The 71,508-nt window shown below is 45.5% G+C and overlaps 1 protein-coding gene and 1 pseudogene across 6 annotated transcripts; both read left to right on the top strand.

Annotated features, from left to right (window-relative positions):
- The first annotated feature begins 48,278 nt into the window (after positions 1–48,278).
- Positions 48,279–60,955, top strand: DET1 (DET1 partner of COP1 E3 ubiquitin ligase). 6 transcript variants are annotated; one of them, XM_020781722.3, is made up of 6 exons: positions 48,279–48,393; positions 49,137–50,342; positions 53,281–53,471; positions 56,177–56,368; positions 58,209–58,358; positions 59,610–60,955. In XM_020781722.3, the coding sequence occupies exons 2-6, from the start codon at positions 49,218–49,220 to the stop codon at positions 59,623–59,625; spliced, it is 1,674 nt and encodes a 557-aa protein (XP_020637381.3). In that variant the 5' UTR covers positions 48,279–48,393; positions 49,137–49,217; the 3' UTR covers positions 59,626–60,955. The 6 variants fall into 6 exon arrangements, with proteins under 6 accessions (XP_020637381.3, XP_020637376.2, XP_020637377.2 ...); XM_020781717.3 differs by having other exon boundaries at positions 58,209–60,955; XM_020781718.3 differs by having other exon boundaries at positions 48,280–48,393; positions 49,192–50,342; positions 58,209–60,955.
- A 10,246-nt stretch (positions 60,956–71,201) lies between these two features.
- On the top strand, positions 71,202–71,281 carry LOC140702490 (U2 spliceosomal RNA; annotated as a pseudogene).
- The last annotated feature ends 227 nt before the right edge of the window (positions 71,282–71,508 follow it).

The following is a 71,508-nucleotide window of genomic DNA, read 5'->3' as shown; positions in this document are numbered from 1 at the left end:
ACTCAGGCTTTCCTGTTCTCTTGGAGCTCAGCTACTATCTTCCCAGTGGCTGGGAAAGAAATGGGTTTTCTCAGGGACAATACAGTTCTCTGCTGCGGCATAAAGTATTTGAGGGCTGCTTGGATCTGAATAGGCAATTAAGAGCCATTACCCTTACAAAAGAGCTGCTCCTTACTTGTTAGTATGAACTGATCCAGCGGTTGGTATCATGGACATTCAGAATTCACCACTGCATCACTCTACCAGGAACAAAAGTAACCACACCAATTCATAGATACATTCTGCTAGACACCAACTGGTGCACTGTTGTGTGACTGTGCACAAACTTAAAAGTATGATAACTACTACCAGGTGTTACATGGACCTCTAAGAAGCAGGATCACTAAATGGGCTGTACAAAACATTGAATAGGTTGTTTAATGCCCAGTCTGGAATTCCAGCAGCTCCAATAACCTCTCCCACCTCTGAGCTAAGATACTGTACAGACATCTGGATTCTTGGAGCTCTATTCTTATGTAGCTTGGAGTGGGGCATCAAGTTGGGGATTAACAGAGACACTCATTGGTTTTTGCTCGGTTGTTCCAGAGTGGTGCATGCACTGACGGGGTGGTATATAAATCAAATAAATTGATATGTTTGCATGGATAAGAAAGTATTTGCTTGCCAGTAGCACGAGAGTGGAGATGGGGGGCAGACGAGCCTCATGTGGCAGGGAGTTCCACTGCCTAGGAGCAATGAGCAAGAAATTTCTCTCTCACAACCCTCTCCAAATGGGTCAGGGCTTTGCAAAGGGCCGGTCTCCCCTCCGTCCAAAGATATAAAAGCCAGGGGAAGAGCAATATGTTCCATTTGACAGAAGGGACCTTCATTTTATGCGATTATATACTGCAGCGACGCTTTTGAACTGTATGCAGACACAGATGAAATAAGGTGCCAAAGATGGGCAACCAGGTCCTGTTTATAACTGTTCAACAAGCTGCCTGCAGTATTTAGGATCAACTGAAGTTCTGAAATGCAAGACACGTAATAAAGGAGGCTCAGGCTACAGGAAGCTCTCTCCCTCCCTTCTTCTTTCCTATGATCAGCTCCCAGAATCCCCCAGAAACAGACAATGCTAGAACAGGGGCCCTAAAGCTATCAGTCCAAAAGCAGCTCTATATACAGCACTTTAAAAAAAAAAAAAAGGTAGAAAGCAAGAGGAACGTGTGTGGCTCACAAACAAGACTAAAATGGGATTGTCTTCCTTTGGCTCTCCGTTCCTCTTTCCCGCTGGGCTGGTTTCCTGTGATCTACATCTCCCCACTTCCCCTGTTAAGTAGGCACTCAAACAGCATCCTAGTGCGAGGGTTACTCGGGTCATCAGCAATGAATCTAATTAACCTACAGCATAATCTCTCATTTGTGCAAAGTTGCCGTGGTTATTCAGCTAGAACTGGCCGATCTGCAACTCTTAATTGAGAGCAAACGGTGTTTGCCCAGCCGTTGGGAGCATTCTGCCCATGCTTAGACACCTCTCCGTTGCCCTCAAGTGCTCCCAATTTTGTAGCGCCTGCTCCAGTGGCTTCCTCCATCTGGCAGCTTCACAGGGGTGCCATGAAGCTGAACATTAACCTCTGGCATGTGGCGATGCCTCCTGATGGAGAGGGCTGGTGGGGCATCCTTCTTTATTTGCATGTCCTCTCCCCCACACACACACATTTAACATCACACAATGTCCACTTATTGTTCCACTTTGTTGAAGGACTGTTTCCTCCCCTCCTCTGTTACTGGGCATCTCTGTTTTCAATAACCAATTGGATCTGACAAGCTTTCGGGAACATTGTTTTCCTGTATCCCCAGGGCCAAGCTGGCTTGGAGGCTGAGGGAACTGTAGTCAGAAAAATAACTTTTCCAAACTGGATTTGGCAAGGAGCTGATTGAGATCTTGATATTTCCTTCCTTCCTTCCTTCCTTCCTTCCTTCCTTCCTTCCTTCCTTCCTTCCTTCCTTCCTTCCTTCCTTCCTTCCTTCCTTCCTTCCTTCCTTCCTTCCTTCCTTCCTTCCTTCCTTCCTTCCTTCCAATGACCAGCTCCCCTATAATCCCCTAGAAACAGGCTAGGCTGGTTCAGGGACCCCAAAAATAACAGTCCAAAAAGTAACTTCTCCAAACTCTACATTTGGCAAGATGCTGAAGTAGAGACTGCAACAGATGACTTTCTGGACTCTCATAATCCTCCTCCAACTGGCCGTGCTGGCTGGGTCATTTGGGGAACTAATGTCCACTCAATCTACAATTAGTGGAGCCCCCAAGACTGAGCTTGGGAATATGCCTCTTCTTCAGTTTCCCAGACTCTGTGTGGTCCAAGAGAGCTGTCAACAGCATCCAGCTTGGCCAGGCAACTCTCAACCCAGCCTAATCTCTGAGGGTTCTGACAGCAAGGACGGCCAGCAGCTCCCATGTCAGAGGAAGGGGTGAATCCGCCCCAGATTTTACTTCAAGGAGCCATCCAAGGTGCTGAACCCATTTGAAGGGATAGGAATCAGCATTTTGCATAGCTTCTGGAGTGGATTGGCTGCTCCACTGACATTGGAGCCACCTGATTTTGGATTTATTATTTTTCCCCCAGTCCTGTTTATCTGGAGGACTGGCATGAAGGAAGTAGAGACCTTGCACATCTGGCATTTTCATCTGCTAACAAAAAACCGCCTCCCACCCATTATTTATCTCCTGCAGTGATTCTCACTCCTTTCTCTGCCATCTCCGCTCTGCCTCGGCTTGGGCTTTCAGCTGGCCAGTGCCTCCGCATTCGCGAGGTGAACTCCCACTCAAACCAGCCTGGGCCCCTTGTTAATTTGTATTGTGGTGCATGTCATTGACTGACGGGTAATTAGAACTCCTGATGTCTGTCTCGTGCTTTAATTGCCCTGACAGGGGCCACAGCATATCCGCTTGTTAATTAGTAAACCACAATCTCCCAGGGGCTCATTGAGAGCTGCCTTAATTGTATTTCAGTTGGAACTGAAGGATAATTACCCTTCACTACTTTGGTTGCTTTTTAATCCCTTTTAAGAGAGAGAGAGAGAGAGTTTTTGTTTTTTCTATGCAAAATTATATATACCCTTGCAGAGTTTTACGTGGACCTTCCCTTCTTTGTGTTCCCTCACCTGTTCTTTTCTTTGGCCAATAAAGCCGAAAGTTGTCTCTCTCCATAATCTTTTTTTTCCTTTTTATGACAAATAAAACAAAAATGATGGGGAGGCCGAACGATAAGATGCCTCTTGATAGTCATTGTTCTTCGCTTTAAATATCGTGTTTTAATGATGTTAGCCACCGTTGTACACACATTGCTTCCAACTCTAAATATTGTCTTTCAGTGTTGTAAGCAGCCTTGGGCCCTTATCAACGGGAAAGACGGGGTAAAAAAATTACATACATAATAAGTAAATAAACCTGGAGGAACAGTTCTGTCCATTTTAGATCTGCAAACAGTGAGGAGAGTCTAAAGCATTGGCTTCTTTCCATTGCAAATCTGTGAATTTGGGCAAATTCTGGTTTAAAAAACAAACAAACTGAATTGAACTTGTTAACCAACTCTCTTCCTGGGACAGCTCAACAGCTGAGACATCAGTGAGGACAGAAATTTGGAAAATGGTGGTCTGGAAGGGGAGTGGCCTAGACATAATTTTACCATCTCAGCTTAATACAGCAGCCCAAAGTTGTTTTCAAGATGTTCAACAAAGGAAGGTATAGACATTAAGCCATCAGAAATCACCTCATGATATTGTCTCCCTGCTGTCTTCCCATCTCCTCATCAGGTCTCCAGCCAACTGTTTCAGCACACTTGGGCTCCCGAATCACTCAGCCACGCAAGGCCATTTTTAACTCCCTCCCTCCCTCTCTCAGCAGATGTCAGATGCCATGTTCAATGAACGTTCAAGATTTGTAAGAATCCCTCTTGACTCCCGATCTTCCAGAGCAGAAAACTTTCTCACTGAAGCTTCAATCATCTCCAGCTTTCCTTCAGAGCAGGTTATGTTTGGATGGAGCATGGAACGATGCATTCCACACAGCTGGCCAAAAGTCTGCCTTCCCAGCCTCCATCAAAGATGTAAGGGAGATGGACTGACATGTAACCATGCACAATGGTAGGGATTGAGGCCCAGAACCACTTGCTCATTCCAACTAGAGTAGACCCACTGTTTCAACCACTGAAGGGTGAGTCAAATTACATACATCCCATTGATTCAATGGCTCTCTAGCAAGAGGATTCATACCTTACATTTTTAATCTGCTCCCTACTGAGCCTGAACAGGTGACAGAACTTGCAAAGAATCATAGGATCATGATGTTGGAAAGGGCCTCTAAGGCCATCGAGTCCAACCCTCTGCTTGATGCAGGAATACAAATCTAAAGATATCTGCCCGGTAGTTGTCTAATTTTCTCTTGAATGTCTCCAGTGTTGGAGTACTCGCCACCTCTCAAGGAAATTGGTTGCATTGTCATACTGCTCTAACAGTTGCAAAGTTTTTCCTGATATTCAACCAAAATCTGGCTTCCTATAACTTGAGCCCATTGTTGCATGTCCTGCACTCTGGGATGATCAAGCTGTTACAGATCACCAGTTATTTTTAATTCCTTCCTTTGCTCCACAACTACTTTCCTCAATGACTTTCCTTCCCCAAGTATTTTATTTTTTTAATCAGCTATCCAAGTTCTCAAGTTTCATCCTCTGCTTGTCCATAGTAAATTCTCCCCTTACTTTTATAACTTTTACAATTGTTCAGCTAAGATATAGCCCTGTGTCTCTTTCATGATTGCTCTGAGATCAGCATGCAGGATTTTTTGAGCTGTTGAACCCTCTAAGGAAGATGCCGGGATCCCTAACACAAGAAGCTGAAGCTTTGCTAGTGCCATGTCAGCCCATCTGAGGGGTGACCCATGCGTCTGCCCCATTATTTTCTTATGGCTCTTTACACTTCATGTGTGCTCGGACAGGATAGCCCTTCAAATAGAGGATTGCTCTCTAGAAAGAAGACTATTACACGAGCCCCATCATGGGAAGGACAAAACCGAGGTGTGGGATTTCTGCCTTGTAGACAATCAATCCCATAACTCTACATTCTGAAAGTTCCGCCCGAGAGACCCACACCTACAGACATCAAAATAGGGCATATCGAGCGAAAAGGCAAAGGAGCTCTACATCTGCCTGAGCTTCCTGTTCAGAAAGGAAGCTCCGAGTGGATCCATTTCCTTTCTGCACAGGAAGCGAGGGAAGAACGAGGCCTAGGCTAGGTCACAAAGCTTTCTTGGCTAGGTCTTTCCTCCAGGCGAGCCACATTTAAATACCTGTAGGTGTGCGTCTCTCAGGTGGAGAATCATGGGTTTTCTAGTCCAAAAAAATCAGAATCTCCCACACCTACTGACAACAGTTGAGTGCTTCGTATCTTCCAACTCTTTCTGTTCTCCAAAAGTCACCCTTGTTTCATCCCAAGCAAATTGCTGCCCCCCCTTTTCCCTTTTGTGGGGAATTTTTTTATACACACAGCAATTGTTTCTGATGAGTGTATTTGAGTTGTGTATTCTTCCCTAATGTGAGCATCTGTTAGTCAGATTGCTTCAATTTGTTCCCTTGCCTACAACAGACAGCCTTTGAAAGCAGAGCAGACATGAAAAGAACTTGTCTCAACCTGGAAGGGGTGGAAGGGAACACCAGGTTTCAAAGTAATATGGGTTGGCTTTTCCCCTTCAACAACTGGGACACAGCACATCCCATGCAGGAGGTCTAGGGTAGGAAGATGACTCCTCGGTGCCTGTCCCATCATTCCAGATCTTGTTACAGCTGGCCAAGGTGTTCACGATCCGCCAAGGTGTTCACGATCTCTTCTGCTGTGCAGGATGGCAACCCAGCCCACGAGGAAGAGGAACACATAGCTGCTTTGGCTACATCTCCCTAGAGAGACGTAACTATGGGTCCTGATTTCAGTCATTAGATTGCCCAGAAAGGAAGCAAGAGAAGATTCTTAGGGCTTGGGGAGACCACCAGTGGCTTTTCTAAGACTGCTTGGGTGGCGATCTCTTATTCCAGTCTTTTTTCTCTCCCAACAACTCCCCCTAGGGTTCGGAAACGATATTGCAGCTGCAGAACACTGCCGATTTCTGTCTCCGTGTTTCTCTTGACATTTTGCAGGCTTGCCTTTAACCTGGTGTCATGCAGATTCCTGGTGTTGAAGGGCTTCATAGGGCCCACCAGAACCAGTGGGGATTCACACAACTGCAACCAGATTTTGGAAGCCATGGCACCAGTTCTCTGTGATGGAGGAGGTGTTTCTTGTACATAAAACATGGCATTCTGTGATAAAGAAAGGAAATGTTGATTTGGTTGGGGCCAGTAGGACAAAACCAAATTATCCTGATGGGGTCACCTCCATCCGGCAGTGTGGTGGTAAATGTGAAAGTACAGGCGGTCATCACAACCACTCCCTGTAGTTAGATACCTCTCAGAAGGAGGGTCTCAAAATGCAGGCAGCTACACTGATGCTCATCAAAAAATACATTCTAGCAGTTTTTGGCTCCACCAGGAATTGGTCTTTTGTAAAGCCAATGGCTCTTAATCACCCATTTAAGACTAAGAGCATTTTGCATGACAACGTGGCAGACCTGCAAAAAATATAGCCTTCCTGGAAAATCCATTTCTCTCCCAGCTGCTGTGAAAACTGGAGATAAGATTTGAGGGAACAGAAAAGAGGACCTTCTGGTCCTCATTGTTAGAAAGTCCCAGGGCTTTGACTCTGTCTCCACAACACCATTGCTTGCAGCCCATTCCCACTCTAACAAGCACAGTTCTCAACATATCCCCCACGCCTAGAGCTAGCCAAGCCACAACTAATGCCTACACCATGCCCTACAAGAACAAGGGGTGTGATTCTAGATGTTCTTCTGCTGAATCACCAGACTTTTCCATTTTTTCAAGCTATACCATGAACTGGAATTCAACAGGTGCAGCTGCAAGAACCCGCCTTACACCAGTTTAGGCTCTGCCACCAGATCTTGAAGGTCGCCATCAGAGATCTTGGTCGTCACTGGCTCCTGATCCTTTGACCTGGAGATTGAACTTAGCCCCTTCTGCATGTGAAATATGTGCTCCATGACTGAACCCCATGACATCCAGTTTGGGTGTGGGACATCGACCATGGCCCCCTATGCTTCCTAGTCAAGACTATGAAGCCCTGCTATCATATGCACCTCTCAGGGTGTTCCATAATAAGATATTTATTCATTACGGATGCTGCTCCATTTTTACTCCAATGATCTCAGGTCAGTCTGGCTCTCTTGCTCCTGATTTCCCCACCCCAACAATTCTATGAGTTGGGTCAGGCTGAGAACGACGGATCCAAAGCCACCAATGTATTTCATAGCTCAGTGGGACCTAGAGCCTGGATTTCCTACATCCAGCACACTAACCCAGGGGTGGACAGACCATTGTCTTCCAGATGTTGTACTGCAACTCCCACGGGACAAGTCAGTGAAGCCAGTGAGGAGCAATGCTGGGAAATGCAGTCTATCAACATTTGGAAATCCATATTTTTTGGCAAACCCCTAATCTAACCACTACACATGCTGTCTGTCCTCGCTTTGTTTCAGCTGTTGATCCCTTACTATGACAGCTTGGTCAAGGAAAAAGGAGAGGTGCTGGCTGGATTCTAGATGGCAATAGCTAGCTTCAGGGACAAGGCACGTTGACTTTCTCTCTCTCTGTGTGTGTGTTTGTGTGTGTTAGATTTTTGTCATTGTGCCCCAGGCACCAACTTGCCTTCAGCTGGTCTTACAAAGCTGCGCACGTTTCATATGCATGTGGAAAAATGACTCACTCTCCAGAGAACCTACGTGACACAACCTTTGTCTCACATCAGAGTATAACAAATACAAGTTTTCGTGTCCTTGGCAAAACAACAACAACAACAAAACACTTTGAGATACACTGAAAAAAAAGAGCAACCACTCTGAAGATTTTTACTCCTACACAACAGCAAAAAACTCCTTTTTTCCACACCATCATCATTTGCAAAAAATCAAAACCAAAAAGCAAAACAAAATGGTATTTTTCAAGGTAAAAGCTTTAGATTTCAAATCTTTTCTTTGGTATGAAGTGCCAGGGGGATTTTGATCTACCTATCTACCTATCTGCCTATCTACCTATCTGCCTATCTACCTATCTACCTATCTGCCTACCTATCTGCCTGCCTGCCTGCCTGCCTGCCTGCCTACCTACCTACCTACCTACCTACCTACCTACCTACCTACCTACCTACCTACCTACCTACCTACCTACCTACCTACCTACCTATCTTCACCAAGGAAGCAAGCAAGCAAGCAAGCAAGCAAGCACAAAAACTCTCACAATATCATCCTGTGACATTTTCCAATGTCACCCATGAAAATGAAAAATGATGACCAAAAACCACACTGTCCATAAAAAGGGTGGTGCTGCCCAGCCTGAAGAAGTGTGATTTTCTCCATGAAAGCTTGTGATTTGTTTCATTTTTAAAAATGTGGTTCAATCCCCACACTCTTGCATTTGTGCAAGAACAAAACAAGAGATTGAGAGCCCCAGTCTCACACCCTTTAAATTCTCGCCCCCACCCTAGATCCCACCTGTTGTTGACCGCTGTATCTTGTGGAGCTCAACACGGCACTCATTTCAATGTATGTTTTGCCCCTGGTCAGAAGCCAAAGGGGGAATGACTGCTCTTTGGAGGGTAGTAAGAAAATATGAGGCCTTACAATGCATTATTATGAGTTCAGTGTTTTAACCCCAGTGTAGGGAATGCCACAACCAACACTGCACTGGAGTCTTAGAACTGGTATGCATGCATTTACCTCCCTGGCCACTATAAACAAGAGGAAGCAATGTGCCCATACACCAAGATGATAATAACTGTCTTCTAGCCCTTAGGTGGGATCAGAATTTGGAAAAGTGGCCTGTTGAGTTTTAGCTTCTACACACTGCATGGTATAGTGGGTAGGATGATGGACTAGGACACAGGAGGCCTGGGTTCAAATCCCTGCTCAGTATGGTAACTCACTGGTGTGGAGCTGATGAAACCACTCCTTAATTGCCTGTTGAAAGCACTCTTAGGGTTGCTGTAAGTTGCCTCTGACTTGACAGCACATACCTAACTAACTGGCTGGCTAGATGTAAATCCAGCTGAACTTAATGGGCTTTACTTTTGAGCTGACACATATAGGACTGCACCATTATCAGGCTACAGTCCTTTAAACCAGGAATAGGTGGAGATGGGTCTTGGCTAGGGCTAGAGATGGGCATGAACCGGTTCGTCCCCGGTTCGTCACAGTTTGTAAAAGTGGCTGCTCCTCTCTCCTGCCTCCTTTGTCTCAATAAGCCACTCACTAAGCCCAGCATGGTAGCTTCTGGCACCTCCTCCACTGGTCTTCCAGTCCCAGCTTGAGTTCAGGCTTCTCTGCCCTGCTCTCTTGGCTGATCTCCCAGTCAGCCAAAAGGGCAAAGCAGGGAAGTCTGTGCTCTTGCTTGTGACTGGGAGATCAGCCGAGGAGGCAGAAGAAGCAAGCAAGCTGGGCTTGGTGAGTGGAAGCTTGGAAAGGAAGAAAAACTTATTCCTGTGTTGAAGGATTTGTATGCAACGCTTGAATTGAGCATGGGCTCAGGGCTGCTGTATTCTAAAACACTTAAGTGTGCACCACTGTTATAAACCTAAAAAACAGCAGTAAATCCTATGGCATCTTGAAGACTAACAAATTTCTTCTCAGTTTGTGTGGACTACAGCTGTCACAATGAGCTATAACCACATACCCAAGACACTTAAAGCCAATGCATGTTTAGAATGTTTTACTTGTGAATTCTGCATTTCATTCCGTATTTCATTCTATTTCATAGGTCTGAAGTAGTGGACGTGATCCATGTTTTGTTTTTTGCTTTGAATTTTGCCTGCTACTCTTGGCAATTGTTGTGTGTTCCTGGCTCACATGGCCAGACCCAATGTCTGTTCTACCCACCATTTAAAAGGCATGCTGCTTCCCATAACATTTTTCACACTTGGGTGTGTCAATCCAAAAAGGAGCTGGTTTGATGTCTTTCTTGGCTCACTGCGCTGGGAAACTCAACTCTCTGGAGATGAAGCTGCTGGCTGCATTGAAAACATTGCCAATGACACTCCATTGTCCCAACTTTTTCTCCACAGCCTTGACACTCACAGTTGATCCAGCAGAAATATGTTGCCATGGTTTCTCCAAAGACAACACATTCTTCCTTCCACCATCCCTGGCTGGCTTAACCTTGTGGCAGCTATGACGACGCTCGTTCCCTCCCACCTTTGGAAAGCCCACTTCTCGTAGCTATGGAAACAATTAGCGTATGCTTTATTTTACTTCAGGGGTTATTGGGAAGAGACAGGCCAGGTTGTGCCCTCTCGAGGTCTAGACACTTCCTTCTGAGTCTCTTGAGCAGAATGTTTTTGTCTTATCAGACAAAGAAGGGGTTTCCCCATTTGTGCGTTGGGAGATCAGCTGAGGCATCAATACGATGGGATTAATCAATTAATGATATAGCCTGTCTTTCCCACCATAAAGAGTCCCAATGTGGCTGAAGAAATTCAACAGGTCCCTATTTACCAAAGAAAGAAAGAAAGAAAGAAAGAAAGAAAGAAAGAAAGAAAGAAAGAAAGAAAGAAAGAAAGAAAGAAAGAAAGAGACAAACAGACAACATTATTTCATATCTCAAACTATCTTGCTCCAGAAATCTATTGTTCTCTAAGGTTTGTGATGCATTCCAAGTGAAGGAAAAAAATGAACATTAAAACATGGGTCCATTTGGAAAAAAAAAAAGAAAGAAAACCACATCCATGGCTGAAAATACACACACCAATGTGTATCTCAGGGAACATGCATTCCAAGACTGCATGACGGTTTTGAAAAGAAACATAGAGAAAAATGCATGCGATTCCCATAGGGAATGAATGAAAAGTTTTGCCACCTGGTGTGGAATCCGAGTGGGACAAGACTGTGGGGTGAAGTTGCGAGAAACGCAGCAAAAATCAAGCCGACTGGTTTGCAAATCCATAGACCACATTCCTATTGTGAACTGTTGTGTGTGTAAAGGCCGTTTTGATTTTTAAAATCAGTATTTTTGCATTTTGAAAGCCATCTGTCATGCGCCGTGTGATGTAATCCATGTGATGGATTACACAAGAAATGGTGTGACCAGGAAGATTGTGTGCGCTGCTTGTACAACTTGCTAATTTACACTGTATGATACCAGCAGGATTGTGCCGATGGTATGTGGCACGATCCTGCAGTTTCCCCTAGCTCATACAGAAGGTTCGTTTGTACAAGAGAGAGCAAACAAGCAAGCAGGAAAATGTTATAGGATCTAATCCTCTAAACGAGGTCTCTATCCCAGAACAATAACGAGCAAAAGTGATGCTGATTTCATGGAAGTTGTAGATGCCCCACAGGTTTTCATCTGGAACCTTCCAAGACTTTGAGTTCAGCACCACGGCCAGCTCATCAAGATGAAAAGCCAGCGCAGAATCACCTCCACTCCAAAATCCAAGTCTCTAAGCCTCCGACTCCACACAGGTCTTCCTCAGAGTTGGTGCCTCAGAGCTGGTAATAATACTGGGGGGGGGGGGGAATCCTAAAAACGTTCCAAATGTGTGTTCCTCAGTTCTAAATACACTTCAAAATAAGGGCCGCAGACTGAAACCAGGGGTCTAGATTGCCAGTTGTTCAGCAGCCTCTAGACCAGTGGTTCTTAACTTTTGTTACTTGGATGTTTTTGAACTGCAACTCCCAGAAACCGCAGCCAGAACAGTTGGTGGTGAAGGCTTCTGGGAGTTGCAGTCCAAAACTCCTGAGTAACCCAAGGTTAAGAACCAGTGCTCTAGACCAAATATGCCCAAAATATTTCTCATCTACGAACAAGAGTCTGGCAGACAACGCCTACAGAATAAAACGTATTTGTCTTTTTGACGTTGTGTGGCCTTTGCGGTTGGTTTTCCAGAGCCAAACAACCCGGCTCCCTTCCTGGAAATCCATGGAAAGGTATGCCTCTGAGCCAGTATAGGGGGTCCTCCTTTTTTTAGAGAACAGGAAGGGTTATCAGTTGAGCCAAAATGGCATCCAGAGATACCTACAAAACATAAGGTTGCCTGGCTGTCCCTTTCCTCTGGCTTGAAATCTAAAAAGCCCAGCCCACGAGGAGATGGGAAACGGGAGGTAAAAAGGGGCAGGAGGCGCGCTGAAGCATCTGTTCTTATAGTAACACTTATTACACCCGGCTGATGGGAAGACAGTGTGGGAAGGCTCCTGGCGCGAGTGCCTGCAGGAATTCTCCTGGGGAGGAGAAGCGAAGTGGTGTAGTGGCAGATTAGCATAATTTCTGTTGTGGGCGGGCGGGTGCGTGTGTCATCACAACATCATGCATCAGTTTGTGTGCACTGAAATAAAGACATTTAAGATTGGGGTGGGCAGGGGCTCCTCTGTTTCTTCTTTCTGCTTCTGGAGAATCTTTCTGATTGATTGATTGATTGATTGATTGATTGATTGATTGATTGATTGATTGATTGATTGATTGATTGATTGATTGATTGATTGATTGATTGATTGATTGATTGATTGAACTTATCTGCCACCCATACTACTCAAAAGGTCTCTGGGCAGCTTACAACAATTTAAATGCAATAAAAAGATAAAACAATTAAAAATACAGTGCCCCCCAAAATTGCCAACAGGACCCCCTGTTGACATTATTTCAATTTTAAAAAACCTTCTGGACATCATCAACGTCAGGCAAATGAAGCCAGAAGGCGAGAGGAACACGAACCAACCATTTTAAGGAGAGGAGGAACCCTTTCTGCCCAAGATCGTTTAAAAAGAAATATGGAATGTTCCAGAACATAACCCCCTTTTAACATTTTTTTAAATCTCCAGAATCACTCCAAAGGGAGTAATGGTGTAAAGGCGACTCACAATCACAGTATAATGAATTGAACTGGTAACAATATTATTTGTTTTGAAACTGGTAATTATATTATGAATATTGATTACACCCGTTAGACATCTTTTTTTTCCTTATAAAAACATTCTGAAAAAAATTGAAAGGCGCAAAAGTTAAGAACAAAAATAATCCAGCTCAAGGTACTGCAGAACCATCCATCCTCACAATCCCCTTGAATGATAAAACATAGAATAATCTCATGTTACATCACTGATATTTTAAAATTAGCTGAACACATGGACCATGTCTCATTTAGAAAACCATGTCCTGTTGCTTTCGTGGGCCTTATTCCCAGGGCAGTGTGTACAGAACTGCAGTTTCAATTGTTTAATTGGTTAGAATAATTGAACAAGAACCGTATGAAGGATTGCAAATTAGAAGATTATCTGGCTGACCATAAAGGCTTGTGTCCCAGACTGTGCCTTCTGGAAAAGGAACTTTTTTTGGACTGTAAGTCATGGAATCCCCAAGTAGCATATAGCTAGTGGGAGTTGTAGACCAGAAAAGTAACTTTTGAAAGCTCTGGAAAAGCTGTACTATTCCAGAGTTTGGACAGAACCAATGAGATACAGTTACTTTTCCATGGCCCTCCAAAGCAATCTGTGGCAGTTATAACTATTATTCCAGCAGCTTGTCTTGGGAGAAACCACACCGTTGGAGCTATAGAAATAGCTAAAAATGAGAGACATACTTCAAAATGTCATCTATTATGGTCTGACCAGTGTAGTTTCTTGACGGAAAAGGAATGAATAGCAGGTAATTAGTTATTTGTCACTGGTTGCTTCCAAGCTGTGCTCTTGACCACCAAGGTCATCCCAACCTCAGTATTCAAAGCAAGCAGATACTCCAGAAAAGATACTAAGGGCCCATCTTTCCTTCACTTTTGCCTTAATCTCTCTCTCTCTCTCTCTCTCATACACACACATATGCAAGAGAAGCAATCACAAAGCAAACGGGGAAGCCGTGCAGAAGGATGAATGCCATTTCCTTCTCCCCAGCAACTCAGAAATCCAAGCTGGTGTGAAGACGTAATTGCGCCTGGAGCAGGGAGACAACGAGAGAGTTGTTGGCAGCGGTGTGTGTGTATGTGTGTCTGTTTGTGTGGAATCGGAGACAAGCTCCATAGCAACAGGTGTTTGTCACGTAATGGAGTCTGCTTCCATTTGGGCTCTTTGGCAGCGTCTGCCCTTATTTATGTGATGATAAATAATTCAATTTTTTTTTTCTCTTCCTCTTCTCCTGGTTCACACACATGAACGCTACAGGCCTGGGCTCAGAGCAAATGCAGGCTCCATCTGTCTGGAGCGCAGAGGTGGGCCGTATGGGGAGGGAGGGAGGGAGGGGTGAACAAGGCAAGGCACGGACTGATAACGGAGTCAATCATTTGCTGAACATCAGGGAGGGAAGCCAGATGGTCAGCTGTTTGAGCGGAGCCGGCGAATGGAAAGAGTGAAGCTCAAAGACAGGTGGAAAAGCTCTTTAACTTTGAAGGGCTTTGATTCAACACACACACACACACACACACATACAACTTTCTTCCCTTTGGCTTGCGTCAGAGTTGCGGCATTTGATTGAGAACGATTAGGCAAGCGATGTAACAAGAGGACAGCCAAGTGGAGGGAGAGGTTCCTCTCCTGCTTTTCGAGAACAATTTCTGGACTCGGGTGGCCTGTCTTGACGAGGTGCTAGTCCAGCTAAGAGGTGCTGAGCACTTGACACCTTGAGGAGGACGTCTCAAGCCCCAGGAGAGTCCTCATCTCCCGCTAAGAAGTGGGCAAAGCGTGATATTCTTTCTTGTCCATATCTCCACCCTCTGATCCAAGGTACAGTGGACCCTCTACTTACGGAATTAATCCATATTGGAACGGTGGCTGCAGGTCGAAAAGTCTGTAGGTCGAGTTTCCATTGACCTACAATGCATTGAAAACCAATTAATGCCGTAACCGGCTGTTTTTGTTCCATTTTTGTTCCATTTTTGCGGCCAGAGAAGTCTGTAACTCGAAAAGTCTGTAAGTCGAGCCGTCTGTAAGTCAAGGGTCCACTGTAGAATTCTCTCCCTTTGAGATGAAAACCAGACATGAGCAAATCAGGCAGACAAAAGCAGGAAGCACAGAACAGCCGGTTGATTATTAAAAAACAAAACAGAACACAAGCAACCCTCCGATGTTTCTAAATGCTAAGAGTCTTATACAACAACACAGCAAGCAGCAGAAGTTCGCACAACCACCATTAGCACATTCTCTGTGCAACTCCACTAAATCAGCACACGCCTGTCCTCCCTGTCATCTTTTTGAGTCTACTTCCATTTGCATCACCCTCTTGAAGGCCAAATAGAGGCATGACCTTCACTGATAGAGGATATGTCTCCTTGTTTCATAACATGAGGAGCTAAGCTGCTCCTTGAAATCTTTGGAGAGTAGGTTCAGGAAAACACAATGACCGACATCCAACCTCAGATGCGCTTCACTCACATTTATTGCCACCACAAGTGAGATTTATTGTGGATTTCTGAATGCTCACAGAAATCCACCACAATCTCACTTGTGGTGGCATGCTCTGGACTGCTCACACTTAATCATGCAAGATAATTTTTATTTCCATCCATCTTCAATACAAAATTATTAAATTTTTACAAATTTTGTCTTTTTAGTGCTAAATTATCAAAATTTTACACGTCCTGCCCTACTCAGGGTGGAAAATAAACATTTTAAATTTGGAAAATTTTAAAAACCAATTTGAAATTTTACAACCATTTAAACTTGAGAAAAATTGGAAGTGGCTGATCTGTTCTCTACGGGCTCAGAACTCTGAATGTTTCATTCCTCCATGTCTGTTCCACTAATTTTCGTGAGTCCTGCTAAGCACTTGATATGCTGCTGTATATATGTATTATGTATTTATGTATTACAAAACAATACTAGTTGCACACAATTACCTTACTTGTAACGAGTCCCTGCCAAGCTTTGCATAAGATCAAAGATACAATGAGTCCACTACTTTGGAGACAACCACATCTCTCAAAGAAAAGCACAAAACACATGGCTTTCGATGCATTTGCTGTTTCAGACTGCAGCTATATCATGCAGTAGTTTCTGAAAGGTCCTGGCAGGTATTCTCTCTTATCTGTGTAGGTAAGCATCGGAAAAAATATATCCAAAATCATCAAGAGCCACAGGAGGTCCATGCAGCAAATTTGCTCCTACCGTATTTCCCCCCAAATAAGACAGGGTCTTATATTAATTTTTGCTCAAAAAAAAAACAAAACCCATCTTAGGACTTATTTTCAGGGGATGTTTTATTTTACAGTCCTGTCATCTTCTTCTGGTTGCTGCACAAGGGTGGAGAGCAGGGTTTAACTTAACTGGGGCTTATTTTGAGGGTAAGGTTTATATTATGAGCACCCTGAAAAATCATACTAGGGCTTATTTTCAGGTTAGGTCTTATTTTCGGAGAAACAGGGCTTGTCTTTATTCTTCTCTAAATTTGGGTCAGCCCACCCTAATTATGCCTCTGCCAAATTTGCTGGACCACACGTTGCATCATTGTTGTTGACTGGCAGATGGGAATTGGGCATCCAACAGCATCTGAGGAACTACGTGTTCCCCACATTTCCTGATGTATTCAAGAAGAGTAGACCATGCACATATCTTCTAGAAGTTGACCAGGGAATCAATGCTTTGCTCAATGTCAGAGTTTTCGCTAATTATTTAAAATTGTTCCTAATACATTCAAACGCTGCTCCATCTGTTTCCAGATTGGTTTCAGCTTTGATGTTTAGCATCTTTTTTGGGGTGGTGGTGGAAGCGTGATCATTAATTTTAATCATGCTTTTAAGCCACTTTGGAGAGGCTTAAATCAGTCGAGAGGCAGGGTTAAAAAGGCTGAAAGGAAATAAATCCTGCACCACCCACCCGCTGTGCGAAACCGTGTTTAAAAGTTGGCAGAGTGACATACGATATCTACTACTACGGGGAGAGTTGGCTGCCGATTTTTCCTCTCCCTTTGCTTTCTGGGAGCTGAAGTCATTGCAAGGTTGACTGCTGGGGTATCATAATTGGCTAATCTCAGGACTGGCAGAGAGAGCAACCCCCCCCTTCTCTTCCTCTCTCCCTCCCCAATCTACCGCCATCATCATGAAATAATGAAACTGACAAACACAGACACATTGCAGAACGCCCATTGTTAGTATAATTAGCCGCCTCTGTGTTGGGTGCTCTGTTGTTGGGGAAGAGCAGAGGGGAGTGGTGGAGAGGAAGGGGAGCTGAGCAGTAAATAAATAATCCGGTTAGCTGAGCTGCCAAAGGAGGATGGTGAAGGCTTCGTGTTTCTCTCTCTTAGAACAGCTGTTTGGGTTCTAGGTTCATATGCTACACTCAGCAGCATGTGAACCTAGAACCCAGTCGGTACTGGGTCGATACCTAAACAACTGTGAATTTTATCCCACCTTTCCTTTCTACATTTTTCCTCTGCCAGGAAAAAAAAAATCTTTTTAGTTACACCTCTCCAATAGGCAGGCCACTACCTCCCATTTCCGTCTATGATTTATGTATAGAAAGGAACAATGTTTTTATGTAACAGAATGGAAAATGGTTGTGGCATAGTGGTTAGGGCGTGGGCTGAGGATGTGGGAAATCCAGTTCTTCGATCCACCACTGAGCCACGAAGCTCGCCGGATGTTCTTGGGCCAGCCCCCCTCTGTCTCTCAGCTTGACTTATCTGAGAGGAATTTGTGTTGCACAAAGAGTACAAAATCTCCCAAATCTGTTTTCTTTGGAAAAAAAAAATCTGCCTCACACAACCCACACTTTCCTGAAAGCAAAAGTAATTGCTTTAACAACTCAAAATGCAACAGCCTAACCATTGTGTATTAGCCAACAGACGATTTACATTAGCTAATTCATCTACTTCTTGCCAGGAGGTTTACGTGGCCAACACAGTTCATTAACTCTGTTTGTACCCCACTTCACTCAATCCCTATCCCCATTAACATGTCCAACATGTGTATAAACCTGTAGCCAATTATTGTGTCCTCTGTTTGTGTTGCAAAGTGATTTATGATCCACAAAAGGTCACACCGAAATAAATCTGCTAGTCTCAAAGGTGCCACAATACTTGTTTTGTCATACTACCTCACAGGGTTGGTATGAGGATAATCTGAAAGGTGGTGGAACCATATACATTCTTTTTGACTTCATTATAGGATAGGTGAGATATAACGCAAATGGAAAGAAATCAATCATATTCTACACACATTCCCCACTGCTTAGGCTAAGCACTACGGCAATTTCTAATCCCTGCATGTCTAACTTCTTATAGAATCTAATAAAAATGCAGGTTGTGCACCTAGCATGAGGGGGGAAATGCTGCACAGACTGATAAATGATTCCACCTCAACAATTAGGGATTGGACTGTGAACGAGACAATTTCTAGTACTATTGACCTGATGGGTTTATGCACATGGTGCTGCAGAAAAATGTGATCACCACTACCATGTTTCATGGACTTTAAAATATCTGAAGCACTGGGTGGTTATTTTGCATCTTTATGAACACCTGGCAAGTCCTTTTTGCTTTCTCTCCCCGTGTGTCTTGTCTCCCGAGGGGAAAAAGACACTAGTTTTGGATAGACTGCCTCTGTGGTATTGAGCACAAATTACAAAATTCATGAGGGTACTGGAAGCAACCCTTGTCTTGCTCTTACACTGGAGGTAAGGAACCTTGTGGGACCTGAATATTTTTCATCTATCATCTAGTCAAAGACACTATAGATTGAACTCCACCCTTCTCAGGGAAAATTTTAACCAATGGGTTCAGCAGAGCTGACCCAAGACGTTTTTGTTGCCTGAGGCCAAGCAGTATATGGCGTCTGTCTGAAAAGTTAGAAGCTTGAAGCAGCAAGGTTTCCATTCTCAAATCAAGTTAGATAATATTGAGAGCCAGCCAAGTTATTTTGGCAAAGGAAGAGGGGAACCCTTTCCCTCACCCTGGCAGTCAAAATAAAATGTACAAAATTATCATTTGCTGCCTTCAAATGACACCCCATGTCTGCTTCCCACGGCAGCTCCATCCCTTTTTCTGGGAAGGATTTTACAGCAGTATCGACTAGAAGGAAAATGGCAGAAGAGAGGTTCGAATCAATGTCTCTGCAACTCAAAGAAAACCCCTGAATATATTTCTGATCCAGCCCGTGAAAAGTGAGGACAGAACTGGCTCTTCTATCCGTAACATTCATACCAAACAGTTGCCAAGTCATCTGCATTGATCGTATTACCGCTTATCAAATTTAAAGTCCATTTCTTCCTGGCCCCCTTTATAAACGATGGCAGATTAATCAATGAGGACAGAAATCACCAGCGATGGATTTTTCCCCAGATGAAAAGGTTTCCAACCGTGTTCCCGCCGATGCAAAATCTTTTGGAATTTCGAAAACAGCAACGCTACTCTCCTAAATCTTGGGTAATTGCCATTTTGGGGTGGGTGGGTGTCAGCGAAACCCTTATACACAGTTCCTCAAAATAAGTTCCCCCCCAGGGTCAGTAGGAAAGGAGGCAATGGAGGGAACCTTCCAGAATGAGGAGACATGGATGAAATAACAGACCCTGAGAGGGTTTCAAATGCATTTGTCCGCCTTCAACTGTATCCTGTTCTGGATGTGCTTTATCACTTTACCCAGGCTCCAACGCCTAATAAACCCAGACTTTAATCTGAGGGAAAATCTCACCTTATCCTCAGATGGCAGGATAACTGCTCTGGTTACAAATCTTCCAACTTGTTCTAATTTAGAGGCAAGTCCACCAATGAATGAGGAAAATTGTATTATCTAAATTCAAAAGGCCAAATTCTAGGAAAATGCCTTATAAATGGTTCCTTTACCACCACCCCTCCCCAGTCTGTCTTGTGTCCTCTGCTTCTCATCCTTCTATTTCCTCTCCTGAGCTTCCTTGTACCCATTTTAACTCTGAACTTCCTAATTGCTCCCTTGATCTTAGTGGCTTCACTTCCGATTCCCTCTCCTCGCTCATGTCTACATTTTCCTTCTGCCTTTCTTTGCCCATATAGTTAACGCCTGCCCTTGATCTGGCCAACTCCCAGCTGACTTCAGGCACATTTACACTCCTCCACCTCAAAGGGACCCTCCGTTGGCTTTTCGCTCTTTTTATCGACCCACCTTGCCTTCCTCTTTCTTCTCAGTTTTAGCAGACACACACTAAATTCCCTTTGTTTTGACGGCACCGAACACCAACGGAGTCACACATTTGCAGTTCTGCATGGGGAAGTGTCCCTACGCTCCTAATTATAGCAATGGATTTCCAAACAGTTTTGCACAGATCTACAAAAGAGAAGAGAGAGAGCCGTAACTTGTGTCCAATATGTGGTCCAATTAAGATAATTTCACCGAATGGGAAAGGAAATGCATTAGCCTCATCTTTTGAGAAGCAGCTTGGCAATGAGTACAATAGCCGTACTGAATGGTGATGATCATAAGCAAAAACCTGGCGCCATGTGCAATAACACGACAGGATAATGAGCATTAACGAAAACACAACAGCAGTAGCCTAGTGCCATGCAAAAAGCAAGGGGGAATAAGGCTGAGAGATTCCTCTGTATATGTTGAAATAGCAACCTATTGTTCCCCAAGTGGAACATTCACACATGTCTTATTAAGCTTGATTTCTGTCTCTTTAGAATGGAGAGCAAAGCATTATGTTGCGAGGGTCTGAACTGGCAGACGGTGCTTCTGGGAAATCATTTAGCTGCAAATAAATGGGACATAGTACATACTGGCTGAAATCCAGTTGCAAATCATCACTAGAGCAGGCTCATTGAATCAGTGGAACTTACAAAGAGGTCAACACACAAAATCCTCACTGATTCAATGGGCTTACACAAGTTGCAACTGATGACTGAATTTTAGCCAATATTAACTTCATGAATCTAGAGCAATTCTGCTCCATGCTGGCTGCCTTTGAGCGGCTGGAAAGTAACTCAGATACAACTAGTAAAATTACCCGTAGTTCTTTCTTTTTTTCTTTCTTTTAAAAAAAGAAGAAGAAAAGCAGAATAATTTTGTGATAAGAAAAAATCCATTTACGAAATGAAGGTGGGGTGGGACTATAATGACAATCATTGAAGTCCCCTGAGACCTACGGTCACATCTCTTGTGGCAGAAACACCGTGAGGCATCGCATAAAAAAGAAACAACCGTTCATATCAACTGGGCAAGAAAAACTGTTTTTGATTCCTCTTCCAAAATCTTTGAGCTGTTCTGCCCATCACACAGAAGGAGATCAAAGACTAGGCAGAAGGGCAGAAGGGCAGAAGGACGGAGCGGGGATTTGTCATACCTGTTACTGAATCCTCTTCAGTACAATTGGGGAACTTCTGGGCATAATATGTTAGCAATAAACCAACACAGCACGGGAGGGAAGTTCAGCATCATCTCAGTCTGGATGTGCTAACTAATTGCATTGAAAGATGGACTTTCGTAAACGGAAGGTAGGGCTCATCAAAGGAAATGGGCAACTTCTCGTTCATAGCATCCCTAATAGAAACCAAAATGCCACATGGAGTCAAGGCAACAGAAGATGTCATCCCTGGTGGATCATGGAATGAAAGAGGAATGCAGTGGACACTCCCTCAGCAAAACGGCCATTGCTATCAGTTTCTCAGCAGAGCAAGAGAGAAGGAACGGGAAGATGAGACAGAGAAAGGACAAGATCTGCTACCATTGAGCGTAATACTGGATGCCAATATTTCCATCTTCTCATAAGGCTTAGAACTGAGTCTGTGAGTTGTTTCAAAAGGTACATCACCCCCCCAATGCAAAATGGATTGATCTGAAGCATTCCCTCCCTGCCCCAAAGGTGATTGGGTCTAGAATGTGATCAGGTATCAGATGATGCAACAGGTTTGCTGAAGCTAAGCAGATCTGAAGGGCTGACGGTTTGGGGAATCTTCGACACACCACCAGTTCTATGGCGGAAGAGAGCAAGCAGACAGAGGTAATAAAAATGGACAGCTAGAGGAGACACTTGCCGTCTGACCTTAAGCGTGCCTGAGGCAAGCACACTGTGACTTCACTTACACCAACTCCCGCAGGAAGTACAAAACTAGTACAGGACAATCTTTGTACAAAAGGAAACACACGATGAAGCACACTCAACATCTCATCCTATCCAAGTATCCTTTCTCAAACACTCATGTGTTGGAATCAAGCTTGTTCAAGGGACTTCAAATACACACACACACACACACAAACACACACATAGACAACTTACCTGTTTTTTGATCCCATTTGATTCCTTCCTTGGGTACGAATGAGGATCAGGAAACTAACCCTGTAAAACTGATAAGAGAGGCTTCCCTCCCCCAACCACGCCCTTCTCCTTGACCCCCCTGCCCCATTTTTCATGCCCGGGAAAAAAACTTCAAGACTTCCCACACACTCTTTAAGAGATGATAGCAAGAACAGCCTCTATGTCAACCAAACATTCTGCCCAGCATCTTTATTAAAAAGTCCACGACAACGGCCATGTCTTCCTGCATCCTTTCCTCACCTGAAACCATAAAACACTAGGCTCATCATCATCTATCAAAGCACCATCACCATATTGTGATGAAGCCATTAATCAATGTGTAGCGCCGAGCAACTGGATTAGGATACGTCATCCTTGAAGGGACAGTTTCTCATCTCCTTGTCTGGATCAGTATTCTCATGACTACACTATCCCAGATTATACCTCCCTGGCAAATAAGAATACAACTCCATGCATGCATCTTGAGTTCGCACATGTCCACAGCTATATCTTGCCTTCAGTCATTATTAATTCAAACACAACAATTAATTATTGGGCATAATTATATCGGCAGAGGTGGGGTATTTTCAACCACCCTCCAAAGGCTGGCAAAGACAAGAGAGATCTCTCCACTATAAAGTGTCGTATGGCTGTTGCTAAAGGGGAGCTGTCCACGGTCCTGAAACTTATCCATCAGCACTGGGAACCAACTGTTGCTGGAACTATGTGAACCACGACTGGTTCACAGCTGTGGTGCCAGAACCCAACCTCAATATATCACTTGCCCTAGGTATCTACCTTCCAGCCAAGCCTAACTTGACCCAGTCTGACAAATTGGAGTGTTTTTTTTTTGGGGGGGGGGAGGAGGGTTTCCTTGCTTCAAGTAATTCCACTGAAATTGTTCCCCCACAACCACCGGTGGCACAAATTCACATTGTACACCCATCGCAAAAATCAGTTTCGCCATGACTGTAGAGATCACAACTTCTAGACCATGGTGCTCCAACAGCAACAGGACCATGAATAAATTAAGAAACTAATCAACTGGAAAAACCAAGAGAAGGATTTAAAAGAGCCCGCTTGCCGACTACCCCCATCCCAATTCCAGACATCAATAAACTCTCTCTTTTTTGGAAATATTTGGTAAATAAATCAACGGATCTCTAAAGCTCAATTCAGGGCTATAATTCAGTTATTCTGTGTTTCCCTGCTACTGAAAGGTTTTTGAAGATTTCTGTTGTTTTCCTGAGCGAGAGCTGGCTTCCACACACTTGGAGAGAAGCGGCACTTGCCATTAAGGGAAGAAAAGAGAACGATGTTGGCTCTAATTTCTGTTTAGCGTTGAAATCAAAAGCCTGGGCTGGAATTCTGCTCTGCAGCAAACCATCTGACAAACAGCAATCAGATAATTGGGGATGGCAGTGCCATCCAATGAATCCCTTTTGTTAGCTCCCAGGGCGTGATGGTTCTTCAATTCAATTTGCACTACAGAGAATTCAAAAGAATCCATTTCTCTCCTTTAGTGAAAAGGGGGGGGTAGGGGAGTGAGAGGCAGAAAGCCCCCAGGAAACAGGCGAGAGGGAGAAAGGACCTCAAAGATGAGATTAAAGCCTGATAACACCATCAAGAGTTGGGCCAAGCATATGATTAGCATTCAACAAGTTCTGGAAAATGAACAATTGATCCCTTTTAGCAAAAGAGTGAACATCTTGTGGTACCATTAACAGTTTGGATCCTGGAAGGAAGGAAGGAAGGAAGGAAGGAAGGAAGGAAGGATGGAAGGAAGGAAGGAAGGAAGGAAGGAAGGAAGGAAGGAAGGAAGGAAGGAAGGAAGGAAGGAAGGAAGGAAGGAAGGAAGGAAGGAAGGAAGGAAGGAAGGAAGGAAGGAAGGAAGGAAGGAAGGTCAGACCAAAAAGCAGATAAAAGCAGCCTAAATACTACCCATGTAGCATGTGGTATCTTCTGACCACAAAGGTATGCTTAGACATTTGGAAAGCTTTTAAAATGAACAGAGGAAGAAAATTGGTTAGTAGCTGAAGATCATGGGTAGGGAAGTTGGGGGACAAATATAAAAGATGAGAAAGAGAGAGAGAGAGATCAGAGACAGAAAGTCAGAGAATTAATGAAGATTTCAAAAGTCGGGATGTGAAGATCCTAGCAACTAGATTTCACAGGACTGAATAACAGAAGATTAGGTTCGCCCCTTGCCCATCCATCTTTCAGGAGGCACCAGTTGCTTGAACCACCTCCAAATTGCAACCAGTCAAGGAAAAGGTGTTTTCAGAAGGACAGCAGAAGAAGAAACTCAAACGCCAAAGAAGGGGCTGAAAGTGATTCATCACCTCTTATCCCCAAGATCTTCTGGTCTGGCAAGTGGGAGCAGTGGCTAGAATTGTGCCCTGGCTTCGGTCAAAGAAGCCAGCTTGGGGAAATGGGAGACGGATCCTTTCCTGCTTCACTTAAGGGGATGCATCAGTGGAAGGACTTCCTTGATACTTTTCCGTCAAGTTGGGAGCTCCGATGTGGAATCAATTGGAGGACCGGGACGGTAAACTGCAAGTCTTCTTGACCCAACTTAGCTTGTTAGCTCATGGCCAAGACTAGGAGGGATGTTAAAGGCCCCAAAAGGTCCTGGGTTAAATTGGGAAGGGAAAAAGCCCTCTCCACACCAGAGTTGTATCTGAAACACCTGCCTGTTTTTTGGGATGCAGAAGAAGGACACTCAACCAGCACAGCTTCAAGGAAAGACAAATATATTCTCTTCCGCTCCCTCCCCTGTGGACTTTGTGCTGAGCATCTGGCACTCTGGAATCTAACGCTGCCCTGCGAAAAGGTTCTACTTAGGTACAAACAGAGCATCGCACAGGGATCGCAGGAAAAAGACGGAAAGGATACTCTATACAGCGTCATCCCTAATGCATAACAATCGTGTTTTCCATTCCACAACCGACAAGTGCCTTGTTTTTAATCCTCAAGATGTAAATCGCAGGCGGGTGGGTACCTTTTGAGCACCCCACGCCCATCATCCCTTTCCAAAATAAAGATAGTGGGAGTAAAGGGAACCTTCCCGCTGGGGCTCAAAAGACAATCTCCCAGCTCTCTCCTATCTGTTGAACGTCTGCTCGGCTTCAGCCAGGTAGGAGAGCGACTCAGAAGAGGCATTCACACGTTCAAAACACGTGCGCGCCCGCCTGGAACTTTTTTTCCTCCGTCTCCTGCCTCCTGGAAATCCTCCTCTCCCACACGTCCGATGACATCAACTCGCCACACTTCCAAAAAAGCCCGGAGGCGGAAAGCGAGCGAGATCTCTTACCTCGTGTCTTCTTTTTTCCCCGGCGCGTATGAATGAATGGCACCACCATGAATGAGTCACATCACTCATTCCCACGGTCTCCTCCGGGGAGGGCCGGCTTCCCGGCAGGCAGCTCCGATGGGAAGGCAGAAAAAAGGGGTGCTTCTCGTGTCTGCGGGCCGGGCGGGCGGGCATGCAACACGCTTGCGGAACACCCGTGTTCAGGACGCGTGTACAAAGGGGAAAAGCCGTGTCCTCTTTTTTGGGGTGTGTGGGGGGGATGATCTTGGGTGAAGGGAGAGGGTGGAAAGGGGGGATCCTTCTCCGTCTCCCAGCCCACCCACTCACCCCCCCCCCATGCCCGAAGCCAAGCAGGCGAGGGCGAGACAATGGCTGGGTCTCCAGCTCCCGACCGCATCCTGTCTCTTTAAAGCCTCGCTCAGCCCACCGGTGCCTCCCCACCCCACCCTCGTCATCACCACGGACGGCCATGACATCATCCTCCGGGGGGGGGGGGGGAGAAGAGAGAGAGAGAGAGAAAAAACGCCGCTTCAGAACAAAAGTCGCCCCCCCCCCGCCGTCGCCGCCACTATCCTTCGGCGCGCTCCCGCACTCGGGCGCGCACCCACCTTTACCAACCAGCCATTTTGGAGAGATGCTTTGGCAACTTTACCTCTTGGATTTTTTTTTTAATTTTTATTTTGGGGAGGGGGATTACAACTCCCATCATGGCTTGCCGGGGGATGAGGGGAGTTGTAATCCCCCCAAAATATTTTTTATTAAAAAGAGAGAGAGAGGACTCTCCCCAAGTTGTGCCCACCAGCATCCTCTTATTATAAATTGGAGATATATATCTATATAGATATTTAAAATGGTTATTCTATGGGTTTGCTGCCAATTGCTCTCAGCTCAAAAGATGCTGGTGTTGTGGAAAGAATAGTTACTCAGTTACTCTTAGGGTGAACAGGTGTCCGCTTATAGGGGAGACCTTCCTCCATGGGAAGGCCTGGCAGGGCTGCTCGATCCCTGGCAGGTTTAAAGACCGAGAGGCACAAGAAGCTGGGGGATGATGGGCCTTGAAGTTGCCCATCGTCCACAGCAAGCAGCCTCCGGAGGGCAGACGGATTTGAGGCACTTTGTCATTCTGTTTAAATAATTTTTAAAAATTATGACTATACACCCCACATGGACATACGTCGTTTTGTGTCAAGCCGTGTCCAAAATCCTGTTGCGCAGTTACGCACAAGACATAAATTTAGCAGCGCATTGTCGTAGGTTAAGAAATCTCTGCCGAAATCTGTTCCGTACCGTCACGCAGCTCGGCACGTAACAGATGAGGGCTACGAAGATTTCTTAACTTACGACAATTCGCCGCTAAAAGTTACCCCTTTTGCCGAACCTCTCAACAGGATGTTAGCCAAGGTTTGCTTTGTCCCTCCTTTGTGTGTCACTCACCTTTGTCTTAGGATTGTGTACAAGGACCACTCTGCCTCCCCCACCCCTTTAAAATAAAGTTGGATAGTCATTGTGATGTTGTAGAGGCAACATTTGAAAACAAACCCAGGTATCACCTATAGGCTTGTCAAGCCGACTTTCAGGGAAGCTCCCGAGCTATCTTCTGGTAACCCCTTCTGTGCCACAAATAGTACATGGAATAGGGTTTTTTAAAGGGTCAAAGAAAATCAAAGACAAATTATTATCAAAATGTCTCTAATGTTCTACTGAGCCCAGCGTGCTTTGAAATACCAAACACTTGCCTCAGGGGGCCTTTCAGATGTAAACCAGTGAATGAAGGTACACAAAAAGTTGTAGATAGCAACATCTATATGAAACATTTTGTAGACAATTACTTGACCTGGAAGTTCAATACATACAAAGAACTCCATAAAGAGAGAATGAGGTTGACTTAAGAAGAAGAAGACAAAGATGAAGATGAAGAAGACAGAAGAAGAAGAAGAAGACAAAAGATGAAGACAGAAGAAGAAGACAAAGATGAAGATGATGATGAAAAAGAAGACATGATAGAGTGAAAAAATAGGTGCATTGGTCATTATGCCAAAAAAAAAAAAATTAACTCACCAGCCTCCAAGCACCCATGGGAACATCAGGTAGAGAAGCTGTCAGAAAATGATGATGTCAAGACTGTGTGGTATTTCCGGATCCAAATGGATAAACACCTTGGACATAACACACAAAACATGGTAGTAATAGAAAGAAGAAATGTCTGGATCATTGACATTGCAATTCCAGGGGATGCCAGAGCTGAAAATAAAAAATTGGAAAAACTAACAAAGTATAGAGACCCGGAAATTGAAACATTTCACTTGTGAATGAAACACACTGCAGTGGCCCCCGTTGTCCTCCGGGCTTCGGGACAATATCAAGAAATGTCATGGTGGATTATAAGCCGTTTCAGATCTCAGAAATGACACCATCCGAGCTACCAAAAAACAGCAGTATTCGGAACAGCAGACATACAGGGCCGATATTTAACAGATAGGTTTTTGGTTAAAACTTGTATCTGTTACAAGTATATGATACCAGTCATTTTTTTATAATGTTGATTGACTGTGCCTGGTGTTTTTTCATCATTATAATCATCATCACCTTAGATCTGCAGAGCTGGAAGGGACCCTATGGATCATGAAGTCCAGTCTCTGTCACGGAGGCCCAGTGGGGAATCGAACTCCCAACCTTTGGCTCTGCAGACAGAGACTTAAACCACTGAGTTATACAGAAACTAGGCACAGAGGGGGGAAGCAATGAGTCAGTGAGCAAATGAATGCAGGGAGTGAGTAAATAACAGACGGAATGTCTCCTTGCCCCTTTGTGCAGGGGTATATATTTGAAACCTGGCTCCCCTTCCCAGTGTGAGTATGGGTACCCATTTTTACATACCCACACACACATAAACACGGTTCTGCTCTCCATCCTTACTGACCAAATTGGCCAGATTTGGACCAATTGGTATGAGGCCTGGATCACATTGGAATGAGCAAGTGTGGTTTCAAGGTGAGGCAAATCGATGTATTGGAACCCCTTGGAGAAAAAAAACATATGCTTCCCGAACATCCAAAGTGGTCCAAATATCCAGGATGAGCCAGGATGGTTAAATAATAGACTGTACACCTGAACAACTAGAATTTGTTTGCTTTGGGTCTTCGTTATGATTGTTCCTGACAGGCACACTTTGTGCTGGGCATCGGCCAAGACCAAATCTTGCATTTCGACCTTATTGTTTCTCCAGTTCTGTGTACTTATGGGTGTGTTTCTCTCCCCGGTTTTTGAATCCTCATTTTTTTATTTTTATTTTTATTTTTTGGTTTTTGCTGTGCCTTGAAGCTTGCAAGATGGATTGCGGAAGAGAAAGTAGAAGTCCCAGGGTTATGCCATAAGCAGCTGGACTGAGCAGTGATTTCAACCTTGATCTCTCTCTCTCTCTCTCTCTTTTGCTCGCTCTCTCTCCTCTCTCGCTCTCTCTCCTCTCTCGCTCTCTCTGGTCTTGTTTCATTGCTCTTCACCATTCCACTCCACCGACTCTGGAACGATTGGTCTGGTGTGACGCTTCTTACGGGGACGACCTGCTTCTCTGCGAGATGTTCCGTTCAAGGAGCCGCCCACCCCTTGCGACACGTTTCGATGGTGCCACGGCTGAAACAGCAAGCAAGACACCCATGGCTTTGTAGGTCAAAACACATACTGTTAGGCCATCGCTTATAATTACCAAAGAATAGGTGCAAATTGTACTCCCCTAGGACTTGCTGATTGCCAAGGATAAGGCGTTGAGTGTCTGTGTGTGCCTATTTATGATGAATGAGTTACACACAAATGTCAACCAGATTGTCACTGATGGCATTTCCAGGACCCATCTCGCACCCTTGGAGTTTTGAACGTATTTTGTCTCGGGACTCAGATCACAGCCATTAAAGAAACAAAGATTCAATTTCTGTCCAGATGTTCACCGAGGGACAGCTGGACATTTCGGCGTTGTAAACCAGTCTCACTAAACACGTACTGCTAAGTGTCCAGCTCCCTGTGTTTTGCGACTGTTTATTTTAGCTATCAACTCATGGATAGCAACCTCAGATTACCGTGTTTGCTTTCTTTGCAATCTGCGCCGTCTGCTTGACTCGGACGTCATCTGCCCCTTTCCCAGCCCTCTCAGCCATATGCAAGGGGTGGCTGAGCCACCTGTAGCTCCCAATCTATTTTTTAAAAACTTTCTGATCCCTTTTTGGGGTCCACCGGCATGAGTGATCTGGCACAGAAGAGAAGGAGTGTTTAACTCCACTTGCATGGCCGTGGCTCTATCCTGTGGGACGCTGGGGTTTTTCTTAGGAGAGAAAGTTAGAATTTTCTGCTGTCATCCAAGGAAGTGCATAAGAGCTCTCTCTGGCCATGAATGCTAAGTGCTTGACCAAAGTACAGTGGTGCCTTGCTAGACAATGATAATCCGTTCCACTGAAATAGCTTTTTAGCAAAATCATCGTCTAACGAAAAGCATTTCCCCATTGGAATGCATTGAAACCTGTTTAATGCGTTCCAATGGGGAAGAATTGTTGTTGTCTAGCGAAGAGCGGCCATAGGAAAGCGGCTTTGCGAACCGCTGATCAGCTGTTTAAAGCGCTGTCTTGCGAAGCTTAGGTCCTGAAAACACCTATTTTGCGAGCACGGAGGAAGCTGTCAAAATTGTAGTCTAACGAAAATTGGTTTGCGAAGCAGGGACCAAACATTTTCCAGCGAAATTGGTGTGAAGCAGATGGGCGGCGTGTGGTGTGGAAACACTTACTTTGCTTCTTCTGCCATCTTGTCCTTCACTCCCCCCCCCCCCCAAAGCACTGTGGCATCAGAGAATGGCAACTCCAGCTTTTACAAATCCCTCCCCTTCATGCAGCCCCATGCGCGGTTAGATACGGCGGAAGTCCCATGTGACTCCTGCACCTGCTCTCCCGAGCCTCAGACAGCCGCCAGTGAAGAAAAATTTGGCGTGACTCGAAACCTAATCCTGAAGCTGGAGAAGAAGCCACACAGAAGGTCTGGAGCCAACACCGAAGGAGGCCAAGACCTAGCTTCTTGACACGGCTGCGACTCAAGAGTGGGAAGAAGTGGCCAGGGGGTGAGGTCCACACGACTTCCCCACCCCACCCCGTGTGTCCGCGAACTCTTGAGTGCCCACTGGGTTTAACAGCTGGGACAATTCCCAATGACAAACGTTGCCTTTGCTTTAACACACCTCCCATGTTAGGATCTGCAACCACTTGACAAACATTAATTAAGTCTCTCTGTGGCCTCAGGTAGAAAGTAAATACTGCTCCGTCTTGCTCCTTCCTCCCCCTCTCATTTTCTCTCTCCTTCTCTCTCTCTCTTCCCCCCCCTCACATACCCACAGTGTCTCTCTTTTTCCTCATCCTGCTCAGAGACCCAGCTGGGTAGTTTTGGCTGCTGGGGATTTGCTCCCGACCCCACTCCATTAAACCTGGATCACACAGGACTGGCATAACGAGGGAGCAGAGGCAACCACACAGAGAAATACCTGTGCTCCCTTGTTTTGTGCTTCCTTCAGCCTGGGGGAGGAAGATCTCTTGCTAAGATTAGGCGAGTCTGGGGGCTTCCCCCCACAAGCCCCGATGGGTAGATTTAAGCCCCTTCCCCTGAAATTTCTTCTGCCCTCTAAATGTTGCTACCCTGCGTCAAAGCCCTGGCTCACTCTTGAACTGGTGGGGAAGGCATTTAATAGACAATGAATCTTCTACTGGGTCATGGAATTAAAAACAGACACCTTAATTTTCCTAACTTTGAATTATTGGGGAACAAAATGCCACTAGAAGTACCTTGCAGGTGGTTACTCAAAGAGCAGAGATCAAAGTCAAATATTTTGAGCAAAGGATTGTTCTTCATGCAGGCTTCTTTGTTGATGTTGTTCAAGTTGCCTCTGACTTATGAATGCCCTATGAATGAGGGCTCTCCAAAATGTCGTGCCCTCAACTGCCCGGCTCAGCTCTTTCAAACTCAAGCTTGTGGCTTCCTTTAGAGAATCAGTCCATCTCATATTTAGTCTTCCTCTTTTCCTGCTACCTTCAACTTTTCCTAGCATTATTGTCTTTTCCAGAGCATCCTGTCTTCTCAGGATGTGTCCGAAGTAGGACACCCTCAGTTTTGATTTCTTTCTTTCTTTCTTTCTTTCTTTCTTTCTTTCTTTCTTTCTTTCTTTCTTTCTTTCTTTCTTTCTTTCTTTCTTTCTTTCTTTCTTTCTTTCTTTCTTTCTTTCTTTCTTTCTTTCTTTCTTTCTTTCTTTCTTTCTTTCTTTCTTTCTTTGTCTCCTGAAATAATTCAGGCTTGATTTGATCCAGGACCCACTTGTTCCTCTTTCTGCCAGTCCAGGGTATCTGAAAAGCTCTCCTCCAGCACCACATTTCAAACACATCATCCCCCCCCCCCGTTCAGCTTTCTTCACTGTCCAGCTTTCACACCCCTAGGAGGTGATCAGGAATACAAGAGTGTGGATGATCTTGGTCTCGGCCTCCAGTGACACATCTTTACACTGGATGATCTTTTTAAAATTCCCTTCCTTGCTGCCATTCCAAGCTTCTTTACAGAGTCCCTTAACAGACACAGCATATATTTACCTGTCTGTGGACCCAGATGTGTTTTTGCATTTGGGGTAGATAAAGCAGAGCGGAACAGCACATGACCCCCCCCCACCGGGCCGAGTGAACAAAGTTTGTGCATGGCTGTCATGCCATCCTTCAAGGTGTGAGAATTTGCAGCTGTCAGGCTAATTTACAAAGGTAATTTACAAGCAGAGCCATTCCGAGGGTTTGATCCATGAGAGGCAAGCAACCGACGATTTCAGCAAAGAAAATGCCGTGTCTCCCAAATGAAGCAGTGTTTGTACCCAACGTCTTTCCAGAAAAATCTCAGTGGAAGCTGTATTTTCTCAGCTGTGTTGTGTGAAAGCTACATTGGATGTTTCAGCGGCATTCTGAAATCCTTCTTAGCTACTGGGCTTTACATTTTATGCGGTGTCTTGTTCGCTGGAAACAAGGAACCAGAGTCTAGCACTAAAAGAAAAGAAAAAGGGAGGGAACCAGACAAGATTCTGTGAGCGGATTCGCACAACAAACATTCGCGAAGGGAATTCGGGCTGGCTTCACCCTGGTGCCTCCAGCAGGCACCGAAATGTTATTTTTCCAATGGGCTTTTAAGAAATGCTTTTCAAATTAGCTTCTAGAGAGACTGTTTTAAACCTGCGTTTAAGGAATGACATTTTAAAAAAAAAGTTTTAAACTATCATTTAATTGTTTTAAAAAACAATTTTTTAAAAACCCTTTATATAAAATAGATATAAGTGCTGTCTTCGTTGAATTGCCCTTTGTTCCTCCAGCAATCTTAGGAGCTGTAATTCCCCAAGGATACAAAAACAACCACCACCACCACAACAAAAATCTACAAAGCTTGGAAAAGTTATTTTTTCAGACTATAAACTCCCACCATGATGCTGGCTGGAGGTTGTAATCCTAGAAATAAGTTCCACCATCTCTAAAAGCCCTGTGCAGTTCTTATTCCAACCCATTTCACCTTGCAGGAGCAGAAGCATCATCTTCTCAGGAAGTAGCAGCAAAAACATGCCGGGTTAATCTAAGTTAGTCAGCTCTACCGCTGAGAACCGAAAGCTGAGGTTTGATCACCCTGACTGGAAAATTCTGGGAACTGAGTTCCAGGAAAATAACTTTTTCCAAGCTTTGAGAATCTGTAGTTTGACTCCCTACCCTTGATCACAAAACCATCACTTGGCTTAGATCGCAGGACAGGGTCAGGAGCTGGCCAAGATTATACCCTAGTCTCAAGAGTCTCCCCTAACCGGCCACCCAGTCCTCGTTGGTTGCCACCCATGTATCCTGTTGCTAATTTGATGTTGCAAAGGTGGATCTCAGTTAATTGCAAAGAATTGTAACTGGAAGCCTGATCCATCGATGTGCTGCTATCCTCTTGCAGCTGCAAAATCCGGGGAAATCTCTCCAGTCTGGAGAGACTGCAGGTCAGTGCAGTGACTTCTTAATACATTACAAGAGAAATCAAGTATGGGCTAAAGGATAGAACAAATGTGCCTGGAAGTTTAAATGGGACCTTGGAAATGCATTACCAGATGTAGAATTCTACTTCTTGAGAGTTCTTCTGCATCCATGCACTAATTCACCTACATGCACATAAGTTCCCCCCATCTCTCTTGACGTCTCTAGCCCTTATGCATGCACAGTTATGTCTGAAAATGTGTGGGTCATACTAAACCCTCTCTGGGCACATTACACCTAAGTATGCAAGGAACTTTTTGCAACCCCCCCCACTTCCACCCCTCCCCCCCCAGCGAGCTGAGTACTCAGTTTACTGACCTTGGAAGGCTGGAAGGCTGAGTCCACCTTGAGCCAGCTACCTTCGCCTCCTGGGATCGAACTCAGGTTGTGAGCAGAGGCTTGACTACAGGACCGCAGTTTAATCACTGCGCCACAGTGCCTACAGCAATTGACCAGCTGTTTCTGAGAAATCAGTGGGTGTGAACCACATACCTCTCCGCTGCTGTTGTCTTCAGTTAGACAGAGGGCTGTCCTTTGTCAACCTTTTTCCTCTTATTTACAAGGCTCTTTGCCATTTATTTCAAGTGCCAGATTTCAAGCACAGAGTTAGAAAAATCAGAACGAACTATGCCTTTCCCCCAAAAATTCTAAATACATCTGTGTGATTAAAAGAATTGTTGCAGGTGAGACAAATCCACATCATTTTAAGGTGCCAGAATCCAGATTCTCTTGGTTGGAATTAAGTAAACAGGGTTTTATTTTTGCTCTGTTTTTAAACCGAGAATACATCCACACCTGACCCCCACATTCCACTTCTCTTGTGTTTTCTTCAAGATCCTGCACCTGTTGTCTTTAGACCATTCTTTGTTTGCTAGCCCTACCTTTGTAGACTCCAAGCAGATTTGAAAGGAAAGGAAAAGAAAATCTAGGAGTGTGTGATCACACGAGGAAACAGAACACATTTTCCCAACAGAAAACCCTTGACAATCTTTTTTCTTATTCTGTTCTTTTTATTTATTTATTTACGTTTCTGCTGTAAAGTCTTATAATTACATTGTTGTTTTTACTGTAAGCCGCCTAGAGTGGTCTAATATGATCAGATAGGCGGGATAGAAATTAAATAAATAAATAAATAAATAAATAAATAAATAAATAAATAAATAAATAAATAAATAAATAAATAAATATTTTGGACTGCATGTGGTGCTGTCTATTTCCTGGCAATCACACTATGCACAGGGAAATGTGCTCCAGCTGGCCCTGATCCATGGCTGGCTAGACCTTTTCCGTCCAGCTGTAGGGCTTCTACTTTCTGAAGTCAGACTGGAGCGATTCCCTGGAAGAATGGAAGGTTATTTTAAGGGAGATTATACCTGTTGAAACATCCCTTTCAGAGGTGATCCGGCACGGGCCTTTCGTCCTTTTGATCACACCCCAGCTCAACCACGACACTAGACTGCCTTTATGCCAAGTCTCTCTCTCTTTTTTTGGCTACATTGAATTATATTGTTGAGGGGTGGTTGAAAATATTTTCGGAAGAAGTGCAACTGGGATTTGACTGCAGAAGGCGGTGCTTTAGCAAAGACACACACACACACACACACACCGCAGGTGTCAAATATTCTTTGTTACAAACTTTATTGGCTGTTTTTATAGATGACACGAAATCCAAGCCCTGCTGTGAATGGCTATGCCTTTTCTTATTTTCTTAATAGCTTTTGCAATTTTTCTAAAACAAAAAAATTATGATTAGAAAAGCTTGACAATAAATCTCGACTCTCTCTTAAGTATGCGGCAGCCGGCTTTAAAGATCATTGTTGATTTTAATCATTTATGATCTGTTGACAACTTCTCTCAGTCTGACAGGATCGATGCATAACCAGGCCATCATCAATGGGAAAGAGATGAGCAAGAAGCTTGAAAACTCTCTCGAGGCAGATAAAATATGTTCAAGTTCTTCCTTTTAAAAACAAATACGTTTGATCACCATCTGGTGGATTGGGATGAAATTTATTTTGGAATTTCGTATCATTTCTTTTCTCTCCTCCCTTTTCGGTTTTGCATGTTTGAAACTTTGCTATGGCCCTTGGCTAAGGCAAATAAAGTTGATTAAATCATGTATCTCTTCAGATTATAAATAGTGCTGCCTTCTCTCCGCTAGCATCATCATCAGTACATCGGCACATTCCCTCCCCCCCCCCCCCCAAAAAAGCACAATTTGAAAGTGCTCTCTCTGTGTGTGTCATGTGTGTGCAGAAATAAAACAGATCATGTTGACTTATGCAATTGCATAAAGCGAATTGCGCAGGCAGTGGGAGATGCGTTTTCTGGGCTGTGTGTTGCGCATAGCGGTCATTCCCCGGCTAACTCTACCTGCTTAGCCTCACACTTCTACCAAGCATGAGGAGAGGAGGCGACTGGTTAGCTTCCTTAATGGGTCATGGGCTCATTAAACCCCAGCCTGAGCGGGAGAAGCTTTTGCAGTTCCTTCCCTCCCTGAAAAAATAAAATAAATAAAAATAAAACAAATAAAGGGAGAAAGGTTCAAAAGTGGCACAAACAGATGTCCCCTATCAGCCTCCGAACACCTGAGGCCGGCTTGGCGCTGTTTGTTTAACAGCGTCATCAGTAATTGATTATTGGCCCCAGCAGGCAACATCTGTTCAATTTACAGAAATGGCGACGCGGGGGCCCTTCCCTCACCTGACATCCTCCCTGAGTTTTATTGAATCTTTGGGCCTCACAATTGCCTCTAATTTCATTGCTGGCCTTGTGTGAAGGGAAAACGCTCCCCCCCCGAAGCTCTAGCCGCGGTGTGCGCATGACCGGGCCCTGGCTGTCCCTCTCTATCTGTGCCCTTTATTCGACAAATCAGGCTGTGGATGCATTCGAAGCATCTGTCATCGCAGCAAGCCCTAGCAACGACGTGAAGAGGAACGTGGAGACCTTCGGCCACAAAGACCGGGATCCTATGGAGGGAATGCGGCGAAGAAGGATGACCACGTTGATTTCCACCACCAGCAATTTTCCCATTTCATACCCAGTCTTGCTTGAGTTTGGGGTTGTGCAATGCCGGATTCACCCTCCCTTCCTCAAGAGCCCCCCAGAGAAAACCACCTCGCTACTTAAATCAAGGGAGTATGAATCAGTAAAGAAAAGTATAAAGACTCACCTGGTGATAAAACTTGGGTTTCGAGTGGAATGATAGATTACCGTCGTGAGCAGAGTCTCAACTGCAGGACTGCAGTTTAACCATTGTGCCACGCAGCCACAGTTTAATCACTGCCCCACGAGGAGCCACCAGGAAGGAAGGGGCACCTAATGAATCTAGAGAGTTTCACAACAATGTCTTGCTTCCCACAATACCCAACTTTATGCTTCTAAGTCATAAGGGACGACCAGTGTGATAAGCAGCAATCCTGCAGGTCTCGGACATGGTGGTTATGGGTAGCTTTTCTGCCAATTTGCCATCATCCTATCACTCCTCTTAGGAATATGCCCCGTCTCCTTGAGACGACAGGGGTGATCCTTCTGCCATGTGTTAGAGGAGAGCTACCATAGATGGTTGGCAGAAGGCTCTCAGAGCCATTTACTGGTTCAATTTTTTTTAAAAAAAGGAAAATGGGATCCCAGTATGCATATTTCCTTCCCTCTTCCGCATCTCTCTCTCTCTCCCTCCCTCTCCCTCCTCCCCCCCCTCATCTCCACGTCTCTTTTATATTTACTGCACTTATGAAATAGCGTTGAGTGCCTCCACACCTTGTTCTGGGAATGCATAATAAGCCACTCAGCCCAAAGGAAAGAAGACGGGGATGGAGCCAGAAAATGAAACTCAAGAGATGCATGACATTCTCCTTTTCAAAGTCAGGGTTAGAGAGGCAGGGATGAAGATCTGAAGTGGGAAGAAGACTCATACCTTTCTCTCCACCAACCCATCTCTGGCTTTTGCTTTCTCCTTTCTTTGTCTTACAGGGTTGGTGTTGGGTGGGCGGGACAGGCAGGTAAAAGCCCTCGAGTGTGTACGCCAGTTCCAGATCTCAGCACAACCCGAGGAAAAAGGGAGAAGCAAAAAAAAAAAAGCAAACAAACAAAAAAAATGCTTTCAAACCACTTAAAATCCCTGCAAAAGGGGGCTCTTCATTTCTCCTCCAGCCCCTCTCCCCCCCTCCCTGCCCATGCACAACTCTAGAGCTATCCCACAGGGGAAGAAGAAGTCCACAGTGAGGACTGGAGACTTGGTTTCAAGACGTTAGTTCCATTTCCCCTCTGCCACAGCTGGTTCTCTGGAGGAAAGCAAAGGCAGGCATCCTTGAGGAAGGTGCGGTCTCGGGCTCTCCTCTCAGCTTCTGGTTTGCTCCAGTTGTTGAACCTTTGTTGGCTTGTGGCAGCTGGCAAAGTCAACCTTGCTCACCCTCGTTATTTATGATCACCAGGGACGTCACTAGATATAAGTAACATTCCTGCAAAGAAAGAAGGGGAAAAAAAGAATAGGTGAGAGAGGAAGGAAGGAAGGAAGGAAGGAAGGAAGGAAGGAAGGAAGGAAGGAAGGAAGGAAGGAAGGAAGAAGGAAGGAAGGAAGGAAGGAAGGAAGGAAGGAAGGAATTTGTTGATCAATAGAAGGAAGGAAGGAAAGAAGGAAAGAAGGAAGGAATTTGTAGATGATTGATAGAAGGAAGGAAGGAAGGAAGGAAGGAAGGAAGGAAGGAAGGAAGGAAGGAAGGAAGGAAGGAAGGAAGGAAGGAAGGAAGGGAAGGAAGGAAGGAAGGAAGGGAGGGAGGGAGGAGGGAGGGAGGGAGGGAGGAAGGAAGGAAGGAAGGAAGGAAGGAAGGAAGGAAGGAAGGAATTTGTAGATGATTGATAGAAGGAAGGAAGGAAGGAAGGAAGGAAGGAAGGAAGGAAGGAAGGAAGGAAGGAAGGAAGGAAGGGAGGGAGGGAGGGGAGGGAGGGAGGGAGGGAGGAGGGAGGAGGGAGGGAGGGAGGGAGGGAGGAATTTGTTGATCAATAGAAGGAAGGAAGGAAAGAAGGAAAGAAGGAAGGAAGGAATTTGTAGATGATTGGTAGAAGGAAGGAAGGAAGGAAGGAGGGAGGGAGGGAGGGAGGGAGGGAGGGAGGGAGGGAGGAGGAAGGAAGGAAGGAAGGAAGGAAGGAAGGAAGGAAGGAAGGAAGGAAGGAAGGAATTTGTAGATGATTGATAGAAGGAAGGAAGGAAGGAAGGAAGGAAGGAAGGAAGAAGGAAGGAAGGAAGGAAGGAAGGAAGGAAGGAAGGAAGGAAGGAAGGAAGGAAGGAAGGAAGGAAGAAGGAAGGAAGGAAGGAAGGAAGGAAGGAAGGAAGGAAGGAAGGAAGGAATTTGTTGATCAATAGAAGGAAGGAAGGAAAGAAGGAAAGAAGGAAGGAAGGAATTTGTAGATGATTGGTAGAAGGAAGGAAGGAAGGAAGGGAAGGAAGGAAGGAAGGAAGGAAGGAAGGAAGGAAGGAAGGAAGGAAGGAAGGAAGGAAGGAAGGAAGGAAGGGAGGGAGGGAGGGAGGGAAGGGAGGGAGGGAGGGAGGGAGGGAGGGAGGAAGGAAGGAAGGAAGGAATTTGTTGATCAATAGAAGGAAGGAAGGAAAGAAGGAAAGAAGGAAGGAAGGAATTTGTAGATGATTGGTAGAAGGAAGGAAGGAAGGAAGGAAGGAAGGAAGGAAGGAAGGAAGGAAGGAGGAAGGAAGGAAGGAAGGAAGGAAGGAACGGAGGGAGGGAGGGAGGGAGGGAGGAAGGAAGGAAGGAAGGAAGGAAGGAAGGAAGGAAGGAAGGAAGGAAGGAAGGAATTTGTAGATGATTGATAGAAGGAAGGAAGGAAGGAAGGAAGGAAGGAAGGAAGCAAGCAAGCAAGCAAGCAAGCAAGCAAGCAAGCAAGGAAGGAAGGAAGGAAGGAAGGAAGGAAGGAAGGAAGGAAGGAAGGAAGGAAGGAAGGAAGGAAGGAAGGAAGGAAGGAAGGAAAAGATAGAAGGAAGGGAGGGAGGGAGAGAGGGGCATTCAGCAAAAGTACAGAAGAGAAATTTGTTATTTGGCTGATTTGCAGGGTGGGGGGATTCTCAGACCCTTCACAATGGCATTGGGTGTTAAATGGTGTCAGAACAAGGGAAAGCAGAAAACCTCACTTCTGATGGGAGTGATTGGTATTTTTTATAACTTTGTGAACAAGATTCAAGGAGGGGGTGAGCCATCTCAAAGGCTTTACTCGAAAAGTAAGCCTGCCAGCCAAGCCTGTTGTGCCTCCTTATTGTTTTTTTTTTTTTCCCGGAAGGAGGGAATGGACTAAGAAAACAGATGATGACAATCATGACAAAGGTTGGGGTATGAAGTTGTTCTGAAGACGGCGCATATAATGGAAATGCAGAAGCTAATTGTTGTATAAGAGTTTAGCTGGAATACAGCAATTTCTCCTCTCCAACCTGAGTCACATTTCAAGGCCGGGATTCTTTAAGCAGCACTTAATGTTTCTTTCCCTCATTTCCCAGGCATTAGCTGCTCATTAAAAAAAAAACTGTTTATCTTTTGAGAGCATCCTGGACAAAGTTCGCCACACAAAGTTTCCCTGTGTCCATGAAACTTCTGGAGTGGTTACAGAGTTAGTTAGATGGCCCATACGCCATAAAATATTGACCAGTTCAGGGAGTCCGTGCTCTGTTGTCCTCTAAAAAAGTTCCCAATAACAGAAGGGAGGCAAACATTTTGCTCCGAGGCTTGTTGTTAAAGGGAGAGCCGGTGTGGTGTCGTGGATGGAGTGCTGGACCAGGAACTCAGAAGACCTGAGTTCGAATCCACTCTTGGTCATGGAAGTTGACTGGACCTAAGCAATGATAGACCACTCCTTAAGCATTCCCCATATCTTGAGAATCCTGTTAAGTTGCCGTCAGTCGGCCCTGATTGATGAAACATATCAACGGCTCACATGTTTGGTCTTTTCCAATTTGTGCATTGATTGATTTGGAATCCTGATAACAGAGAGTTGTTGCCAGTTGGCAATACAGTATAGCAAGACTGAGGGAGAAGAAAGAAATGTAGGTAGGTAGGTAGGTAGGTAGGTAGGTAGGTAGGTAGGTAGGTAGGTAGGTAGGTAGGTAGGTAGGTAGGTAGGTAGGTAGGTAGGTAGGTAGGTAGGTAGGTAGGTAGGTAGGTAGGTAGGTAGGAAGGAAGGAAGGAAGGAAGGAAGGAAGGAAGGAAAAGATAGAAAGTGGAAAGATAGAAGGAAGGAAAAGATAGAAAGATAGAAGGAAGGAAAAGAGAAAGAAGAAAGGAAAGAACAAAAGAATGAAGAGATGGAAGGAAGGAAGGAAGGAAATGTCTCCATGCGCTCCATGTATATCTGTTTCCACCGCCCATCCAGAACATGAAAATGGGACAGATGGAATTTGGCATGCGCGCTGAAGAAACTGTACTTAGCCCTGACTTATTCATTAATTTCCAGAGGGCCTCTAGGCATCTCCAGGAGGTAGAAAGAACCACAGGCTGCGGAGAACTGCCAAGTCTGGCTGCCAATCTCCTGGGCTCTTCAAAAAGTTGAAAGAATGGTGGGGAGTGGCAGGGGGCAGGTCTTACTGACTGGGAACAGTGGGGAGCAGACCAGGCAGAGGAGAAAGGCTGAACCCCTACCGGGGCGGAGGGAGAAGGAAAGAAAGAGCAATGCCAAAGAAAATGAGCAGAGGAGAGGAGGAAAAGACAGGGTACGGGAGAGGAAGGGAAAAGTGAAACAGCGCTGGGTTTGAAGAAGAGGAAAGAGCACATGGGAGCAAAGCAGGTTGATCATTCCAGTTTGATCAAGTCACTCCAGTCCTAACTTTACAACTCGCTGGATAGCTTGGTGAGTGGCTGGAGAACCAGAGGTTGGGAGTTGGGTTTTCCACTGAGCTTCCTAGGAAAACAGCCAGGCTGTGTAGCCGAGGGCAAGCTGCACGGCCCCAGGGTGTCCCCCAAAAGAAGAGGATGGCAGAACCACCGCTGAGAACTCTCTACCTAGAAAACCCTCTGAAAGGTCACCGGAACTCAGAATGGATAGCCCATGGGGGAAAAAAATGCAAGCCATTACAGGATGTGTCCAAGTAGCTCTGAGTCCTGGTATCAAGATAATTTCAGGACTTTGGAGAGTTCCCTTAAATTGAGATTGAATTGCAGAGTGGATCTTGCAAACTCCGGCCTTGATTCAGCAAAGAAAGATCCCTTTGTACTGTGTCTAATAAATGATACTGTGAGGAGGGTCGGTGGCTGTGGAGTGAAAAATATCGTCCGGTATCTGGGAAGATGAGTGGGGGATTAATTGGAAATGACATAAAAGTAATTGCAAAGTTACTTTCTGAAAAGAAATTGTTCTTGCTGCTTGCCAGTTTGAGCAATAACAATTTATGAGAAAACGTTACTTATTATATAGAAGGAAGTGACATCCGTGCTGGGGGAAAGGGGATATTTATGCCCCTTGTCACTATAAATAGAAATAATAATAATCTTCGAGTTGCAGACCTGGAAGGGACCCTATGGGATCATCAAGTCCAGCCCCTGTCAAGGAGGCATCGTGGGGGAATCAACCCCCCAACCTCTGGTTCTGTAGCCAGATGCCTGAACCATTGGGCTATCCAGCAGTTCAGTAAAGCAATGCAAGTAACGCCATTACTTTTAACGTGTTAATTTTAGGCTCACATGAAGGGAGAGGAAGACCCACCAGGTGAAGACCAAGAAGATTCCAACCTACGGTAGTTGGGTATTTCAAATAATATCAATACCAATCTTTTAAACCATCTCTGGGCTTTAGAGCCAACCTGCCCACTCCGGAATGCGTTACATTTCAGAATGAGCACACCGTGTCCTGCCTCAGGCAGTTGCAATGAAGCGCCCCGGGTCATACTCACTAGAGAACAATGGTTATGACAAGATCTGGCTCCCGTGGCAGTCTGGAAGCCCCAAGAAAACACATCAGACCAGGAAAACAAATGGCTTTTGGGTTGGCATCATCCAACTGCCAGAGGGCCATGAATTTCTATCTCCCTCCGTGACAAATTTATCCCCGCATCCCTCTTCATCTCCTTCTTGCCTGCACCTGTTCCAGCAACAAAGCTTGCCCAATCCTGACACCCCACCGAGGGATATTGACAGGCAGAATCTAAGCCAACGGATGCACCATTAGCCAAATACAATTTGGCCAGCATGATCGCCTAATCAGTGGAAGGAATTCAATTGCTAGAATCCAACAAGGCACACATCCTGATGCTCAGAACGGCTCCTTCTGACCTCAAAACGGCTCAAAGAACTTTTAATGGATGGATCAGAGAAAAGACTTTTTTTTTTCCTTTTCTTTTTTTAAGACGGGACTTGTCTGGTACATTTTAATTTTTTTTTTCTGATAGGCAGATCGCTTAGGGACAGGGCGATTCAATGTTAGACCCAAAGATTGGATCTCCTTGCGCAGCAGAAAAGAACGAAGTAGTAGAGATGCAAAGCAGTAGAATGACAGGATCAAGGGCCACACTCTTAAATATCTCCCCTTAGATCAAGAACAAGAAGGAGAGAATCTGGGGGAGATGATCCCTCAGCACAAAAAAGGAGCTAGAAATGTCTTCTTTGGTGTGTTTGTTTCCTACTTCCATCGTAGTGCAGAAAAACACACCTTGCTACTGCTTTGTGCCCAGTTTGAAGTCTGGGAAGTGACATTCATTCACCTTCATTCTCTTTCTCCAGATTTTCACAAATCTCTCTTTGGGCAAAAAGATTTCTACAGTAGCTTCCTTGTTTCCTTAAGTCAAGAGTCTCTGTGAAATTGTTGTGCTTAGGCGGTTTGCTGGGCATTTTCATATTTCAGAGGGTTGAAGACACTAATCACTCGACTCACACTCTGCTAACTGGACCGGAGATGGTTTTTTTGGTTTTTTTGTAGCCATGGCGGAAATAAATGAGTTAATCATGCTCCAGAAAATACCTCAGTTCAGCACCGGAAATGATGAGAGTTATTTGCTCCCTCCGAATCACCTGAGGTTCTCACCCTGTTGGACCTTATGTACTTCTTTTCCAATGAATGTGAAGTCTTGGTTAAAAAAAAAAATAACAAGCAGGGACCCTCCTCTCTCGCTTTGAAAAGGAAAGAAGCCCCTTTCAGAGGTCCTCATATTCCCCTTGACTTGTACCAATGTACTGCTATGTCTTTCCCCCCCTTCCAAGTCACAGCGTTTCTTGCCTACAGATGATTGATGATGAGCAGTTAACTAAAGATCTGTACAGGTCCAGCTTAGGACAACTTCATAATTGGGGAATATCCTGGGGGGGGGGGATGACAGGTAACACACACACACGCACACAATTTTTGTAACAGAAATAATCTGGAGCCTCACTGCCTTGCTGCCCCCACTTCCTCTCAAGACAGTGGGTGGCATTCAGACGTCTGACCTTTTCTGTTTTGTTTGCTCTTCCCTGGCCACATCTGCTCCACAATGAGAAAACTCTGTCTCCCCCCCCCCCTTTCCTTGGTGGCAGCTCCAGGTATTTATTCGCAGAGGCTTTCTTTCCCAACAATGGTGAGGGGTAAGGGAGGTGACGAATCCAGGATCACGCCACCAAACCACAGAACAGGGGAAACATCGGATGTTGGATAAATTCCTCAATTAATAGGTTCCCTATTATTAAGGAACAGAAGACCCGTTTTTGACCTTCTCGTTCCTTTCATTTGCAGTCATTTACTCTAGGAGCAAAAAGAGAGAGAGGCTTGCTTCCAGAAAGCAAGCCATGCTCTGCGGTTTTTATAGTCCAAGAACATCACACGTCAGAGTAAAAGGAGTGAGGTCAACTCCTGACATATGAAACCATGCTGGCAAAGTTTTTCCTTGTCCTTGACCAAGCATTATTCAAGCGGAATAAAACGAAGCACATGCACAAACACAGAATGAATAGTTCCTCTTCTTGATACATCTTCCATATGCAGACCTCTATACCTTCCAGCACGACGACACTCTTACACAAATACTTCACTTGTGTGATCTCTCCATCATGCCGGTCTCTGGCCTCAAACTCCAAGGCTCCCCGCGTCCTCTCGTATTGTTTCACATAAAGATCATCCTGAGGTGGTTCATCATTTCTCAGGGTGTGACGAGTACTTGATTTAATTTCTCCCTGATTCTTGTTCTGACAGTTCTATTCTTTCGAATAAATTGCTGTGAATCTTAAGTGTTTTCCCTCGAACCAAATTCTGATCTCTAATATTTTTTTTGCTCAGTTATGTTTCATATCCAGCAGTGTAATGGCAAATTTGGAAATGCAGATGCTCAGAATGGCTGCTCTGATACCATCATTCCCTAAAAGAAAACTCCAAAAAAAGGCAGGAAGCTGGATTGGTCTCTATCAACAAAGGAAGATCAGGTCTTTTATGACATCAATGGCTCTTAACTGCTCATTCAAGACCAATCCACCCTTAAATATCTAGCTTCAGAGCAGATATAGCTTGCAATCATAAACTGTTCTTGGGGAAACCAGTTCTCTCCCAATCACTGAGAGGTTTGCAACTAATTCCGGAAAGAATCAGAAAGCCCGAGATGGATCATGGTTATGGATAATATCATACTTCCTGCTATTCTGAAAGTTCTGGCCTTCAATCCTGCATACACAGAGATATTTTCAATATCTTAAAGAGAAAGGGCCCTCAGGACTTTTATCTGGCATATTTGCTGTATGTCCTTTGATTATCTTTGGCTGCCAGCAACACACTTCCCATAAACACTACAAGTCCACCACCTCATAGCTACACAACTGAGGATGGGAGGGTTGGACAAAGGTAATTCGGCAGCTGGAACAGTTCCTCAGAGGAGGCAGAGTGTTGAATTTGTGGAGCTAGTTGGCAAGCCTTTGTGGTGAGGGATAACAGTTTCAAGAGAACATTGCTTAGGATGTGTGTAAATAATCTGCTTGAAATATCAACACTGAATATTCCTTTGCTGTTCATGTAACACAGAAGTATCTGTAAATCAGCAGCATGGCACATATTCCTTCAGGTTTCAGTGCAAATACGGCAACTGTGTAGCTAACTATTTGTGTATGAAAGAGGTTACAAAAGTATATGGCAGTTACAGAGGCTCAAAAACTTATAAAATCCTGACCCCTTGTTCTCTGTTTAGAGATCCACTGTCAGGAAGTCGGTACTCTGAAGATCTGTTCAGCCATAGCTGCCATCATGTCCAGTCAACATGTAGAGGCACTGAGAAATATATCAAATGCTGTTGACAGGATTTACATCCCAAATGGAAGACATCGGAATCTGGAAGGCTGGGTTTGGTATATAGCACCTTGGTGTGTTCCAAAGGTGCTAGATTACAACTCACATAACCCCAGATAGAATTGGCCAGGCTGGCGAATGTTTATGGAAGCTGTAGTCCAAGATGCCTGGAGGGTGACCGGTTGTAAGGCCGTTGGCGATAATTTCATTTTTGCCTAGCAGTCTACACACAAAGCCAACAGCAAATATAGATCTACCAAGAACCAAAAATACTCCAAGGAGACATAAGCGTATAGGCAAATCTGTGATGACTGTTGGCTGCAAGAGAGCAAAAAGGATCTACAAATGATTATATCCAGGGGGTATTCTCAACACATATCAGGTCCAACTGCCCCCTTGTTTCATAATATTCCAAAAATGGGATTTTTCGATTTAAGCCATTTTTTTAGAGTCGATGCAAGAAGACCCATGGAGTTTTGAGTTGGACTCAAACGGTCAATAACACAGCAGGGATATTGATCCTTTTAACCTCCTGCTAAAACATATTTTCTAAACATTGACATAAGAACTCAAGCAAGATTTCCGCCCCCAACATCCAAACTTATTACATGGCTAAAACTAAGCCAACCACCCCTAAAACTTGCAAGGGGAAGAGAGGAAAGCAGTAACACCATGACTGGCAGAGAAGGCAATGGTCAGCTCCATGCTATACCTCCTGCTCTGCATTTTGGATCGCGAAGCTGAGCAGAATAATTCTCAGACAGCGGTTAGGAGCTGTAATATGCAACCGTGTATTGACTCAGCTCCCATTCAGATGCGCAACCTGTGTCTCTGGTGAACGTTTTTGGGACCGCAGGACTGTTATCAAGGATGGGCCAGGATTTCCCAGCCAGGCACAATCAGCATGTCATCATCTCCAAAGCCATGGAAAATAATGACTGTGGGAAGTACAGCCATGCTGTGCAGTAACTTGAGACAAGGTGGAAACATACCTAGGCACTGAACTGAACCTGCCATGAGCTTGCGCGCGCACACACACACACAAACACACACAGAGTTAAATCTAAATTATGACAAATTACAACATTCTTTAAGCAGAACATCAGAGCTGCACGAAGATGGGATAAAAGGCAGCAGCTCCCTTTATGGCGCCAATGACAAGCACTGAAAGAAGCAATCTGTATAACATGCGCTTCAACACAGAATTATTATGAATTTTTGGCTTCTGGCATTTACCTGCAGTTTTTTAAATCCCTAGTCTCAGAAACCCTTGGAGATCTACTGCAGATCACTCAGATCTACCGGTGGGTCCGAGATCTACCTTAAGCACCAGAAGTCTTTGCGACCTGTGGAGATTCAAATGTCTTTGTTGAAGAGTAAAGCAATAGAGGAGTTAATGTGTCTCTTGTACCAGGACGTTTATTACTATCAAAGGTGCATTTCTGCCTGTTTTCGAGCACTTACAGAGAATACCCATCATCATATTGTGTTCCCGTAATGGCAAGGGTTATTGGGAGTTGTTGATGCTTGACACTGAGGACGGAAGCCTCTTGGGGGAAGAGCTTCTACTGAGGTGTCCCACTTTTCCAAGTATGCTTTTGGGATAGCGGTTTGTGGGAATGGGTGGATGATGGAAGGGGCTGTTGCTATGACCTGTTGGCGTGTGTGTGTGCGTGTGTGTGAAAAGGGAGGAAGGAGAGAGGGAGGATGAGGGGTTGAGAGAGAGAGACTACATGCTGGGGGGGGGAGAGATGTTGTCATGGTGCCTAAGGTTGTCATGGCATCCTGCTAGGCAGCGGCAAGGCATCCAACGGGTGAGGGCGGTTGGCATGGCAACCTGGAGGGGACTGGCATTCTACGTCCACGGCTGTAATATGTGAAATGAAAAGAAATTGCCATAAGTGGGGTTTCTGATCGTGGCACGGTGGACGCCATAGCCCCATCGCTTTAAGAAAGGGTGGAAAGGGTACTCTCTCTTCTTTTTTTTTGGAGAGGACTACAACTCCCATCATCCACTGCCCAGGATTCTGGGAGTTGTAGGTCGTTCTCCCCCCCCCCCAGCCAAAAAAAGTAACTTTTCCCAGCCCTGCCCTTCTTGTGCCATCCCCTGAAGGAAGAGGCTGGGCCCTTCCGAAGATGCTCCAGGCAAAGCGCCGGGAGGAGGAGGAGGAGGAGGAGGTGGCCTCCCTCCTAGACACCTGGTTGCCATAGCGCCCTCCGAGGCCAGGAGGCGGTTGCCATGGCAGCCAGGAAGCGAGAGAGAGAGAGAGAGAAGGGTCGGGAGCGAACGTCGCGCCCTCCGCCCGCCAGGGGCCGCTGCCCAGAGAAAGCGCCAGTGGGAGGGAAGGGCTCACGTGGAGGGGGGTGTGGATGGCGCGGCCAGCTTCCGGTTTGGACCGGGGACGCTCTTGCCAGGCTTGCTGCGGGAAGACCCGCGCGCCACTCGTTGGTTCTTCCCTCGGCGGAAAGATGGCGCCGGCGGGTCCCTCTGGAAAGTGAGCGCCCCGGGCTCGGGCTCCAGGGGTGTGTGTGTGTGTGTGGGGGGGGGTGGCAGCCTGTGAGGGGAAGGAGGCGGCGGCGAGCCTCCCCTGGGCACCCCTTAAAGCCCGGCCGTGGGAGTCGGAGGCGAGGAGAGGAGAGACACCCCCCCCAGGAGGAGGCTGCCTGTTGCCTCTCTGTATGAGGGGCTGAGCTAGGCCGGGGAGGCAGCAGCAGCAGCCCCCCCCCCTTTTTTTGACCTCCTCCTCCTTCTCCTCCCTGGGAGGTGCCTTCAGGGGACCTCAGTGGCTCTCCCCCCCCAGACACCCCTAGACCCGTGGGCTCTTCTTTGCTGGAGGCTGCCTGTGGTGCCCCTGAATGAGCCTCTGGGTCTGGGTTTTTTCCCCCCTCCTCGACCCCTTCAGGGGCCGCGTCAGGAAGAGCGACGTTCTCAGAGATGGGGGTGAGAAGCTCTTTGGGGTGGGTGGGTGTCTGTCTGTGCGCGGGAGGGTCTCCGGGGCAATGAAGCCAGAGGTTGGGCTGCCTTCAGTTCCTCACCAGCCTCTGGGCGGCCTGGAGTCAGGGGTCCTTCTCCCCCCCAACTTTGGGGCCTCCAGGTGTTCTTGGACTTCAACGCCCAGAAATCCTGGCCAGCCGAATTACATCTTATAAGGGTGATGCTGCAGTGTGGGCATTCTCGTGTTTCGAGCATTAAATGCATGCAATGTAACCATTGGCCAATGACCCGTTTGTTTTGGAGGCTGGAAAAATATGAGGTAAGAAGACTTATGACAGCATCTTCCTTTCTCTGACAGCATGATTTGCCTTCTGGCTGTGTCAGATGCTAGCTATCCTGGGACACTCTTCTCTTGAACAAGGTGTTATGGATCATGATGCCCCAACCATTAAGCCTCGACGGATCCAGAACCAGAATGTAATCTACCGCCTAGAACGTCGAAGGATCACCTCTGGCAAGACGGGGACCCACTGGCACCAGGTCCGCATCTTCCATCAAAACGTCTTCCCCAACTTTACGGTGGTCAATGTTGAAAAGCCGCCCTGCTTTTTACGGAAGTTTTCCCCTGATGGAAGATACTTCATTGCCTTCTCTTCAGACCAGACTTCTTTAGAGATCTACGAATACCAGGGGTGTCAAGCGGCTGAGGACCTCCTGCAGGGCTATGAGGGGGAGATTTTAGCCAACGGCAATGACCAAAGGTCCATCAACATTCGTGGCCGGCTCTTTGAACGCTTCTTTGTCCTCCTGCACATCACCAACGTGGCCTCCAATGGCGAACATTTGAATCGTGAATGCAGCCTGTTCACAGATGACTGCCGCTATGTCATTGTTGGCTCTGCCGCCTATCTGCCTGAGGAGCCCCATCCTCCCTTTTTCGAGGTTTACCGCAACAGCGAATCGGTGACCCCTAACCCAAGATCGCCGTTGGAAGATTACTCCTTGCACATCATAGATCTTCACACAGGCAGGCTCTGTGACACCAGGACGTTCAAATGTGATAAAATCATCCTGTCCCATAACCAAGGACTCTATCTCTATAAAAATATCCTAGCCATTCTCTCTGTCCAACAGCAAACTATCCATGTCTTTCAGGTAACCCCAGAAGGCACCTTCATTGATGTACGAACTATAGGGCGCTTTTGCTATGAGGACGATCTGCTCACGCTTTCTGCTGTCTATCCGGAAGTCCAGAGGGATTCCCAGACAGGCATGGCAAACCCGTACAAAGAACCATTCATAAATTCTCTCAAGCACAGGCTTTTGGTCTACCTGTGGCGAAGAGCAGAGCAGGACGGGAGCGCGATGGCCAAAAGGAGGTTCTTCCAGTATTTTGACCAGCTGAGGCAGCTGCGCATGTGGAAGATGCAGCTGCTGGACGAGAACCATCTGTTCATCAAATACACAAGCGAGGATGTGGTCACGTTACGGGTGACGGACCCTTCACAGGTGAGTGATGGCGCCTTTGTGAGGAACTCATGTGGCAAAGTTGAAGCCTTGATCTGGAGAACTAGATACAGAGAACTATCACCTCAGCCTCATTCTTTCTGGATATTTTGCCTGCAACATGCGCCATCCATCACCATTAGCTGTGGTGATTGGGGTTGATGGGCATTGTATATTTAAGTATCTCAGAGGACCCAGGGAGTCCCATGGGAAACTTTGGGGTTGTATAAGGAGCAGGGGTGGCCAGATGATCCTCCAGATGACTCCAGTTCCCAGCATCCCTCACCCTTGGCTTTGTGGGCTGGAGCTGATTGGACATATAGTCCAGCAACATGTGGAGCACTACTAGTTTTTTTAATTCCCAATCAAAAATGTACAGAAGCTCCCCTGGATCAGACTGAGAGGCTGTTCTAGTCCAGCATTATCTTTCTGGGGAGTTAAGCTGGCTAGTGCTTATAAGGACATAGCCCTCACCTCCTGCCTGTGCCTGCTATCATGATCATTCTGAGGTATGTTGGTTCTGAACATGGAGGTTCCATTGAGTTTTTGCAGCTGTAGATAGACCATTTTGCAAAAGAGTTCATTCCTTTGTTAAAGACATGGGAATTAGGAGCCATCATTGTGGCTTGGGGCAATGAGTTCCACAGATCCATCATGCATTGCATGAAGAGCCGGTACCTTCTGTCTGCCTATCAGCTGTGCTATGAATCTACTGTCTGATCCTTTTCAACAGTCGATTATATTAGGAGGCACCTCATCCCTTCAGTCTCTTAACCGTCATAATTGTATAAAATGTATATCATGCCTCTGTTTCTTGTGTTTCGGGCAGGGCACAGACACGCACAGAGAACAATGGGAAATGGCACTCATTGCAGGCTGGCATTAAAAGAAAGGATGGCAGATGCTGCTTTGGTTGATATTTTGGCTGGTTGGTCAGTGTGGGCTACTATGAAGACACAGAGTGGGATTGCGGACCCAGCTGTAAAAACAGTAGGATAAATTAAAATACAATAGTTAGTCTTTAAGGTGCCAGATGTTTTTGTCTTGCCTTGTTTTCTTTTGTTTCTTTGGATTTTGCTAGATAGGATAAATTGTATAACTTTCCTGTGGTCCCATAAAATCCCTACTGTCCTTCCGTACTCAGGGTTGGTTGTCTGCATATGCCTTGTGGACGGGTTTGCAGAGAAAATGCGGGAAAAGTGTAAAAGGCAGAATGAGTTAGAAACTGCTGTAGGGGCTGACATACGTTTAACCTGGAGAGAAGGTTAAAGTGGATTTTGTAGGAACTTGCTGATGCAAGTTAGCATGAATTGGAAAGGATTTCAGAGAGTGAAGTAGTGATCATTCAGAGATAAAGAAAAAGGGTCTGAAAAAACCTTCAATAAGAGCCTTCGTCACTGATGGGATAAGTTGTCTAATGAAATTGTGGGATCGGCTTGTATGTTTTTTCAGAAAAGGATAATAAGGTGTCTTTTGGGGCTGCTTCTTAGCTTTCAGAAAAAAAAAATAATTAGTCGCAACAGTGGCACAAGGTCAGATGCAAGGCTTCTGTGTAGAACTTTCCAGAGGAGGGAACCGAGGCAGTCTGTGAATTTCTCCAGACGATCCTTTTGTTGAGCAGTCATTGTGCCCTTTGTTTCCTGTTGCTTGTTGTGGAGGTATTGGGTTCTGGCGCACCTCCTGTGGCAGAAAGCACAGTATGTAGTGAGCTTGTCTGAATCCTACAGCCTCGAATCCTACAGCCTTATGTTTGGGATAACTGATGGGCCACAGAAATACAGACGTGTCCATGTATCTGGGTTCTGAATGCTGGAAAAATCAAATTATATCTCCAGGATTTCATTGTTTTGCCCCCAAGACCCTGTGACAACAGCCAAGTAGTGAAGAGATAAGTGAAGGAGAAGTAGGGAGAGACGAGCTGAGATGTAGAATCGTGGTGGTGCTGATCTTGGCATGGTAGATATAAGCAACAGGTTGATTGTCCCTCCATGACTTTTCCTAGTGGTTACATCACATATAATTCAAAACCAAATGGACCAAAAACTTTTTAAAAATAAACATAAGAATTGTGAGGATGCCACCCTCTGTACAAACCTCCAGCCGTGGGTTTTGAGACATGCAGAAGTATGCGTAATCTCGATCGTTTGTTTGCAAAATGTTACCTAGGGAAAGATTTCTTCAGAAGTACCCAGGTGACTGATTGCAAAACCAAAATGCAGCTTTTGGGCATTCTTGGATAAGAACGCCGGTAATTCAAAAGAAATAGTTAATGGCGCTCAGTCTTTCATTTCCCCAGCAGCAGGGGATCCTGAAGGGTAGGCCGTTTATAGGCAACGGTGGAGCACAATACACTTTAAAAGGCTCATCTCGGCATGTTGGAAATATTAAGACAGGAGAAGAAAATAAGTACCCTTTCCGAGCCCCTCCCCAAATAAAACCTACCAACTCTCACCTCTCTGCATATAGAGGAGTTAAATAATTGGTTGCCAGCCACCACCTGGCTTAAAAATCACTTCTCAGCAGGAATTAAAATTAAATCTGCCACTCTTGGGGGAAGAAAAAAACACAGACACACACACACACCAAAACAAAAAAAGAGAGAGAGAGACCGTTTCTTGTTTGGCAGAGAAAGGAAATGGGAGCACGGATGTGTCCATTTTTGAAACAAACAAAACCACAGAAATAAGGAACGGAGGAATGCCATGTTGCTTTGTAAATAATTTGAACGTCGTTAATAGCGTACTTAATCTGCTGCCTATTGGGATGGCTAGAAAGAGAATGAATAGGCTGGCAAGACAGATGGAATTCTTCTGTCCAGCACAAATTGTGTTGGTTTTGCCAGGTTGGTGGTGAGAGGTAATCGCTTGTCCAAGGCCCCTGCCGTCTCCGGCCTTTTGCTCAGCCGCCTGACGTGAATTCTCCTTCCTCCCTCCCTCTTCAGCCGTCGTTCTTTGTTGTCTACAATATGGTGACCACCGAGGTGATTGCCGTCTTCGAGAATACATCGGACGAGCTGCTGGAACTCTTCGAGAACTTCTGCGACCTCTTCCGAAATGCCACACTGCACAGCGAGGCGGTTCAGTTCCCCTGCTCGGCCTCGAGCAACAACTTTGCCAGGCAGATCCAACGCCGGTGAGCCTGTCGGGGTCCGGTGCCAAGTGGCCCGTTGGGTTTGCAAAGCCAGTGGAAGCGAAGTGGGTGGGTGTTCCACCAGCTTCAGTCGGTCGTCTCCACTTTATCTGACTTTTGTCAGTGATCCTTTCATGATAACATTCCCCAAAGACCAGAGTGGGGTTGGAGGTGAGGTGCTAGCAGGCCCTAGGACAGCCAGTTTGGTGTAGTTGATAGAGCAGCGGTTCCCAGCCTTGGGTCCCCAGATGTTCTTGGATGACAGCTCCCACAATCCTGGGCCAGCACAGTGAGCGGCGAAGGCTTCTGAGAGGTCTAGTCCAAGAACATCTGCAGACCCAAGACTGGGAACCACCATGGTAGATTGTACTGGGAGCTAGAAAACCCACGTTCAGATCTTGGCTTGGCCGTGGAAACTTTCCATATTTGAGTATCGAGGGGGGCACAAGGAAAACCACTCTTTAAATGTCTCACATACCTCGAAAACCCAACTAGGATCAACATTAGTTGGATGTGACTTGAGCATCCATGAGCACAGCAGTAGCAGGAACTTAGGGTTGAAGCAGACCGTCTCGCACCCCCCACCAAAGAAATTTAGATCAATCCCCTCACTTTAAAAAAAATTTGCCTTGGGGCTGCCATCTTGCTGCTCTCCCTTGAAGGCTTGCAACGGCTTCATAGAAGATCCTCTGTTTGGAGTTGGCATGTGGAATAAGAGGGAGGGGCAGCATGAGAGGTGGGAGACCCTCCTAGGATAAGGGGCAGCTCAGGGAATCCTGGTTATTTGTGCTATTCTTGGGCCCGGTAAAGAGAGCATGGAGCTTGCAAGACAGTAGGACCAAGATATCGGGGGGGAGGGGGTTGGTTCCAAACACACCCACCCCATGGATGCCAAACCCCACAGATTATAGTGAACCCCATACATAGGATGGTGTCTGGTTCTTCCTAGTGGCCAATTCTGGGTTTTTTTTTAATTTAATATTTTCAGGCAGGGGATAAGTGGATAAGTGGATCTTGTGAATGTTGTTGGGGGGGGGGAGGTTCCTACTGTAGTTCATTAGGTAGACACAATAATTTTTCTAGGTCATAGGAAAGGTTCTCTTGGTGGCCTTTTACTCTCCATCTGTTTAGATGTTTTTTTCCCCTCTCCCCTTCCTCTTTACATAATCTGAAGAATACCAGCTGCAAAAGATGGATTTCACCATCCATCTTCTCTGCAGCTGTAAACCTATCAGCTTTCATGAGCCTGAAAGGGAAAAGGATAGATTGATTTGCTGTGTCGCTAATCCACCTCTCTCTCCATTTCTGATCTTTGCCCAGCCTTGTATTTCAGAGGCTCCTGGTCTTGAGAAGGGTCAACGCTGATTAGGCAGTGAGAGTTGGTCAGCGTCATTTGGGTCATGTCGTAAAATCTGGCTTCCTTGTTTGATGGGTGGGGTGCATACCTTGGTTATGAAGGCTGCGGATTGAAGTGTTTGTGTGCGTGTGTGTGTTTAAAGGCTACACTGGCGCTAAAGTGTTGTTTCACTGAAGACTGCTCAAGAATGTATTAATGGTTGACATTCTTTTTAACAATGTGCCAGAGCTTTAGTTTATCATCAGCACAACTGCTGTTCACGTCTACTTGAAAACCCCCTTCAGTGGCGAAATTGATTACTTCATGCTGTGTTTTTCCAGACTTTTTAGCAGGGGGATATCTCAGCCCGTAGTTCCCCGGGCACTAGTTCCCTGGCCTTGTTGTGTAATTCCAAGGAGTCCTGAGAATTATCTCAGGCTCTCAGATCGTATGATTTCCTATGCAAGGAGAAATAAGACAGGGTAAAAAATATTTTAAATAAATAAAATATATGAAGTGTTGCCCTGTATAAATTAAAGCTATCCTCTAGAATGTAGTCATCATTTCCCTAGCTTTTCTTTAAAAGCTGCGAAGGTTCCTAAGGTTTTCCCAAAACTCATTGACCCAGATACGTTGAACTGGTTTGTAATCTTTATGGGAACGTTTATTTGTCACTTGATTTGTGGCGGTAGTGATTACTATATCTGTATCGCACCATTTCTCCAAAGGAGCTCATGACAGCGCCCATGCTTCTCTCCACTCATTTCCTTTTTATCTTCATCACTAGCCTGCCGAGATGGCAAGGCAGAAAGAGAGAGAGAGATATAAATGCCTGGCCCTGTGCTTTGAGCGCAAGTGGAGATTTGAAGCCGGGTCTCCTCCGGCACTACTTGGACCCTCGGGATGACTCTGTTGACTCACCGAACCTCGGGCTGTAAACAAGGTGTGGTGGGGCGTCTACAGGGGCCACACGTTCTACCAGACCAAGTGACTGGCAAAAGCTCTCCAAGGCCTCAAGCCAAGATTCCTGCGCATAAGGGTATTCTGAAAGTTGTTTCCCCCCCCCCCACAAAATAAGATCATGTTTCTCAACTCTGGAACTTCTTCCCAGCCTTGCTGTTAAAGATATATTTTGCTATAGACAATGGGGGCGTGCCATCCTTTTTTCATGATCTTGTGTGTGTATTTGTACGTTTGTTTTGCCTCCTTTTGTCTTTGTAGCTCTGCTCTTCCCAAGAGTTGAGTATAGTTGGTACTGGCAGCGTTGTCAATTTTTTTTAGTTTGATTTGTTCCTATCCATTCTCTCACCATTGCTCTCCCTCTTCTTTTCTTCTCTCTCTCTCTCTCTCTCTCTCTCTTTCTCTGCTTCAGATTCAAGGACACCATTGTGAATGCAAAGTATGGCGGCCACACGGAAGCTGTGCGCAGGCTGCTCGGTCAGCTTCCCATCAGCGCCCAGTCCTACAGCGGCAGCCCTTACCTCGATCTCTCCCTCTTCAGCTACGACGACAAGTGGGTGTCAGTCATGGAGCGCCCCAAGACGTGCGGCGACCACCCTATCAGGTACATCTAGAGCATCTGCAAGACCCCTGGACTGTGCTGTATACATCTTTAAACAAAAAAATTAACAGGGAACTGGGTTGGGAGCCTTTTAAAAGCCAAACAATGGTCAGGTAAACTTTCTATTCTTCATAACAATTGGGAGGGAGAGAGAGAGAGAGAGAGATGTTCGATACGGCTGTTCTTGTTTGACACGCATCTTGCATTTTTCACTGTCTAATTTAGCCACTGCTTGTGAGCCTGCGGAAATGGCCTGTGATTGCAGAGCACTTTTCAGAAATAGATTTAAAAATACCAAACAGAGCCCATCTTGGAGATTATAAGCCTCTCTTCCTGAGTAGGGTAAATTGCCCTGAATTGGAAGAACGGGCCATCTTTTGCTGGGGGGGCGCACGTAGGGACCACCGTCTCCCTGTCCCTTCACTGGCCGCCCCCACCTCACACCCTCCCCGCCCTGCTTTCCCCACCTGAGGGCTCCTCCTGCAGAGGAGGAGGTGGCCATTGAGAAAGCCAGCTATTTAGAGGGTTGCTCTCCTCCCCCCTTGCTCATGTCCTTGTTCCTTAATTGTCAGGCCAGCTGGGGCTTTCAGATGAGAAAGAGAATAATGGCTATTTCGAAAAGAATAAAGAATGTGAGGAATTCAACAGGCTGCATTATCGACATCCAGAGGGTGTCTACTTACCAGCAGAGCATCGGTCTGTCTTGTTCTGTGGGCAGCCGAAGTGGCAGGTTGTGAAGGCAGCCTGCTGTGGGGGCACATGTGGGGTCGGCTGGTGTCGTAGGACCTGTTGAGTTGAAAGCCGGAAGCGCCGCAAGCGGTAACCGAGCGCCTGGAAGAAGAGGGAGACTCTTTTTGAGTCGAGACCACATGCATTGAGATCAGGGGCTGACAGCCTCTCCTTTTTTAAAAATGTGCATTCCGTGAAGCTTTGATTTTGAAGCCTTGCACCTTCAGGCAGCAGCTTCCTTACAGATTACTCTGTCAAGGTATGCCTCTGTACAGGGATGTGAAGTAACTTTGCCTAGCTCTCATTTAGGGTCGAAGCTGGCTTCAAGGGTTTCTTGAGTCCCCCCGCCGATCTCCAGTGCAAGGCTGAGATGCCAGCTGCATTTTTCTCCCTGTTGTGATTCTCCAATTTGCATGGATCATCTCTAGCATTTTGCCCCTTTCTAAGGATAGAAGCACACAGGTCCCTGTGTGCGCGTGCACACACACGCAGAGCAAGGAAAAAAGGACAAGCAACCCATCGGGTCGCACAACAGTATAAGCAACCCATCCGAGGCTTCTGCTTTCTACTCTCCGATCAGCAGAGCGAGTCTTGTGTCAGCACTGGCACAATGCCTGTTAGGGGATTCACTCTTTACTCACCTGCATATAAAATGTCTCACAGGCTATGTTCTGCATTTTGCCCACTTCACTCTGCACAAGCAGATCGGTGGTGGTAGTTCTGACACCCCTCTTGAGGAGTATCTGATAGAACATCAGGTGTCAGGTTTCCTTGGAACACAGTTTGAAAACTCCTGTTACAATATGACGAACCTGGAGGAAGCTGTTTGAGTCAAGCCATTAACCTGTCTCATGCTTTAATGGGGTGATGGATCTCACAGCTGGACCATCCCCTCACCTTATCATTATTAATTCTCTGCAAAAGGAAACTTTATTTTTCTGAATTCTGCTTTACAAGGACAGGCTTGCCGTCTGATCTTCCTTCCTTTCTGTCTGTCTTTTAGTCTATTTTTATTTTAGCCTTGTTTCTTCACTTTCTAAATTGCAGAAGAGCGAAGCACTGCAACCGGAAGCCTTACTGCCACCTTCTCTCTCTCTCTTCCTCTGCCTTGCAGGTTCTACGCACGTGATTCAGGCCTTCTGAAGTTTGAAATCCAAGCCGGGCTCCTGGGCCGGCCCATCAACCACACCGTCCGACGCTTGGTCGCCTTCACTTTCCACCCCTTCGAGCCCTTTGCCATCTCGGTCCAACGGACGAACGCTGAGTACGTGGTGAACTTTCACATGCGGCACAGCTGCACGTAGTGCACCCTTTGCCTGGCGCAGCTGCGGACATGGCGTTTTGTCTCTAGACACACCAAAGCTAGATTCGTGTTCCAGGAAACCAAAGGTGCTAAGAGTGCTTTGCATCTCAGCAGAAGGCATTTGGCTTCTGTAAGGCAGCAGAGTCCTCTTCTGGACTTGGGCCTTCTGTAACAATTGTATTGCAAAGTCCTTCTGCTTTGATAACATCTGCAATTTATTGACACTTTTTATTACTTGGTTCCAGAGGCAGGTGAACGTAGCAGAACAAAAAAAAAAGACCATTCCCATTTCACCAAGGAGCGTAGGCTTCCCATTTCTCATCTCCTGAGTCCTCCTACCACTTCCTCAGGTCAAGAAGCATTTCGCACAATTGCTGTCTACCATCTCTAACCTCCTAAGCCATACTGGCTCCCTGATCTGCCCACGTCCTGAGTGCTGGATGGGTTGCAGAGAGAGGTGAGAAGAAAGGTGTCTCTTTGGTTGCTCCCTGCTCTGTCATCCTCGCTGCCACTCTTGCTCCTGAGAATGGTTAGAAGCCGGCCTGTTCACCTCCTCGCTTTGTCCATAATGGCTTGCAGAGGCTGGGTTAACACCTGAACAAAATGGGAGATTCTTTTTGAGAGATGGTTGTCGCATCCATACCCCCTGTATTGCTTGTTGCTTTTCGTGAGCAGGTCTGACTCAAGAAATGGGAGGGTCACACGATACGCAAGTGTCTGTGTGTATGCAGGTACAGAGCAAGTTGGAAGGCTTCTTGTTAAACCCTTGCCAGTAGGTAGCTGGGTCCATACTTTCCATTCTGTTTATAATCCGTTGATAATACTTCCCTTTAGGTTCTTGTAGGGATACGGCATTAGATTTAAGGCCAGGACAGAGGAGATGTGGTAGGAAGTGGACCCGCTTTGTCCTAAGACATTGCTGTCTCTGATCTGAGACTATAAAGACTATTCTGGGGGAAAAAAACCAAGGACCTCTAATCTTGCCTCTCTTCCCCAGAATGGTTTATTGTTCGACATTTATTGGAACCCAACAAGCAGTTCATAAACAGGGTGGTGCCCCCTTTAGTTGTGTCACCCAGCAACTCGAGAGCAAAGCTATATCATTTTTGGCACTGAATACAGGACTTGCAGCGTGAATGGTAGCCGGCGTGGCATCTTAACTTTTTCCTGCTTTTGATCACTATGTTTTCTTGGCTTTTTCTTCCTCTCCAGCCACGGCCGTGCATAGGTTTCCGCGTGACTGCCAAAATCACTCAACAGTATCTGGATCCGATGGACAGATTCCCAGCCCTTAACACTTTTCCAAATTCAAGTAATAAAAAGAAAACAAATTGGGGGGGGGGGGGGGACTTGTAGCACCACCAGAAGGATAAAACAGGTGAGCTCTAGATGACACCAGGGCTGGCTTCTTTCTAGAAGGAAAAACAATCAAGTCAAGGCTGTTGTTCTTTGGGCATATCACAAGAATAAAATAGTTTCTGGGAAAAAAACTAATGCATGGAAGGGTGGAAGGCAGCAGGGAAGGAGGAAGACCAAAGATGAGATGGACTGAAAGCCGTGGCTTTGAGTTTGCACGATTGGAGTGGGACTTCTAACGAGAGGACTTTTTGGAGGCCACTATTTGACTAGGTCTCCATAAGCAGGAAACAACCTGATCATGTGCAGCATTTCGAGCTTTTGTGTGTTAGAATCCTCTTCATCAGACACCAGTGTCTGAAGAGTTCCTGGCAGTACCGCAAGTTACATTGATGCTTAGACTCCACTGGTGAGAAGCTGGACATATGTTATGTGGGAGATGGGTGTTTGCCCTTCAGAGCAGCCTTGAGTTGGCTCCCGTTCCTCTCAGGGCCGTGATGCGAGGAACATGGTGTTTAACGCTTACATGTTGTTTCCTGACTCAAAATTTCCTCCAAAGCCAATACTCAACTTCCCAGGTGGCGTGCAAGGAAGGTCCTATATCATAGGCTGCAAGGTTCCAAGAAGACCAAAGGAGGCCACCACCAGGTCTGTTTGTAAAGCACTCCTGGTTCGTTTGTTAGGCAACCCACCCATGTCAAGTGCCAGCATCGATAGACGAGGCAGTCATGAGGTCTCAGATCGGTTGCACAGAGGTTGGGTCAGAACTGAGGAAGAGTGGAGGGAGGGATCTGGATTAAAATGCTTGATTGTGGCTGCTCTTGGCATGCACAGCCTCAGCTGCCCACCTGCAGCGCTCTTAGCCTTTGAAAAAGACGGAAGAGAAAAGTTTCTGCGGCATTGCTCGGTTTCTGCATGACCTGTTGATGTGAAATATGTGCTCAATAGAACGTATTTGTGGGGCAGAGGGCAGGGGATGAGTACAGTAGGCTGACACCGACAAAAGATGCTTTGACCCATAGCATCTTTTGCTTCATCCTTAAATCTTGTGTGCTTCTTAGGAACGTGGACAAATTTTGCTAAGAGGGCAGAGACTGGAACCTCAATTTTTTTTTATTTCACCAGAGATGCTTGTAAATCTCTTCCTCACTTGAATTCAGAATGAAATAAACTACAGTTCTATTTTTTTAGTGCTGATTTGACCCCTTTGCAGTTTCTCCATTTCTGTATATATGTATGTGTGTGTGTATAAACAGGAAGCTTTAACAGGCAAATATTGATTGTTTTGGAGCATGACTCCCAGAATCCTGTACACCTAAAGCTTCAAGGGTCAATTTCTTTATTCCTATATCAGCCTGAATTTAGGCCACCCAGGTTTGAGCTGGTCAGGCTACGAAACTGGGATGATCTCAAAGACAAGCTATGATCAAACTCCGTAGAATGACCCAAGAACAGCTGTCATTCCAGGAGCAAAGTTCTGGCTGGGTTCCAGAAGTCAGCGCTGGATGCTAGGTGACGGTTTCAACAGGCTTATTTATTTTATGTCTTTCTTATATTTCTGTACTGCGCTTGTCCAGGGGCAAGCCGTTGCATAGTTTCCAACAATGAAAATAAACGTAACAAAAATTATTATCCCCAGTGCAATAGAAAGGGGACAGCATTCGGAAGGTCCCACAGTGGCGGCAAAGGGCTAAAATGCAAACATCAAAATATAATAATCATAAATAAGACAAAGTAACAGACCGTGATAAAGGGAGGGTCTGCTGAAACACCTCCCTGGAAAGCAATGTTTTTCTATAGGAGGGAAGGATTCTTTGCTGAGAAAATTTAGGTGGCTGTGCCAGATGCCACTGAGGCTCAGATGCAACCCGTTAGACCACTCGTCAAGAGGTTGACTTCTCCACCTTCTGGAATCTCTGCTCTCTGGGGCTGAGAGCTAATTCCTTCATCCCTTTCCAATCCTACCGGTGAAGCATACACCACAGGGACCTCAGAGGTCCTTCTTGCAGGTCTTTCTGGGTCATTTTCTGCAGATGAGTTTGGGGTGGCTTGTATCCAGTTGCTGAGGATATCTGGAGAATTACTGGAATTGAGAGACCTGCCTGTCCCATAGAGATTGTCAAACTCTGTGCTAGCTGCATATTCTTTCAAGGAGGGAAACGCCTCCTGGATCACTGTTAGATAGAGATGAAAAATGTTCATTTTAATTTTGTAAAAAAAAGTGGTTATTTTTTTCTGGAAAAAGAATTGGAAATTTTACATCTCTACCGCTACGCCAGGAGCGATGACGATCTTACTCTCCTAAAAACAGCAGGCTTTGTTTGACCCTTGCTTATTTCACGACAGCCCTTATTTTGATTTGTACGGATTCAGAACCCTTCTTATATTTAGGGCAGCAGCCTTTGCTAAGATCACGCTGTAAAACAAGCAACTTCTATTTCTTTGCTTGTTTATATGGAGTTTTTTTTTTTACTCTGCTCTTCAACCACGAAATGCTCCTTGAGAGGCTCACGAAGACGGACAAAAGTGCCGAAGCCCAGCTTCCAAAGAGCGGCTTGCGAAAAATCTAAAGGGCACGACACAAAAGGAAAGAGGACGAGAGGGGAGTGAGGAAGAAAAGACACTCGTGGCGCTTGTTTTTCTTTATAAAGATGTTAGAAGGTCTTGACTGAAACACTATAGAGTTCAAGGAGAAAGGCCAAAAGTTGCTTCATCTATGGCAAAGTTGATGGAGGATCTTGTCTCCTTTCTTCCCCTCACTATTTACACCCCCACTCTGAGGAGTGCAGGGCGGTGGTATCCAGGGCTCGCTCCCTGAGGAATCATCTATTCATTCTATAGAATGTGTTTGCTAGAAGCTGAACAATCCAGGGATGGGATTCTGCCAGATTTTTTGTAATGGAGCAATCATTTCTGCAAACAAGACCCATGTTTACCTCCCAACAGCCAATCAGAAACCAGCAAGCAAATTAGCAAACTACAGGAGGCACCAGAGGCTTCTCTTGGGACAATTAGACACTTTCCGTGCTCAAGGAATTCCCTGTTTCAGTGCTGAGTTATGTATAACATGCAACATCATTCTCAATTTTATGCTCAGAACAAGTGAGGGTGAGCATGATTGACCACGGATCACTGACGGAGGGCACATCAGAAAACTCTTAGGTTTCCCCACCTCTCTTAGCCACCCATCCCATGCTAGCTCTCAAGTGCCAAACAAATGCCTGATACAGAGCAAAGTTAGACTTGCCCACACCAGCATGGGCATCATTGGATTTTTCTGGGTTCCATGACTATCGGTGAAATGTGGGAACTGAAAAGAATGAGGGGACATTGGGCTCTGGTGCTTTACCTGGAAGAGCACATTCACACATGCAAGTCACCAGGATAAATGTGATCACCTAAGCGATGGAGGTTCATGGGCAAACAAGGCTTTTATGACGGGAAGCTGCATGTGGGAACAGGGTTGACATCTGTGGGAGGCTGTCCAGGCCCAAACCCCATAGTTTTGGATCGGGTGGTGCTGATGCTCGTTTGTCCCCACCCCATGCTACCTCCTCAACGTAGCCAGTGGTAGCGGCTGGATCTGTCAAGCTGCTGGCCGTCTGCATCCCCACCCACTGCCGGTGTCTCAAGAGTGATGTTAACACCACGTCATTGTGGGCAATGAAAAGGGCAGGCCTTCCGGGATAAGTCATCGAAATCAAGAAACCCTGCCGAAGCCAAGCATGGAGTGGCTCCCCTTGCAGCAATCTTAAGTTTAAACATCCTGATTTAATTGGAACTAACAAACAAGGATCAACACGCTTAGCCCTTGGAAGGGTGTTGATGTTCCATCGTCCCCCTGTATGTCCTTTCTAAATGAAATCATTGTCTTGCTTCTTTGTTCCCCAGGCAAGTTAATTTTCCTTGTTCGTCTTCATTAGAGGGAGGTTGTGACCTCTTCCAAATGGTTACTCTGCATGCCAGTTGCAGGAGAGGGTTGTAATCCAGCTGTGAAATGGGTTCTCCTGCACTATCGGCAAATAGATTTCCTGAAACAATTACATATAAGCTACTTATTTTTACTCCAGAGCAGATGACTGCTCTTCTTTAATAACTATAAGCTAATGATGCTAGACAGCCATTGCTCTGCTTGAACAGGTCCCCAAACATCCTGAAAGATTTGGGATCCCGTGGTGACGTCGGGGTTGACTCCTCCACATGTGCAACTTAGGTTCCGATTCTGGGGTCACACAGCAATGATCTTGTTTGTGCGAAGAAGCCGAGTCAGGGGGAGTGCAGTCCGTTAACTCCAAACCCCTAAAAGTGGAGCTGATGGTGATGATCCGTTAGACCTTTCAGTGGCTTTCCGAGTGCTATTTGAAGTGAAGATACGTTAACAAGGAAGGGAGGGCATCTACCTGAATGGGAATTATCCAAAGCAAAAAGAGGGGGGGGGCTCCGATACCACTGGAAATTCCCATCCTTCAATCTGATTTGAAACATCTAACGAGATAAGGAAACTAAACACGGCCGTCTTTTCCCAAAGCAACAGGTGCAGAGCTTCAGGTTGGCCATTTAGTAGCTCCCAGATGTATGCCGGGGACTTGCAACACAGCAACGCTGGGATTAGGTGTACCTGTTGTGTGAGGGAGGGAAGGCTTACCCTCCCCCCACCTGTCACTACCACCATCATCACCACCACCACCACCACCACCACGACCAGGATGGAGTTCTTGATAATCATTGTAACCATGACGACCAGGAGAGAAAGCCCTGGCAGATTAGCTCTCAAGGCTGAAATGATAACACACACGGCGACAGAAGCAAGGTAGCGGTTTCAGGAAGAGTGGTTCTTTTTGTTCATCATCTGCATGTGAAAGGGAGCTTCCCTTCTCTTGTATGGGCTCAAACGTGGACGAGGCTTAGAAGAAGAATAACCAGGTACCACCAAGTCAATTCTGATGGAGGGCAACCTTTTTTTAAAATTGTTTTTCAACGTAGACCACAGCTTGCCGAAGGCCACACAGGCTGGGTCTTCTCCAAGGAAGCCCAGTGGAGAATCGAACTCCCAACCTCTGGCTCAGATACCTTAAACTCCTGAGCTATCCAGCCATCTAGAACAGGGTGCTAAGTTCAGCCCTCTTCTCGACGGCATAGCTTGATGATGCTGTCCAAAAAAAATAAATAAATCTCTTTCAATCATGGTTGGAAACGTTGTCACGATAATATGAAGAGCTCAGAAAAGTCAACGGTAACATCTCTCCACCAGTATGGTGGAGGTTCTGGAGGCCGTTCTTAGGGCTGAGTCCCGAACGATGACTTTCTCAAGCTACAGAGCAAACCTACATCTGGTTTCTGTCTCTTTAAAGTGCACATTTGAGAAGGATGAGCAACGAAAGCCAAGGTGGTGTCTTCATGCCATCTCCTGCATCAAGGACCTGCTTGAAAGCAACAAGGTGACTCTTAAAAATCTGTAGGTTTCTAAATAGATCGCCTGAAAACATTTTTTATTATTTTATTCATTTTTAGCTTGAGCTAAATTGAACTGAGGTGCTGGAGGAGACTCTTGAGAGTCCCCTGGACTGCAAGGAGATCAAACCTATCCATTCTGAAGGAAATGAACCGTGAGTGCTCACTGGAAGGACAGATCCTGAAACTGAGGCTCCAATCCTTTGGCCATCTCATGAGAAGAGAAAACTCCCTGGAAAAGACGCTGATGTCTTAATGACCAAAGACTTAATGACCAAAAAACAACAACAAGAAGAAAATGGAGTCTGATGCAGAGTTAGAAGACAATAAGTTAAAAACAATACTGTGCCTTTTGTAACTGGGACATTGTAACACATTTTTTGAAAATAGTGTAATGCCTCATACCGTTTTTATTTCAGTGGAACAATTAAAAGTTGCTAATTAGTTCTTAGAACAGAAGATCAACTATTTTTCTCTACTGCTCTGAGGAAGGCTTTGAGACTGCATCTGTATCTAACCCAAATGTAGGACCTTTTTTTGGAGTGGTTCATTTATTTATTGTGTATTTAAAATATTTTACCCCGCCTTTCCTCCTTAAAAAGGACCCAAGGGGGGGGGGAGTTGCATCTTTAAAAGATCCGTAGTATTTAAAGCTAAAAACAGTGAGTATAGAAATACTGAAGAGGATCAAACAGAAACCACACTAAAAGAAAGCAAATAAAAGCTGCAACCAAAGAGGTATTAAAAGCACAGCCATCCACTTAAAAACACCCCACTCAGCCAGCCGGTCACTAAGGGGGGAAGCTTGCTTGAAGAGAAAGCGTTCCTGCTTCTCCTTTTAGTTGTTCCTTTTGAAAAAGCATTAGCGGTTTCTTGAAGACAAGAGCAGGCGACACAGGGGTTTGGGAAACAGGTCCACGCCTGCATATATCCCACGGCAGGAGCACGGAGCCTAGAAATATCCAGGACTGGACGTGATGCTGCTTAAACACGAATGAGCACAAGCGAGCAGGCAGGCGAGCAGAAAAGGTCCCGGATGGGCAGCATCTATTTATTTGTTTAACCTTCTGGAGGGTTTTTTTTCCTTTTGCTCTCTTTTCTGCTTTTTGGGAGAACGTGTCATGTTCTATTGCCCCATGCCCCAAGTTTAAAAATGCTACCTCGGGGGGGGGGGGAGAAAGATGCTCTTTTTGACCCATCCCAAAGCATTCATTTTGGTTTCTTGGATCCGGAATGGCTTTGAGAGGCCGCACAAATGCCCACCTCCCCCCCAAATTTAAGAACAATATGTAGCTAAATTCTTATTTTACTGTTGTTTCTTAAGCTCAGTGAATCACTCCCTGGTTTCGGTCTCTGGCTGTGGAGCTGGAAGTTGGGAGTTTGATTCCCCCACTGTGCTTTCTTGACAGAGGGTGGACTCAATCCATAGGGTCCCCTTCCAGCTCTGCAGTTCTAAGATTACTGAGATTATTAAAAACAAGATCTATACACACACACACACAGAGAGAGGATGGCTAGAAATGTCCTAACATTCACAAAAATATCCCAACCCCACTGCCAGGAAGTAATGGGTGCAACACCCATTATCCTGTAGCATTGACTACGCTGGATGTTGTTGTTTAGTCATTGAGTCATGTCCGACTCTTCGTGACCCCATGGACCAGAGCACGCCAGGCCCTACAGTCTTCTACTGCCTCCCAGAGTTTGGTCAAATTCATGTTGGTCGCTTCGGTCACACTGTCCATCCATCTCGTCCTCTGTCATCCGCTTCTCCTCTTGCCTTCACACTTTCCTAAAATCAGGATCTTTTCCAGGGAGTCTTCTCTTCTCATGAGATGGCCAGAGTCTTGGATTCTCAGCCTTAGAATCTGTCCTTCCAGGGAGAACTCAGGATTGATTTCCTTCAGAACAGATAGGTTAGTTCTCCTTGCAGTCCAGGGGACTCTCAAAAGCCTCCTCTAGCACCATAATTCAAAAGCATCCATTCTTCAGTGATCAGCCTTCTTTATGGTCCAGCTCTCACTTCCATACATCGCTCCTGGAAAAACCATAGCTTTGACTATGCGGACCTTTGTTGGCAAGGTGTTGTCTCTGCTTTTTAAGATGCTGTCTAGGTTTGTCATCGCTTTCCTCCCAAGAAGTAGGTGTCTTTCAATTTTGTGGCTGCTGTCACCATCTACAGTGATCATGGAGCCCAAGAAAGTAAAATCTGTCACTGCCTCCATATCTTCCCCTTCTATTTCCAAGGAGATGATGGGACCAGTGGCCATGATTTTAGTTTTGGATAGGTCTGTAATTCACCAAACTCTGGGCAGCTGTACATGCCTTATCACCCAGCAATTGAATCAACCCAAGCTTCGGCTGATTAACTGGGAAAGGACAATTCAAATCAGCAAAGGTTACATGTCTTGGGCCCACTTGCTTATGTTCTTAAGTCTCTTCGGGTTCTCCTGTAAAATGGAAGTGAGACATTAAAATGTCAAAGTGGCTTTTCCCCTTTCTTATGCCAGTGTATGATTAATAATAACAACAAGTTACCTATCATTGAGAATTCAGCAATTTTTCAGAATGCATTTGTTTTTTAAGCATGTAGCAGGGAAAAACAATTACAAGAGTTTTTAGGAAGAGTGAGTTTTAGGAAGATGGAAAGTCGAAGGATCATTTTAGATCAGAGATCAGAACAACCCCGCGTAATGCCTTTTCTGGAGACAAGTGACAAATGGCTGCCTGTCTTTCCTCAAGAGCCCTAAATAATCCGAAGGGTTGATCTGTTTTATTCTCTGTGCCCTCGGGGTGACAAATGGTGCCTGCATTTGGAGCAGGGTGGGAGGGAAGCACACCGAGGGCTGCGGCTCAGCTCAGAAGCTTCCTGCCCAAGTCACGTTGTGCTTCCATGTTTCCTGTGGACTGGCTTCGGCAAGTCCTTAAGTAGAGACTCAACAATTTGCAGGAGGAAATGGGGCCCAGTTTCCCGTTTGGCCAGCTCTGAGTTCCCCTAGTGTTCACGAAGTCTGAGCCAGGCAAAGAACGAGGAAAGGTTCCTTCGGTAGTCGTCTTACAGACCAGAGGATTAAACCTATGCCCCGATGTGTGTGTCCTTGCCCTCCCTCCCACTTCACTGATTCCAAGAAGGGAAAGAAAGAAATGCCATCTTCTGGACAGCTTCTGCCAGCCTCCCTTTCTCCATCACCGAGCCTCTCCACCACAACGTCGCCTCTTGGATGCTTTTAGCCGGCTCAGTAAAATAATAATAAAAAAAGCCCCCGAGATGGATAGAGTGCCAATTAAAAGCAAGGTGTCTTGGTCGGAATGGAGAGGGCCTCCCAAGGATCGAAACAACAAGTGAAGGGTCCTTGATCCTTTTTTGCCCCGCAAAATTGTGTTTGGCTCGGAATGCGGAGAGGCAAACCGGCCGAAGACAAGTGGAAGCCACAGGCACCGTTTCCTAGCTTAGGGAAGTGAATCGAAGAGGTCAACAAACCCAAGTGCTAAGGGCTTCAGGAGACCAGCTTTTTTGTTTGTTTGTTTTAAAAAAAGAGAGCACATTCTTCCATATCACTGGAAATAATACAGCACCATCAGTGTTATGAAAACGTATGTTCCTGTGTCAAGGTTATTGCCATTTCAATGTCTGTCTGTGTGTTGTATGTGTAGAAGCGTGCATGAATAATGCTTCCAAAAGCACATTTGTTTGTTGGGAAAGATCTCCAAAATTACAGACTCACAGCATATTGCACGAGCGCTATCGCCTTCCCAGCATAAATAACGGTGTATTACATCTCAAAACCAGCTCTCTCAATCCTCGCCCGACCACCCTCTTTCTTTGTTTGTCTCAAAGAGCGCTTCGAGAGATCTCCAAAATGGAGCGGAAACCCAGAAATGCAGTATTTTGCTTGGGTATTTTTGATTTCCATCTTAAATAACTGTGCCTTTTTGCTGAAAATTCTTGGAAACGGCAAGAGCCAGGAAAGCAGAAGTGTGAAGGAAGGGGGGAGAGGTTTGATTCTCAAGTAAATATGTGGATTGGTTGTATCTCACAGTTGTTTCTCCCAACCTCTCCCCCCGGTCCGACTGATGTTTAGGTTTTTGTAGAAGCTGGTTATACAAATTTTGTGGACTATTCTACGAAGCTGGGGACAGCCGAATGAGTGTCCTGGATGGGGTGGGAGAGAATGACCGGAGAGTGGAGAAGGGAGAGTCTGCAGGGATGTGAGTGGGATTTATGGGTTTTCAACCATAAATGGGATGGTGCGGGCGTTGTGGGAGGTGAAAAAAGTCCGCATGCAGGAGAAAGCACATTGATGCTGGGGCGCAGATAAATCCTGCACAATTAAGAAAGTTTGATATAAGCAAGAATGGAAGGCCAGGCTCTGCTGAGTAGACCAAAGGGTTCCTACTTATTTAGATTTATTTATTTCATAAATTGGTATACCGCTGACTCAGTGTGAGACGCTATTCTTAGCGGTTTACCAGGATAAAGTAAGCCATAATCTTACAACTATTAGAGCACACTGCAGCGCATACACCAGCGTCACAGGAGGGTGAAGGTGCGCAGGGATTTTAGTCTGAACTTTGCAACTGTTTGCAAGGTGCTGGACTCTACCTTCAGAGTAGGTTCAGTACCTTGGAGAGCACATTGGTAATTCATCCTAAAAGCCTGAGTTGGATAGAATGTCACCACAACAGTGATTGGGTCCAGCTGCCCGTCATTTAGCAGCACACTGGGTAAGATCACCAGCCTCCCGGGAGCTGAAGGAGACGTTTACTGCTCTGTTCAGCTATAGCTACTTGAGTTGTGGAACATCTTTGGAGACCACCTTCTGGTGTTCCCTTCGCCATAAGTTTCACATTCACTCTGCTATGAAATCAAACACACACACACACACGCACCCATAGGAGGAGGAGAAAGCAAAAGGCGAGGCTGATAGGTTTGTTTGCAAACCTTTCCAGAGATTATGCTGAGCTGGGAAGGATTGGCCAAGAAGCAAACATGTCAAGATGTTACCTTTCCCGAGCCGAACGGGGACAGCTGGAAAGGTAACACAACCCATCTCTCCCGAGCCGAGAAACGCCAGGCTTTGAAGAGCAAAAGTAAACATGGATCCGTAGCCGGAGAGGCACCGGGTTGCGCTGATGTGATAAGGGGGTCACATCCTTTGAAAGAACAGCTTGGCTTTCTGGACTGCTTTTTTGTAATTACACAGATGGTGTTATCGGACTTGTTTTTGTGTTTTTGTTTTAAACTGTGTGTGTCGGGGGGGGCTGATGCTGCCCATTAAGGTACTGCACATGTCCTTTCCTAGAGATCAAACTCCTTTGAAGTGTGGTGGGAGAATCATCTTTTTTGGAAGGCTGTCGGGTCTGAATACGATTGAAGGGCAATGAATTTTAAGAAGGATGATTGCAGACAGGGTTGGGGGGGGAGGGCCTTCAAACTGGCCATCATCCATAATTAGAAGTGACTAGAAAGCAGACTCAGTACACAGAACACTTGATCAAGGTCCTTCCTACTAGAACTAGATGCTTTTATAACTCTTCTTAAATTATACATATTATATAAAACCTTTTGAAGATTTGCATTTATTGGTTAGTTCTTAATTGTTTTTAGCAGTTTTTACTTTTTATTTCTGGTTTTGCATTGCTTTTTATTGTAAACCACCCAGAGTACTGCCTTAGCACTAAGGGGAGCGGTATTACGAATCAAATCAAATAATCTAATCAAATCAACAAATCAGTACATATAAGTTAGTGATTGCCATTTTATGTATTTAAAATACTTTTATCCTGCCTTTTTCCTTAAAAATGACCCAAGCTGGCTTACATCATTAAAAGGGCAATATTTAAAAGGTAAAAACAATAAGTATGCAGATATTTTCAAAGAATTAAACAAAAATGGTAAATAAAAATCAGTAATAAAACACATTTGAAAGAATAGAGCCCAACAATCTTCCAATCACTTTTTTTCCTTTTCCTATTTTCATTTTAATGTTTACTGATATCTCTTCTTGGCCTTTTGGCTAAGATCAAGTGTAGTATCTGATATTATTTTTATTTGTTTAATATTGTATTGATCCTTTTATACTTTCTCCTGTTATTATTGTATAGTTTTGTTTTTATACTCTGTTTTGTTATACTATGTAAACCAGCCAGAGTGGCCTGGGTTGCCAGATGGGGAATCGAACTCCCAACCTCTGGCTCTACAGCTAAAGACCTGAATCACTGAGAAGGATAAAGCACTTCTGAGTACTCTGTGCCCAGAAAGCCCTGGAAAGCATCACCCTAAGTCAGAAATTATTTGTGGATG

This window comes from Pogona vitticeps, chromosome 12 (assembly GCF_051106095.1).
Source record: "Pogona vitticeps strain Pit_001003342236 chromosome 12, PviZW2.1, whole genome shotgun sequence".
In the NCBI taxonomy this organism is placed as follows: domain Eukaryota; kingdom Metazoa; phylum Chordata; class Lepidosauria; order Squamata; family Agamidae; genus Pogona; species Pogona vitticeps.
The sequence above is the reverse complement of the archived record's forward strand: the minus strand, read 5'-3'. Positions and strand labels throughout refer to the sequence as shown.

Bases quoted from the DNA above. Each gene is read 5' to 3' on its own strand.
- DET1 (XM_020781717.3), top strand. From the start codon at position 49,218: ATGCTAGCTATCCTGGGACACTCTTCTCTTGAACAAGGTGTTATGGAT. The intron at 50,343-53,280 runs GTGAGTGATGGC...CTCCCTCTTCAG, and splicing joins GGGTGACGGACCCTTCACAG to CCGTCGTTCTTTGTTGTCTA. The intron at 53,472-56,176 runs GTGAGCCTGTCG...TCTCTGCTTCAG, and splicing joins GCCAGGCAGATCCAACGCCG to ATTCAAGGACACCATTGTGA.